The sequence below is a fragment of the Prionailurus bengalensis genome, chromosome E4 (genome assembly GCF_016509475.1).
Source record: "Prionailurus bengalensis isolate Pbe53 chromosome E4, Fcat_Pben_1.1_paternal_pri, whole genome shotgun sequence".
Taxonomy (NCBI): Eukaryota; Metazoa; Chordata; class Mammalia; order Carnivora; family Felidae; genus Prionailurus; species Prionailurus bengalensis.
In genome coordinates this window covers 33547303-33619391 of record NC_057360.1, presented here as the reverse complement: position 1 = coordinate 33619391, position 72089 = coordinate 33547303, and positions in this window count along the sequence as shown.

The following is a 72089-nucleotide window of genomic DNA, read 5'->3' as shown; positions in this document are numbered from 1 at the left end:
TGTTCTGTATCCTCTAACTGATACCCCCCATATCTGTTTCCAGAAGGTCAAATCCTACTTATTCGGCAAGATCCAGCTCGAATAGCGATAATATTCCTAATCCTCCTTTGCATGTATATAGGGCTTTTAATTTTCAAGGCAAGTCCACATCCATATGGTTGACTTAAGCCCCACAACAGCTCCCGGGGAGGCAGGATGGAGAGGCATTATTAATCCTCTTCTACAGAGGAGGAAACTGAGACATGGGGCAGGATAAGTGAATTGCATGGTAATCAATGGTAGACCAGATGCAGACCCGCTGATTTTCAGCTGATGCTTTTTCCTTTGAGCGCTGGCAATGCTCAGAGTGTGCTTGCTTTTGCTTTCCAATCACTTGGATGGAGTCTTGCAGTAAAACAACTGCCCTCCTGATGGAACCTGGAAAAATTGATGAGCCCCCACTCCTTGGCCCGCCTATCTGTCTTTATATATCTCACCACATTTGCCACTAATTATATTTCTCTTTATAATCTGAGCTCTCCAGTTAAGTAATGTAATTGATCACTCCTGAAAAATATCACTAATTCCGAAATGGCCCAGAAGTATTTTGTCATGCTGTTTCCTTTTTCATTTCTCCACCCCTGGTGTTATAATTATTACAATGTCACAGGCATCGGGGAAAAAAAGAAAAAAAGAAAGGCACCAATACTGAGAGCCTAGAAATGTAGTGTCTGTATGTGTCAGAGAAAAGGAAGAGTTGGGGGTCAAATTGGGTATTTTATTTGCTTTTTAAGACAGTAAGGGCAAAATTTAATTTAAAATACAAAGTAGCAAAGAGACAGAAGCTTTAATCTGAAGGGTTTTTTTTTTTTTAAGTTTATTCATCTATTCGAGAGAGAGAGAGGGTGTGCACGCCCACAACGTGGGGAGGGCAGAGAGAGAGGGAGAAAGAGAAAGAATCCCAGGCAGGCCCCGCACCGTCCGTGCAGAGCCCCACGTGGGGCTCGAACCCACGAACCGTGAGATCATGACCTGAGCTGAAGTCAGATGCTTAACCGACTGAGCCACCCAGATGCCCCTAATCTGAAGCTTCCAAGGGATACAGCATTTGCAAAAAAGAGAAAGTGGGGTGTAGGCCTTACTCTGTAGACTAATCGGCTCCCTCACGGCTAACAGGTGGAGCAGAAAGACAAGCTGGAGGCGGGGTCATGCTAGACTAGGAAGGGAGGTGGGTTCATACTGGAATTTTCCCTGCTCTGACATACAACTTAAGCTACTCTCCTCTTTTGTTTCATTCAGGAAGGCAAAGCCAAAGAAAAACTACCCCCTCAAGCTTGCAAGGAGTGGACGGTGTGGGCATGGCTGACACGGCCATGGCTTAGTTAGAATGAAGAACGATGCTAGCGATTTCTGTGTGCTTGTACTTCTGTGTTGTCCCCCACTCACCTGGGCAGAAAGTTGAGCAGGTGGAAAAGGGAGAGCCAACAGTCGCAATCCTCAGAACCTCTCCTGTCCAGGATTTCCTCTTCTTGCCTTAGAGCCTTAGTTTCAGCATCAAAAGCTCCCTTCTGGATCGTCATGTCCTGTTCTTACTGAGCCAACATTTCTTTTTTTTTTTTTTTTCTTTTTTTTTTCTTTTTTTTTTTTTTTTAAATTTTTTTTCAACTTTTATTTATTTTTGGGACAGAGAGAGACAGAGCATGAACGGGGGAAGGGCAGAGAGAGAGGGAGACACAGAATCAGAAACAGGCTCCAGGCTCTGAGCCATCAGCCCAGAGCCCGACGCGGGGCTCGAACCCACGGACCGCGAGATCGTGACCTGGCTGAAGTCGGACGCTTAACCGACTGCGCCACCCAGGCGCCCCACTGAGCCAACATTTCTTGATCCATATGGGTCGTTTGGTCTCAGGGATGACTAGGGAATCGCACCCAAATCAGCAACATACCCAAAAAGTAGACAGCAGCTTGTATAGGCATCATCTGTTGAGTACCTACTACGTATCAGATACTGTGCTAGAGACCCACCTGATCTCGTTTAATGCTGAGAGCACACAGTAGGACGGATGTTGTTAATCCCATTATCATCGCTGAGGAAACTGAGGATCAAAGTGACTAAGGATCTTGCCAAAACTCCCAGAGCGAACAGAAGATAGATCCAGGTTCTTGTGCCTTTCTTTTGGACGATTCTGCCCCCACTGACCTGCAGAATGTCACCTCGCCCATTCTCCGGAGTAATGGAAAGAGCATGGCTTTAGAGGCATCCAGATCGTGGTTCCAATCATGGCTCTGCTACTTACACACCCAAGAATACTAATTTCCATGTTAAACAACTATTTTAATTTTTTTTCAACGTTTTTATTTATTTTTGGCACAGAGAGAGAGAGCATGAACGGGGGAGGGGCAGAGAGAGAGGGAGACACAGAATCAGAAACAGGCTCCAGGCTCTGAGCTGTCAGCCCAGAGCCTGACGCGGGGCTCGAACTCACGGACCGCGAGATCGTGACCTGGCTGAAGTCGGACGCTTAACCGACTGCGCCACCCAGGCGCCCCTAAACAACTATTTTAAAAACTAAATTAGATGAAACCGTGCCGAGCACATTACCTGGTAAAGATGAAGGGAACTCTTTTGTGAGAATTCTTTTACCTTATGTATAAAACACAGAATCGTATGAAGGAAAGAACATAAAACCTTACGTTCAAAAAGAAAATTAGGTTTGAATTCCAGTTAGGCCACTCGGGAGCTGTGTGACTTTACACAAGTCACAACCCGCTTGAACTTGAATTTCCTCCGTAAAATAAGGCTTCTGTTGTTACATATCCTTCAAGGTTGTCATACGAATCACATCAAGTATGATACTAGATATGGAAATATTTTTTAAAATATAAAGCATTAGGCAAATATTTTATTTTATTTTTTTTCATTTTCTTTTTTTTATATACGAAATTTATTGTCAAATTGGTTTCCATACAACACCCAGTGCTCATCCCAAAAGGTGCCCTCCTCACAAATATTTTAAATATTGTATAAATCCCATGTAAGCATAGAGATAAGCATATGTATGTATACGTGTATATATATTTGTACATACAGGTACCTGTAAATGTATAGTACATATATGCACGTATATATGTGTATGTATGCGTATGTGCATATATAAATTGTGTGTGTGTGTGTGTGTGTGTGTGTGTGTGTGTATTGCCTAATATCCTTAAGAGGACCTAATATTTTTCTCCCTTCACACACCGGGACTCAATCCTGTCTATCTTTCTCCAAGTAGGAAAATGCCTTGGAAGCCTCAAGTCACATCAAGAGATGATCACCAGTTAATGCAAAGAAATGACTAAGTGGCACTTCATGTCACTCTTGTTTCTGAGCAGGGATCGAGGAGGAGGAAGTCTTTAATCTTGGGACTTGTGCAGTAACAGGCACAGGGGGAGGCTCTGTGATGTTCCAGGATGAAAAGTTCAGGCAGAATACAAGCAGGGATGATTTTCCAATCAAGAACGGGACAGAGCAAGTCGCATGCACAACAGGAGAGGGACAGCGAGACGGAGGCCATCCTCCCGCTACTGATTTCCTTTTCTGTTCCGTGTTCTCAAATGTGGAGAGGCCAGAACCCTCCAGAAAGACCATTTCAGCTTCTTGCTGAGAGACAGTGTCCCAGAGGTGGGGATGGGGAGAAGCAGCCTCTACCCTGAATCTCCCTGAATCTCAAACCCTGCTCCTCCCCCTCCTCCTCCTCCGCTCTCTTCTCCCTCCATCCTGCTTTTCATCCCCCTCCTCCTGCTTCCCCCTCCTTCCCTCCCTCCCTTTTTCTCCCCCTCCTTTTCCCCTCCTCCCTTTCCTTCCCCTTCCCCCTCCCAGCCCTCCCCCTCTTCCCCCTCTTCTCCTCCTCCCTCCTCCTCCTGCTCCTCCTGTTGTCAGTTGCCTAAGGGGAGGGATCTTGGCGGTACATGCTAAATCACCAGGGGTGGACAGGAAAGGCTAAAAGATGGGGGGTTGGGGGGGGGGGGCAAGAGGAGGCCCGAGGCGTTTCCTTGTCTCATCAGTCTTCCTGGGTCCTGGGCTGAGGCAGACGGCTCGGCTGGGCTTGCTGGACCTGTGACAACGATCCGGGCCCGGAGCTCGGGTGGCAGCTGTCCACGGCAGGCCAGACTTTTGAACATCTCGTCAGAGCCCTCCTTGTCTCACAGCCCCCACCCCGAAGCTAACACCCCTTTGTCTCCAGCTGGTTCTTGGCCCCCTAGTGTTCTCATTTGTGATTTTATTCACCCCCCCTCCCCCACCCCCCGAATGGGAGGAGTTGCTCAGAGCTGGGCTCTTGTCCAACTGGTCCAGCTCCATCTTTCTCCTCCCTGGGCAGTTTGCTTCTCTTCGCGAGGGTTCTCGCTGGGTCGGCCTTCCCTCTCTCCATCTGGTGCTGCAGGCCCCCCGCTGCGTGGGGCCTGCGGGCCTGGAGCTGGCCAGGCCGGGCAGCCAGCAAGCAGCAAAGCCTTTACGGCAGTGAACCGGGAATCCAGACTGCTAGCTTTCTCTGCCAGTCTGGGTCAGACAGACAAAACACCTAGAGAGGTCGAAAAACATTCAAGAGAAGAAAAAGCAAACGCACAGCATGCGACAGCTTTGGCCAGCCAGCACTTTTGCTAGCAATAAATCTGCTTTAAAAATGTATGAGGGAACAGACTCACGTTGGTGGGAACCCGTTTCTCCCACGCTCAGCCATCTCCCCGTATCTGCTCTCCACTCTCCGGGAGAGAGCGGCCAGCCCGGGAAGACCACAGTGCAAAGTCAACCCACCCCTAGTCCCAGCCCAGGTCCACTGCAGGGCACAGATGGCTGCTGGCCGGGGTCCAGGGAGCGGGGCCTCCAGCTGCAGGTGCCCCCTGGGTATCCGGTTTGGCGCTGACCCTTGCAAGGGTGCTTCCGCTGGAAAAATCACAGACCCATCCATCCCCGCGTTGAAGCCCCCGTCTGCCGCAGTCTTCCCTGATGGCGAGGATGGTGGCGGGTCCCGGAAGGTGTCCAGAGGGGTCTCGGTCATGCTGCCGGCAAATGACCGCTTACGAAGCAGGAACAGAGCCTGGTATCCGTGTTCTGGGGCTACCTGTGCAGAGGTCAAATGAGGCCGCCTACACATATCCCTGCAATACGGTTCAGGGGCGCGTGGCTGGCTGTGCGGCTGTGGAGCGCCCGGTCCTCACAAGATACAGGAGACATGAAATGGGTGATCCTTGCCACACGCAGCTCTGAATGCAGAGCCCCGGTACTAATTTCCTGGGATCAGACTCCTACGCATCTGCTGTGCCCATTTACCCTTCGGGGTCCCGTGGGCCACACACCGGACCCGCATGGTACTCGCCCCACGTCCAGAAAACCAAGAGAGCTTCCGCGGCAGGGTCAGAATCCAAGCTTCTCAACCCACCACTGCCATCCCTCAGGGAACAGGGCCCACCACCTTCTCTAGGAGCTTCTGGCTGATTGCTTCCGGAGTCTGAGTCTCAGCGACCACTCCCTGCCCTGGCCTGATCCCAAGGTCAGCACGATGTAGCAGCCTGGAGGGGAATGTGTGACCCCAAAGGGGGTAATGATGTCGCGGCCAATGAATAAACAATCACCGGAGCAATTAGTGCTCACCCCTTTGGAATTTGCATGTCACTTCAGGACAGCCTTGCTCTCCGACCTCGTCAATACATTGATATGTTATAAATAAGTGGTTTTACTGGAGGTGAGACGCAAGCCAGCTGGAAGCTAACTAAGCGTGACCAGGATACACTATTCCTCACCACCCAGGAAATGATTTGCTTGTGTTCTGATGGAAAACGGTGCTAGAATCCCAGACCTCACCACCGTCTTCAGCAGCAACAGCGAACCCTGACCCGGTAACGTGCTAAGTAGCGTTCCTATTGGTGACGCTGAGCGAGGCAATGGAATAAAGAAGAAGAGAAGGAGATAGAAGAAGAAAAAGGCAAGCTACGGTCTGGGAACCTGAGATGATGGGGGGGGGGGAGGGTGGGACATCAGAATAAGAAGACAAAGGAGCAGGAGACAGGAAGGGTATATGACAGGGTGCAGCGGAGGGCCATTCACTCTGTGTGGCACATTTTTGTCCATTTAATTAATTCAGTACAAACAGGTTCTAGGGAAGGCTCTCTAGAAGTCCCCAGGGATGAGATTCGAAGATGAATGAAATGGATTATTTCTGGTCTCAGATTGCATAAATTATAAATTTATGATTTATAAATGACAAATTATAAATACAGGTACCAATACTACAAGTTGGACGTTGCTAAGTCTAACTTGGAGGTGTCCATTCATTTCAAAGGAAGAGAGGTCCTTGGCCAGGGGCAGGAAACTTCCTGGAGGAGCTGGAATCTGAGCATTGTCTAAGCTAAGTGAATGCCCTCTTCCCTGGCCCTAGGGAATGTTTGCTTTCCAGGGATTCATGGGAAGAAGATACAATCCTAATCTCGGAAGAAATTGTGATACAAAACAACAGATCAATTGCTCCCGGACATTTCCAGGTCTAGAGTTTGCCCGCATGATACATCCACAATCATGCATCCCATTCGCTTGCACACAGTCCTCAACATTTGTTTCTGGCCCTCTCTTTCAATTGTCCTAAGCTTTTAGAACATCTCCCTTCTCTGCCAGAGCCCCAGTTTATGTCCAGCACTGCAACAAGATCTTCTGAGAGTCTGTTACAATGCAGACGATAGGCCCCCCACCTGAACTAACGGAATCGGGACCACAGTGGGGTGAGCCTGAACTTTCTGTATTTATAACAGGATCTCAGAATGGATCCAACAGATAGTCGTCTCTGTAAATCACCGGGCCAATGCTTGTGCTATAAGCTTCTTCCACCTGTTACACGGAGAACACTAAAATTTCCTGATTATAATGTAGCAACACGGTGACATCTCCCTTCCGAAAGCCAACACATAATGATGACCGGCAGTGTTACACTTCGTGTATTTCCATTTTTCCAAAGTTTCGGGCCTTCTTGGAGAACAAGTTTGGACCAGGAGTTAGAACTCAGGATTTCTTTGTCCAGCTCGGCTGCAAAGCCACCTGCGACCTGGGTTGGATCTCAGTGCACCAGGTCACCCAATTAGTCTGTACTGGCCACATAAACCCCGGGCTGACAAGTCTCAGGTGAAAGGGTCTTAAGAGTAAGCATGAAAACCTTGCTTCCCTCTGCGAGGAATTCTCCATCCCCAGGATGTTATTTCTAACCGAGCAACACAAATTAACTAGCTGCCACTAATGACCTCCAGACCAGCACAAACTCATTTCCCCTTGAAATTAACCTTCTATTCTGAATCTAAACAATGTCTAATTAGCCCCAAGCACTGGTGAGCTTACTGGAAGAGAAGACGGTAGGAAATTTAAAACAAGGGGATAGCTCTACTGGTGGAAAAAAAAGAAGAAGAAATAGCAAAAAACCATCTTCCAATTATCCTCCTTCTAACCTCCGCCCCCGGTTCCTTATCCTGCATTTTCATCTGTCTCCCTTTCTATAAACCTTGTAAAGGAGCCTGTGTTTCAGACAAATATTTTCCCCATCTCATTTGACACTGAGGAGGCAGGAAAAATATTGCCCATCACGATAAATATCAGTATAATATTCCAATTTTCCAGCATTTGACAGCAATCAAGGGAAGAGTAATGTGTTCCCCCTGTGACTAAATCATTTAGAGACCAAGGTATTCCGTCTCATTCTCATTAGGAAAAAAAATATTCCAATAATCTCATTATCCCAGTGTGAATAACAGTAAAAAAGCACCAAGACTAATGACTTCTTCCTCGCTTGCCTCTGCAGATACCAGCCGGGCTGTGCTTTTAGGGGGCATGGCGTGGTAATGGGGTCTTCCGCTGCTAAGGCTTTTGCCGCTAGCAAAGGCTTGCCTCACATGTCCCGCTTTGTCTGCAGCAAGGTTTACACACATCCCTGGGCTCCAAAGACTCTTTTTATGTACTTTAAAAAAAAAAAAAAAAAACTAACTCCAATGGAAAAAGAATGTGTCATGGCATGTTAAACTTTATGGAAATTCTTCTGGAGAATAACATAATTTCACGGTGCATTACTCTGAAATGACCTAGTACTTGAACAATTAATTTTTAAGGGGTAGCATTGACTTCCCCTCGCTGTATTTAACCCGTATCTGCAAGAGTCAACAATGCCAAGGGTTGGACAATGAGTTGGGAGAAAGACCCGAGCCTGAAAACTATTCCCTGTCTCCCCTGTTTGCGTTTTACCAGACACAGTGCTTCCCTGTTTGGTTCAAAAAGAAAGGAGAAAGGAACGGTTGCTCTAATTAGGGGCCCTTCGTAAGCAGCCCAGCCTGGCAGGAAAACAGCACAGTCTAGGAGACATAACCTCTACTGCTTATCTTAGCCACAAATTTAATGTGCAACCTTCAACAAATTTCTTTTTCTCTCTGGGCCTGTGGTGGGAAAGGAGAGATCTTGCTTGTTACGTGCCTAAAAGGAATTCTGTAGTGGTAAGTGAATAGATTTATCATGTGTCCTCTGACCTCCTTGGAATAAAAGCTCAGAATTTCTCCTAATCTTGTTGTTGTTGTTGTTGTTGTTGTCCTTTCTACACCCTATTTTTCATTCTACCTTCTTTCCTTCCCCACCCCCCCTTCTTACACCCACTCCCCCTCCACGTACACACGGATAAGCAGAGAATTGGTATGCAAGGGCATCTTCTTAAGACTCACATGAGACAATTTAAATTCATAGAATAAAGCCATGGAATGGTAGAGTTGGAAAGAATCTTATAAGACCTCCATACGAGTTCCTTCACCCTGGGAAATAGCAAAGACCCAGAGGAGAGATTTTCCCAAGGTCACACGGTTGTTTATTGGTAAAACCACCTGTTCTTGGTCCAACACTCTGCCCTGTTGACCAAGCTAGTGACACAATTATTGTCTCTGTTATTCCAAGCCCAGAGTTCACGAAGGCAGCCCTGGACTTACGTACACAAGCATCGGAATAAAAGGACTTCAGGGTTTGAAGAAAGCTTTACAAATCACTGAGTTTGACCCACTGGGTGGGTGGCCAGACATCTTGGTTTGCATGGGACTGAGACATGGGGTTTAAAGCCAGGAGAGTCCCAGGCAAACTGGGATCAGCTGTTCACCCTACTTAACCCCCAAATGCTGCTTAAATGTATTCCCCAACCCTCAGCATCCTGGCATGAATCTTCAGCACCAGGACATTTATGACACTGTCATTTAGCCAGTTGAATTGGAACTCAACCCAAAACTGCACACCTATATCCTGCCCTTTGGGGTCCCGCTGAACAAGAAAATGGATCTGTAGGCAGCTGCCAACGGCCATCCTCATACACATCATCTCTCCAGGAATTCAAGAAGACATTATTAGGATTAAAAGCTACATGGATACAGCAAAGCATTCTAAACATGTTTTTTCTCTCTCTCCCTCTGCCAGCCTTTGTCTGATGAAAACAATCTCATCTTTCTTCTTGGCTACTTATAGAAAGCATTATTAAGTGACTGGAGAACAAGGTTTTGCTGTGTTTTGCTGTTTACTTACCTGAGATTCCAATGCCCCTGATCCCATTCTGAGGCAGTATTCCTTTCAGGAGCTGGCCTCGAGGCGATCAGATAGCACGAGGAAACGGATTTTTGAGGCAGTAGAACCAGAGCCTGTGGATTTTTGTAAAATTTCTCTGGGACCCAGATGACTTTTCCAACCGTCTGTATCTGACAGGGCAACAAACCACCCGCCCATCCGCATGAGAATGATTTTCTCTCGTTCTCTGATGGGACAGGTGACTACTGCAACCTCGCCCCTTCCTTGGAAATTATCTTGACTGGCCATTGGTTCTGTTCAAGGCATTGGCAATTACCTTCTTCCCGTAGGACAATGGCCATTTGGGTGACTTTCCAGAGCATGAAGACAGATAGCTGAATCTACAAAAAAAGAAAAGAAAAAAAAATTGCAAGAAAACAAAATTTTCGGTTGATCTTTCTCTACTCCCAATCTTCAACTTGTCCCTGCATGCTTCTCACTATTCCAGGGAGCAGTGTCTCTCGGCTTCTCTTCAGCTACCCCAAGTCTCCCCACTTTCCGATTAGGTGTTTTCTTTCTCCTAAATGTCATGTGCTCCATGTAACCACCACCACCACCACCCCCCAAAAAAAGGTTTGATTAAAAAGGAAAGGGGCACCGGGATGGCTCAGTTGGTGGAGCGTCTCTTAATTTCGACTCAGGTCGTGATCTTACAGTTCGTGACATGGAGCCCCGCATCGGGCTCTGCACTGACAGCTTGGACCCTGCTTGGGATTCTTTCTCAGCTTTCACTCTGCCCCTTCCCCCGCTCGCTCGCTCTCGAAATAAATACATAAACATAAACAAAACAAAACAAAAAAGAAAAGAGAAAACAGGTGCTCTCACTTTGTGATTCTTCAATGTGTTCGTAAGAAAGCAACGTAATGATCTGACTAAAGAAATTTATGCTAAGGTGAGAATATGAGGTTTAACCTTCATAAAGGTTTTGTCTTAAAGCGGGAGCCCATTAACCATAAAGCAAGTTCACTAATGGACGTCCAATATGCATGAGGACAATAGGGGCCTCGCCTCCTCTGGCTAACTGTCCCTCTTTCTGTTTTGCCCCCTTGAAAGCTTCCCATTTATATATTGAGGTGGGATGGAAGCAGGCAATCCATTTGGCCGAGTCTTTAAAACTCATAGTCATGTATGGCCTATTAATTTGTAGAACAACCTTCAGTTTGGATCCGTTCAACATTTCCTCATAATTATATTCAGGTTATGCGTGTTTTGAAGGCACGCCACAGGAGTGATGCTGCGTTCTTCTAAATGAAACATCTCAGGAAACATATCATGTCTCTTTGTTCTATTACTGGTGATGTTAACTTCTATCTCTTGATTAAAATGGAGTCCGCTAAGTGACTCCACCGTAAATTACGAAGTATTTGGTGCTTCTTAATTAGTAAGTAATTTGTGGGAAGATACGCTGACAGTACATAAATATCTTGCTCTTATTCAAACTTTTACCCACTCATTTTAATGTCTATTAATGCTTCTTGCTTGAATAATTTAATATTATGATAGCACCAAATGGCGACTTTTCTAATGCCTGTACCTACTTCTGCGTTTATTAGTGGGCATCCTATCCATAAGGCAGAGCTTTCCCTTCTCTCCCATTCATTCATTCATTCATTTATATTAATATGGAAACATGAATTCTTATTTTATTCAATGGGTCATAACCTGTTACCACCACTATTTATTTTCACGTCCAAATGGCCAGATTTGGCTAGCAGGAGTTCACACAAGCAGGCTCTTATACGCTTCTGTTATATCTCCCAACATTCTCTGTGCACTTTCTTGCTTTCTGATGCACGAAATACTTACTTTGAACTTTCCCTGACCTGGTCCAAGAATCAATGCTTTCTTCAGAAAGTTCTGGTTTCTTTTAGCGTACAATGGTATTTAGAAAGGAAAATCTAGGTATGTTTATTGTTCTTGTTCAACATCATTGATTCTAGGTCCTCTCAATGGGCAAAACTAAGAAATGTATTTATGTATATACCCACAAACATCTGCATTTGTTTCTATTTCAATACCTATATGTTTAACAATAGATAGATAGATGGATGATAGGTAGATGATTGATTGATAGATAGATAGATAGATAGATAGATAGATAGATGTAAAACTATGAATTCATACCAACACCTTCAATCCTAACCCAATACCAGAGGGTTTATTCGGACCTTCCCTCTTTCTATATTTGTATCTCCTTTGTTTAACAGTCATAAACTCGCTCCCACTGTTCTCAAAATATTTGTTTCCTTTGCTCAATTTCCCTGTGTTTAAAACCAACATCAGTTTCTCTCCTTGGCCACAGCCACACCACTTCTAACCACCCAAACTGCCTCACTGGCCCTGGGCCTGCTAGATAACACCCCCCAAAACTGGATTCTTGGCCCTGGTCCCACAGCTTCCACCAGGCGACCAGTCAATTCTTCACACTCAGCCTACATCGTTACAATTTTTGTGCGGACAGCCAATGGTCCATTAGAGATGTTTAAAGAAAATATAAAGATCTTGTATATGTACTCACAGTTTTGCCCTTTGAGGTGCTCTGCATTTGTTTCTGAAAAACAAGACTTCTATCTGGTATGAGAATGTCCTTTTTCATGTTTGTAGTTCAGGTCTGAAGAGGAATTATTTCTGCTCTTATCTGCCTGGAAAAGGCACAGATAGTCTTACTGTATACAGAATTTGAGGCTGACAGTTTTTATCTTATTTTTTCTTTCAGCACTTTAAAAATGCTGTACCCATTGTCTTCTCCTTTCATTATTTCTGACGTCAGTCATTATTCTTCTTATTGTTCCACACCCCATGTGTCTTTTTTTTTTTATCTAGCTGCTTTTAAGGCTTAATTTTTATTTATTTTTTTTTTTTTGAGAGATAGTGTGCACGTGCAGGGGAGAGGCAGAAAGAGAGGGAGAGAGAGAGAATCCCAAGCAGAGCTGGACTCAGGGCTCCAACTCACAAATTGTGAGATCATGACCGGAACCAAAATCAAGAGTCGGACACTTAACCAAGTGAGCCCCTCAAGCACCCAAGACTTAACTTTAAGTTAAGTCTTAAAGTTTATGACATAAACTTTATGTCATTATGACATATTTCAGAGTTGTGTTTTTCCTTCTTGGGGTTTGCTGAGCTTTTAGGAACTGTGAGTTGATGTCTTTCATCAACTTTGAAAACTTCTGGACCGTTATCCACTCAAATATTTCGTCCGCCTTATTCTCTCCCTCCTCTCCTTCTGAGACTCCCATTGCATATGTTCTTGACCTTTTGGTGTTATTTCACAGGTCTCAGACACTCGGCTTGGTTTTTCTGTCGTCTTTTTCTCTGAGATTTTTAGTTTGGATGATGGTATTGACCAATCACAGATACTTCCTCCTGCTGTACCCAGATCGCTAATGGAGCCATTGAATGAATTCTTTATTTCCAATATAAACTTCTCATTTCCAATATTTCCATGTCGTTCTTTTTTATACCTTTCACCTTTCTGTTAAAATATTTAACATGTTTATAACGATTAATTTAAAGCACTTATCTGGACTATCTGTGGGTCTCCATTTGGCTCTTCTATAGTAGCTCACACTTTCTTGCCTTTTCTCATGTTCTGTAATTTTTATTGTATACAGAACATCATGAATAAAAGAGCAATAGATTCTAAAGTAAGTACTGTTAATCCCCAGAAAAAGCTATACCTCTTCCAGTGCCAGAGTGTTAGTTTGTGGATAGAATGAACCTGATGCGCTGAGCTGGGTCTGGGCTTTTTTACAACTTGAGTTACGTTCACCCTACCAATTGCTTCAAAGATTGTGAAGGTATTATTACGTTTTTGGGAATCTATGTACTGGTGATGATCTAAAGGTCTCTCCGAGTACCATTTTTTCAAATTGTGGTACATCCCACTCCCTTACTGCCTGGATGTCAGATTTTGGGGTCACTGGGGAGTTTTGTTTGTTTGTTTGTTTTGCTTTCCAGTTCTGATGCTGGCTCTCTGTACTTTGGAAGAACTATCCCTGTCCCTGGCCTTTATTGGGCCAATAAACTGTACACTAAAACCTTAGATTCCGGGGAACTTATTCTGTGAGTGTCCTGCCAGGAGAACAAACATTTCTAATAAATTTTAACTTGATAAACGAGTGACGTCTTGCAATAGAGTAGTACACGAGGCTAAATGTCACACGATCACAACTGAACCAATGGTTCTCTCTCTCACTGCAGGATTGTGGGTGATCGTCGCCCATGCTCAGATGATCAGTGTCAGGCCGTGGTGTTTGGCAGAAATCAGTGATTTTTCAGGACAATGGAAGGTGCCCACAGCTCACGCTAGTGTCTCTTTTGTCACCTTAAAGCACCTATAGACAGTCCTTCGTTTTTCCATACAAGAGCAAGTTTAAGAATGTTTGCTTCATTCTAGGTCAGGCTGCCTGCAGATAGAGACCCTTTCCTCTGCTGCCTTATTGTCAGTTACATTAAATACAGTAGATGACAAGAGTTTATTAATACTCTACTGTAGTCAACATCTGTGCGAGCGTATACAATGGCTCCCATGTAGAGAAAGATTCCACTGAACCAATCAATAGCAGGGATTCCGTTAGAGATAGTGAAAGTCATCCTACACAATAACCATCCTCCTCTTGTCATTCTCACACCGCCATGAAGGTTTTCAAAGGCAAGTGCAGGTTAATTTGTTAATTTTTCTTCATACTTTGTATTTTCTTTATTATTTTATATTATATTACAGTATTGTTATCACTTTTATATGAATGTTTCTGGTTGTGGAAAGAATCATCTGAGTTTCTGTGTTTCTTATGGGGAAAGTCACTTTGATATACAGGTGCTTTGGATTACAAGCATGTTTCCAGGATGGATTATGCTCACAAACCAAGGCTTTACTGTAATTGGTAAAAGCCCAGTGAAACTTAAAGACATTTCTGTCATTTCTCCTACCTATGCTCTGCTGGCTGCTGCCTTACTCTTAGAAAAGACCCCTTGTACCCAGGGACAAATCTCTCAGATTCTTCTGGCCTGCCCCCCAGCTTTCAGCACACTGCCCTGATGTGTTATGGTGGTGTGGAGGAGGTCCATGGAAAAGAGTTGGTGCGTGTCTGCAGAATCTTTCCATGACTACAACTCTTCAAAATTCTGGCCTGTCACGCCCTAGTCCATATGCAATCATGAAATGTTCATTAAGAGTCTGGCTTCTCATTATCCTTTTTATGGGGAGTGGTTTACTTCCTTAGCCACTGTGTCTCCAGCATCCAACAATTAAAGATCTGTAAGACTTTTTCCTCTTAGAAAGGACTCATCTCTTTCTGGGTTTAGTTCATTTAGGATTCGTTAAATCCTCAGATCTCAGATGGATTTTTCAAAAATACAGTATAATTTTACAGTTTTTCCAGATTGTCTCATTGTTAGGATGAAAATAACTATCTCCTGCATCAGCCCTATTTTTGATAGCTTATGTTCCCCCTAGTTTCTACAACTCTAATCTTGTTGACTTCTCTGGCTTTTAATTCTCTTTCTTTTTTTGAATCGTCTTCAAATCAAGCCTTGAAAAAAAAATACAACATGTGGGATCTATTCAAACTGCAAACTTATTTTGGTATTTTGTTATTTATTTATGCTCTTTCACTGGGAAATGTCTTTCCCAAGTCTCTGGATGAGGAGAAAAGAAAAAATAGAAGAAAGAGAGAGAGAGAGAGAGAGAGAGAGAGAGAGAGAGAAAGAAAGAGGAAGGAAAGAAGAAAGAAAGAAAGAAAGAAAGAAATATAAGAACAGAAAAGAACAGAAAAGAAAAGAAAAGAACAGAAAAGAAAAGAAAAGAAAAGAAAAGAAAAGAAAGGAAAAGAAAGAGAGAAAGAAAGAAGGGGTAGTCACTCGGGAAATAAATAAAACTAAAGAATGATTTAAGTCATAGAGTCTCAATTTGGAACTTAAGAATTCCTAGTTAAATATGTTAATTGGCATTTCGATCTTCATTCAATGATGTAACAGTCCCTTTCCCCCACACACACCCCAAATAGCACAGGATTAACAGCAGGTTGACTGTTTTCAAGAAAGAAGGTGAGGTTCACTTTTTCTCTCTTTCTTTGTCACCTCCTCCTAATTGCTATTTTTAAACTTACCATGGCTTAATTGGGAACAGAATGGAAGAAGGAAGGAAGCAGAATGGAAGGCTCTGCCCTGTCTGGTACTATCTGAAGAAGGTTCTGTTGTCTCCAGACTTGACAGGAATGTAAACCGACTCTTTCTCTCATGACAAGATTAGTGGGTGTTTTGGAGGCCCACCTACCAAAGCCCCCAACTAGAACTCTTTCGCACATAAGTCTCCTGATAGAGATAACTTTTTAAGTGACACCATATGACATCTTAGCATGACGTCCCTAGGATCATGCACCTTGGACACATCATTAGAAGAAAATGCAATTATTTGTCACTATGCTACCACCACAGGCCAGTTCAGCTGGCCCCTCCCTCATGTTCTGATTCTTTTTTTTTTTTAATGTTTATTTATTTTTGAGACAGACAGAGACAGAGCATGAATGGGGGAGGGGCAGAGAGAGAGGGAGACACAGAATCCGAAGCAGGCTCCAGCTCCGAGCTGTCAGCACAGAGCCCGACGCGGGGCTCGAACCCACAGACCGTGAGATCATGATCTGAGCCGAAGTCGGACGTCAACCGACTGAACCACCAGGCGCCCCTCATGTTCTGATTCTTAAGGCAGTTGCTGGATGCCAGGCAATTGTCCCCTAGACTCCGAATACAAGATTTGCATACCAAACTCTCCAAATGATCTCCTTGGACGTTCTTCCTAACAGACCCCAGTGAGAAATACTAGGAATCTCAGAATAGACTTTTCTCAAAAAAGTCCTTATCATAAATTCTCCCATCAGCCTCTATAGATTCTTTCTTTGTGCTCCTCGCTGACATGAGAGCTAGCAAAATGTTCCGACACCTACTTTTAAATTTCTGCCTAGTGATCGGATGCCTCAATTTGTAGTTTTATAACTATGTTTTCTTGTCTCAGTTAAAATTTCCAGTTTAACATCTTGTTCCAGCTTCCTTTCCTCACCCACAGAGTATTGGTATTGCATAGGTTTCTGTCCTTGAGCCAATTATTGCTCCCACTCAACACACGCGTCTTCTCTGAACAGTCTCCCACTCTCGTGGCAACAATTATGGACATGCAGATTACTTCCCAATCCTTATGTCCAGTTCCATCCCGTCACCTGAGTCTCTGAGTCCTAATTCCAACTACTTACTGAATACTAACACTGCGGTGGCTCAGTGGGAACTTTCCGTTTAATAAGTCCCAAAGCAAACTTAATATTTCTTCATTCGAACTTGCACGCGGATGCCTTTAGGTAGGCTCGTCTGTCTCCTTGGCACGCCCTTGGCTCCCCCAACATATTTCCATTCTTTCTATGCATTAACAAAGCTACTAAGCTTCTGGCATAGATGTCAACTTCTCATTTCCCACACCCAGAAAAATCGATTGCTTCTTTTCCAGATGCCTCAGATTTTCCTTCCCTCTGTTCGTGGCATTGCCTTCTATATATTCACGCATATACCTGTCTCTGTCTTCATGCCTTGGGAGTTCCTCAAAGGCCAGGACCATGTCGCACTTCTCTCTCGATTCTAGGTTCTCTAGGGCAGTCCTGGTGCATCGTGGGTTCTCACCAAATGTTTGTTTTATGGTAATGTTGGCTTACGTACATTATATTATTTGATTCTTACAGCATGGCATCAAAGCAAACTTATCAGTGTCCCCAGCTCCCGGGCAAGAAAATTATGGTTCAAATATGTTAAGTAACTAGAAACCAGGTCTCCCAGATTCGAAAGAAGTGGAGTCAGCACATTTAAACTATATATTTTACTCACAGCCGAGTATTTCTCTTTTCTAGGGTTTGTTTTCATTCCAACCTTTATGTTTGGCCTTTCAAGCATCCCTAAGATTAGTCAATACCTAACTTCTACAATACATTTTTTAGGTAAAAGACTTATGAGGACTCTCTCTCTCTTCTTCTGCTCCCTCCCAGTTCCTTCCAAAGGACAGGCCTGAAATACAGCCATCAATTCATTTGACTAATTGATGTATCATAGGCTTTCTATTGTGTTGCCTCCTGATATCCATATAAACTGTTTATACTACCAGTAAATGCCGCCTCTATGTTTCTCTGCCTCCTTTGTTTACACAAACCAGCCATCTTCAACTTGGCCTGCGTTAAAAGGGATTTACAGAGTCATGTATCTCCCCAGGAGCCAGTGGTGGGAGATGCTCGAGACTGTTTTCTCCCAGCCTTGGCCAATGATTCATGGGTAGGTGTTAAGAAAAGAGACTGAGCTTTGTCTTACTGAATTTTTTGATTCTGACAAAGATTTTCCTCAGCTTTGCCAGTTAATATAGTCGGCACAAGTCTTCGCAGGACCTGAGACAAAGCTTGCGCGCCAGCAATGTATTCTGGGAAGTGATTCCAGGGAACGGTAGTCAGAGAGCAGAGAGCATAAAGCTGAGGAGGGATGAGAGCCAGTATGAGAATATGTTATGGTCACTCCTGTGGGAATCCATTTCACTAGGACCCTGTGAGGAGCTGGTACAGAATATACTTCAGGAACATCCCCCTCAGAGAAAGAAGTGGGGAGACTGATCCCAAGCTCCCATTTCCCACTGGTCAAAGACTGTTTCGTGGAATATCAACCTTTCGCTGACTTCTAAAGTGTATATGATGCCAATCACTTTCTTCACCAGTCCCACCGTGGTGTCATACGATCCTGAGGCAGAAGGGAAGCAAAGGGATATTCCGGGGCACCTGTGTGAAGCTGGCTGCCCTGGCAGCGGCTGGGGTAAAGAAGGGGCTGTGTGACCATACGTGGTGCCCATGAAGAGTCCCATATAACACGTGTCTAAACTGGACATCCCAGCTCCAGTGTCAGGCTGTGCCAGAGTTTCTTTTAGAAGAAAGTGGAAGACGGATGGGGCGCCTGGGTGGCGCAGTCGGTTAAGCATCCGACTTCAGCCAGGTCACGATCTCGCGGTCCGTGAGTTCGAGCCCCGCGTCAGGCTCTGGGCTGATGGCTCGGAGCCTGGAGCCTGTTTCCGATTCTGTGTCTCCCTCTCTCTCTGCCCCTCCCCCGTTCATGCTCTGTCTCTCTCTGTCCCAAAAGTAAATAAACGTTGAAAAAAAAAATTAAAAAAAAAAAAAAAGAAAAAAGAAGAAAGTGGAAGACGGAGAAAAGAGTCCGGATGTATGTCAGTGAGTGTGAGGGCTTCTCAGAAGCCCTACCATCAGTCCAGTGCCATTGACAGGAAGAGTCAGAGGGCTCAAAGAGCTGTCATAGGATTGCCGACAAAGCAGACAGATGGCCAGAAAGAGGTACTTTGGATTCAGCAGGTCACTTCCTCCCGGATTCTCTAAGTTCTGCTTTGTCTTCTGCTGCTGGCCTGCGTGCTCCACAGGCCAGGGTCTAGACAGACATCCACGTGCTCCTCAAACGAGCGGAGTGCTCCAGGGATCAGCCCTACTCCATCCCCCGCTGGCTTTCCTCAGCAAAGTCGGCCTATGTAAATTTGAGAAGGCAATATCGTCCTCCATTACCTCTGCCTCCAACTGAGATTCTCGTTTAAATCCTTATCTCTCACCCGCACAGAGGACCAGTGTCTCCTGCTCCTCTCTTTCATTCTTTCCCATCATTGTGGTGTCCTCCCAGTGGTCCCTTGGCTTATAACAGATGACACTCTGGGACTCGGCCTGCCTCTTTCCCCAACCCCTTTCACAAACTTCCTCATGTGTTGTTTGATCCTATGATGCACAGACCAATGCCCCTACCCCCCAACACATTCACACCTTAAATCCCAGAACCTGTGAATACATTACATGGCAAAGGGGATTTTGCCAATGTAATCGTTACATTCCTTAAAACAGGGAAATTATCCTGGATTATTTGTGCAGGCCCAATCTGATCACTTGAGTCCTCAAAAGCTAAGACATGTCTCCGGCTAGAGTCGGTCAGAGATGTGACAAAAGGAAACCAGAAAGTTGAGGCAGGAGTGGATTTCTGTGCAAAGGACTTGACCCGTCATTGCCAGCTTTGACGGTGAAGGGGGTCACAAGCCACGGGATGCAGGCAGCCTCAAAAAGCTAAATCCAACAACCAGCAAGAGGTGAGGACTTCAGTCTACAACCACAAGGAAGTGGATTCTTCCAACAACGCAAGTGAGTCTGGACTCCGATTCTTCCCCCAGAGCCTCCGGAAAAGAGCGCGCAGCTCCGCAGACATCTTGATTTTAGATCTACCAGAGCCATTTCTGACTCCTGAACTAAAGATACTGTAAGATAATAAATTTGTGTTATATGAATCAGCTAATTTGTGGTAATTCATTACACCAGCAATAGAAAAACTAGTATTGAGCCTTAAGCGCTTCAAAAGTAACTGCTTTGTTTGTCCTTGATAAGCTGATCTTAAGATGCTTTTACATTGGCTATCTTATCCTTCTCAGGAGAAGGCACATTTTCTTTTTTTTTTTTTTCCAATGTGTATTTATTTCTTTTGAGGGCGGGGTGGGGGAGACAGAGAATCCCAAGCAGGCCCTGTTCTGCCGCGTGGAGTCTGACACGGGCTCAGTCTCACCATCATGAAATCATGACCTGAGCCAAAATCAAGACTCCGACACTTAACCAACTGAGCCATCCAAGCACCCCGAGAAATTGCATTTTCAAACTTGGAAGCAATATAGAAAAAATGGAAGATTCTGAGACATGGATACCCATCCCAAAAGAGACCTGCTCTCTACCATCAATCTTGGGATTGACATTATCAACATTAAGATAAAGAGCAACAATCTTTTAAGGATCCCCAGTCCCTGCAAATAACATTGCCTCAACTGTCCATCTGCCCTCCACCCCATTGTTTGGCATCCTGAGATATTTGTCACAGAAGTGCTCCAGGCAATTGCACACCCGACTCCTTAGGACTCTTCGCATCCTCCTGTCCCAAAGTTTTAGACTGGGTGGGACTGTACTTCCTGCTTCCTGACCTCCTGATTCCCTTGCTCTAGCTTTCCTTCTTCTAAAAGTGCAAGGCACTCCCCTAACAGGTGACAGGGACTGTTCAAAACTCCATTCTGTTGGAAAAGTGGAAAAGGGAAGCTAGGAAGCAATGAGAAATACTAGAACAATGTCCTTCTCCCATCAAAGGACTCCCTATCCAGAGAAGGAAGCAAAAGAGGGGAATTACTCTGTGCTATCCCCTTTGGGTCATTTTGTTTATGAAACCCACTAATGTCCCTGTCTGAGATTATGAAGGAAAGAGAAGAGACGGGAAGAAATCATGCATGTGGCAAATACCAGCAAAGCAAAATAAGAACAATGACAACTAGGCTCTAATTACTCATCCCTTAATGGGTATGATAAAATAACTATCCTCCATATATAATTATATCTGCTTAATTTAACTGTTTCACTGTTATTACGGAATCTCATGGTGATGGGTATAAGAACCCCTCTGCCAAAACTCTTATATAATTGTCTTCCCTGGTAAACACCTTTCCCCTAGCACACTTTTCACGGCACTTTAGGTGGTCAGAGTCACTTTGCTCTCTGACATTTCACCTTCCACCCATATCATCAAATTGAGTAGTCATTTTTATCATTTTGCATGGTTTTCGGTCATGTGTCCTGTCCAAGGTTTCTTCATTTCTCTGATGTGACAGCCTGGTCTTAACTCTGGAGGCCATTTGCATCTGGGTTTCATTTACCCTTTGGATCCATAATTCTAGATTATGGGATTATTTAGATACATCACCTTTCTACAACAGTTCAAACTCTTATCAATTCTGTCTTCTGATTTCAACCAAAACTGCCCCATATCGTCACCTTGGTCCCTCAGATAGAATGTGAGCATTTGATCCCATTTTTTTCTTTCTGGAAAGGTTTGCTTTATAAAAGGTAAAATATACAAGATGTAGCCAATGGATGCTAAAATTAATGAGCAAAAGATTATGGAGAAATGGGAAAAGCATCTCCCCCAAAATATATATTAATTATAAACGGAAGATAGCACCTTTCAGGGGAGACACCTGGCAGATATCACCTTAACCAAGTGCTCAAGGTCAACATCACCAGTTATGAGATGCCAACACCAGGTAGCTCCTGATATGGTGTGCTGAAGAGGGCATATTACATCCATGGTAGTTTTACCAATAATGTGTAATTTTAATCAGTCATGAGAAAACAGCAGACAAACCCAAATGAAAAGACATTGTACAAAATACCTGACCAGAGCTCTTCAAAAGTGTCCTGGTCACAAGAGACAAGGAAAAATAGGAACTGTCAAAAACTAGAGAAGACTAAGGAGACAGGAAACTAAATGCAACATGACGTTCTGGATTAGATCTTGGAACAGAAGGAGGAAATTAGTGGAAAAACTGATGAGATCAGTATAAAATTTGTAGCTTAGCTAATAGTATTGTTCCAACACTAACTTCTTAGTTTTGATCACTGGAATATGATTACACGAGATATTAACAGGAGGAGAATCTGGCAAAAAGGTGGAAGAGAATTCTCGGTACTGATGTTGCAACTCTGTAAGTCCAAAGCTAATTCTGCTATAAGTTACCTGTGTGCGACCTGCGGAAATTTTAAACTCTTTGGCTCTCAATTTATTCATCTTGAAAAGAAAACTTTTAGGTCAAATGATTCCCAAGAGTCCAAACTGAAACAAAGAGAGAAGGAATATAAACAAACAAAACCAAGAAAATGATAACTGAAGTGTGTGAAATCTGTAAGACAAATCTTCCACGTATAATATTTGTCTTCCCAATAATATACATGATGTAAAATTTCAGCAAGATAGTGAGCAAAACTCTTAACCCCACATCGTAAGCACGCTGTATTGTCATTGTTTGTAACTCGGCAAAGAGATTTAGCCCGGAAAGTAAGAGGGCTTTATCTTGGATCCAGACTTTCTAGTCCCCTAATATGGTTCAAAGAGGAGTAGTAAATTAAGAGGTAGTCTGAAAAATAAAACAGAATCAACATCTTACCAGAGACCATTTAGATCTGAGAACGAGGTAGAGAACTAGAAAGTCAATAGAGTAGAAAATTAAAAAATAATAATAATAATAAAGGAAGAATAGAAAAGAAAGAAAAGAATAGAAAAATCCCTGATGGAATAAAATCTGAAGGTAGAAGGAATGATTTAGGTATGTGAAGGAGTCCTTCGAAATCCTAGGCCTTCAGGACCTAGTATATCACCTTAACCAGTCCTTATCCAGCTGGCCTAGCCAAGTAGCCAAGTGAGGTCAGGATCACAGGACCTCTTCCCCTACCCTTGGCCAAGATCTGAACCAGTCGAAAGGATTAGACTGCTGGGCTGGATGCATGCCCCTTCCCCGTGTACTTCTGAACAGACTGCAGTAGAGACAAGGCTGGCTTAGATTTTGTTGTTAAAAAAAAAAAAAAAAATCTGAGATTAAATCACGTCAGAAATGGGTTTATTGGATTGGTAGAGGAGATATACTGACACATCTGTGAACAAAAGCCCAAAAAAGTTATCAAGGAACAATCTGAGAACATATAAGAGACATCTGCGGCTAGTAATGACAAGCTAGGTTATTTGGACTAATTCTCCAGCAGAGAACAAATAAAATGCTGGATGAATTTTTTATATATGTCTTCTTCAAAGCATCAAAGAGGTGAGTCAGTGACAGCACTCAGATGGTGGAATAGGTCACCCCAGCCTCTGTCCCCCAACAAAGACCAATCATTAGATAGCCATCCTTGATCAAAAATAGCTCTGGGACAGCTCAGGAGTCCAGTGAAGAAGGTTCAGCAGCACAGGGAAAGAAATAAAACCTGAAAATTCTGCACAAAAAGGGTAGAAAGAGTAGTTTCATTTTGCCTACATCAGTCCATCCCCCAGGCCAGTACTGCTTAGTGCCAAGACGGAACCTCCCAGGTCCAAAGAATTTCCCTCACCAATAAAGGGAAAGTGGGGTGAGCAACCACCTACTCCAGGCTTTCAGGGCACTTCACAAGAGACCTGCTTCAGTTTCACCCCACCCAGAGATGGATAAAGCTGAAACATCTCAAGAAAGCTAGGAACAAGATAGAAGGGCAGGGACTATGGATTGCCAAGAAGTGGGAGCCAATGCGGTTCTCAGTTGTCTGCTCTGCAGGAGACCCCAGCCGCCTTTGCCGTTGAAGACCTCAACAGCTCTTGTTCATGCTGCAATTTCCCCCCGCTTTCATCACTGAGGACCCCCCAGCTCTGCACAGGACCCCAACAGCTTGCACTAATGGCCAGCATAGTCATCCTGGACGCTCTACGGACTTCACGGCTGAGGTTTTCTCCCCACCTGTTGTCGCGTTCCCCCAAACCAGCTGCCCAGATCCCTCCCCTCACTCTCCGCTCTCCTGTCCGTGGAGCTCAGGATTCCCACTAGGGCAGCCAGCCCCAGCATCTGCGGCATGCAGGGCATCAGCCTAGACACTGGCAGCTGACCCCACCGCCATGTGCGCACTCCTGGCTAGCCCCAGCAGCCACGGGAGTGCACGCGGACACCCAGCCGCAGCTACTCATGGGCCCAAATTCTTGTCACCAGCCAGCACACCTGGGCTGGCTGGCACCTAGCCCCTGCAGCCGTGCACTGCACGTCGCCATCCCGACTCCCTAACACCAGCTCCCTTTGCCACACTCGCCTTTGGTGAGAATCTAAAACAACATGAGTTCATGCTGACAGCCAAGTTGACAGACAGTTGCCTTGGTCCCCTCCTGCTGCCTCCAGCCCTCACCCTCTGTGTATCTGCAGCTGGGCCCCTGCCACAGGACATGTGCCCACCACCCACCCTACCCACCACTGTTGCTTGCACTGGTCCCTAGCCCCTGGATCTGGAGGTGCTGCTAAGGACCCCCAAAATTCTTACAGCCCCCGCGGAAGCCCTGAAACTCTAGCCAAGAGTCACACAGTTGTTCGCGTTGTGAACCTCAGGGGCCTGAACTGATGAGACATCACACCCCCTCCCACCTGGAGCCACCTTGTGCCCCTGTACTTGGTACCCTGCACCCCTAGACCCCCTCCTACCCCCACAGTTTCAGGTCCTTCTTTACTGAAGTCAGTCCACAAAGTCTGGAAGAGATGACTGCGTCTTCAAATGCAGATACCTTTGCAAGGTTACTGGGATCAAGCAAAACCAGGGAAACTTGAAACCACTAAAGCAACGCAGTAACCTTCCAGTAACGGACCCCAAGGAAATAGAGAGGCACAAAATACACGAATTCAAAATAGTTTTTCTGAAAGAGGTATCAAAGAGCTGGAAGGGGTTATTACTAAGTTTAAAGTGGAGAAAAGGTTGAGAACTCAGAGGAATTAGTTGGGATTCCTGGCTCCTTTTCCCCTGGGGGCATTTGACAATCGAGAGGAAAGGACTGTAAAACTGAGCTCGAGCTTTGCTGGCTGTTCGAGGTAAAAAGGACAAACTGAAAACCCAACTCCTGACCAAGGTGGTCAGTACTCTAGAACAATGCGTCCTTTTGCATGTACAAGCAAAGAGCCACCGTCTCAAATTAGGGGCTCCTGAGAAACAGATCGTCCACAGCCTGACAAGACAAGTGGGGAAGACAATAAAATGGTGATCAGGGAGAGAAATTTAAAAAAAAAAATTTTTTTAATTAGCTGTAAACCAAGTTTTGACAACCCGGTAGAAATTGCTCAAATTGTCGTAGTCAGGTTGGTCCAAAAATGTCAAGTCTGGTTGTATTATTTACAGATATCTGAAAAAGCAAATCCAAATCAATTCTGGAGGATGGTATCTTTATCCAAGGTCTCCGAGAACCTAAAATGATAATTTTCAAGGGCCATGGGTGGCACAGAAAAGTTTCAATGACATAGGGACAAAAGGTAACAGGAATGAGAACAAACAGATAACAACAAGAAGTAAAAACAGAACCCTAAAGACTTCAGATACAGGAACCATCAGAATTATATTTTAAAACCACTATACTTACTGTTTAAAGAAAATGAAAGCGGGGGCGCCTGGGTGGCGCAGTCGGTTAGGCGTCCGACTTCAGCCAGGTCACGATCTCGCGGTCCGTGAGTTCGAGCCCCGCGTCAGGCTCTGGGCTGATGGCTCAGAGCCTGGAGCCTGTTTCTGATTCTATGTCTCCCTCTCTCTCTCTGCCCCTCCCCCATTCATGCTCTGTCTCTCTCTGTCCCAAAAATAAATAAACGTTGAAAAAAAAAAAAATTTAAAAAAAAAAAAAAAAGAAAAAGAAAATGAAAGCGAAGGAGTTCGGAACAAGTATCCCCAAAATGTGCCACTTTTGCATGTGGACTATTTTGAGCTAAAGGCAATCAAGACCCATCAAACTCAAGAAAAACTTATGCCTCTCCCTTAAACTACTTAAAGAATTTAGACAGGGGGCCTGGCTCAGAAAAAGAGTTATTACCAAGAGATGATTTTTTTAATCTAAATGTCCTATTTGGATGGCAGGACGAATGTCTAATTACCAAACATCTGCTTTTCTTATCATCCTGTGAATCATTCTTGTCCCCTTTGAAGTCCCAGGCCTCTAATCCATTCCTTAGCTCAAGATGGCAGAGAAGCCTCAATTTCCCAGCTTGTCCTTGCAACCTCATTGTGTTTGAGAGGCCCCTGTATGTATGTAATTAAATTTATTTTTCTCTTGTTAATATCTCTTATGTTAATATAATTATTAGAACAGCCAAAGAACCTAGAAGCCTAAAATAACATTTTTTTCCTCCCCAACAAAAGTTAAACATCTGCTTTAAGGGGGGCGTCTGTGTGGCTCAGTCAGTTAAGCATCCGAATTCAGCTCAGGTCATGATCTCACCACTGCGAGTTCAGTTTGGGCCCCGCATAGGGCTCTGTGCTGACAGCTCAGAGCCTGGAGCCTGCTTTGGATTCTGTATCTCCCCCTCTCTCTGCCCCTCCCCTGCTCACATTGTGTCTCTCTCTCCTTCAAAAATAAATAAAACATTAAAAAATAAATAAATAAATAAATAAATAAATAAATAAATAAAATAAAACATTAAAAAAATATATCTGCATTTAAAAATGATGGCATTCGGGTGCCTGGCTGGCTCTGTCAGAGGAGCCTGTGACTCTTGATCTTGGGGTCATGAGTCACCCAATGGGTGTAGAGATAACTTAAATAAATAAAACTTAAAAAAGATAAAAAATAAAAATGAAACAGGAGAGAAAAAGCATTAAAATGACAGCATTAATAAAATATCTAGTAATAAATTTAGCTAAGGAGGTTAAAGAGCTGTACTCTGAAAACTAAAACATATTTGCTGAAACAAATTGAAGACACAAATAAATGGGAAGCTATAACGTGCTCACAGATTAGAGGAACTGATATTGTTAAAATGTCCAGACTACATAAATCAATCTGCAGATTCAATGCAATCCCCGTCAAAATACCAATGACATTTTTCACAGAACTAGAACAAAGAATCCTAAAATTTCTATGGAGCCACAAAAGCCTGACTAGCCAAAGTAATAGCCAGAGAAAGGAGAACGACATTGGTGGTATCATGCTCACTGATCTCAAACTATACTATAATACTATAATAATTAAAACAGTATGGTACTGGCATAAAAATAGACACATAGACCAATGAAATAGCTATAGAGAGCACAGACTAAACCCACAAACATATGGTCAATTAGTCTATGACAAAGAAGGCTTGAATATACATCGGGAAAAGACTTTCTCTCATCAATTACAGTTTGGGTTTTACTACCCCAGTACCGGTTTCTGTAGAGGGTTTTTGTTCCTCTTCTTAGATCCATCAGAGAATTGAGGTCACAGAAGCAAATGGATGTCCCCAGACTTGGAGATACAGAGAGGTCGGTATAAAGAATCACGACTTAAAGGAAGAAAAACCTTCTACAGAAACCAGTACTGGGGTAGTAAAACCCAAACTGTAATTGATACATTGCTGGATGCCCAGAGTGGACAAGTTTGAGAGTTAAAAACTCTAGGGGGCTCAGAATTGGGCACGGGGAGTGCACTGACACTTCTGTGAGTGTTACCACCACCAACTGAACCAAGTTCTCACAGTGAATATTGGAGAAAAATCCCCTGGTGCTACCAGAGGAAAAGGGGAAAAGAAACCATTTCAAACTATACCAGAGCATTATATTCTTAACAAGAACCGCCTTCAAGAGAAACTATTTTAACAGAGCCTAATCTACTAATTTTTTTAAATAATCATATACCGAGGGGTGCCTGGATGGCTCAGTCTGGTAAGTGTCTGACTCTTGATTTCAGCTCAGTCATGATCTCACAGTTTGTGGGATCAAGCCCTGGGTCAGGCTCCACACTGGACATAGAGAGATTCTCTCTCTCTCTCTCTCTCTCTCTCTCTCTCTCTCCCCCTTTATGCCCCTCTCCTCTGCTCCCCTACTCACACACACTCTCTCTCTCTCTCTCAAATAAATAAACATTTAAAATAATCATAATCATATACTGAGACATAGAGCAAAAGGACAGTTAAAAAAAAACTTTAAAGAATATGTTTCTGACAACAATGCAATTGAGCTCAAAATCAATAACAAAAAAAACCCTTGAGGGTCGCCTGGGTGGCGCAGTCCGTTAAGCGTCCGACTTCAGCCAGGTCACGATCTCGTGGTCCGTGAGTTCGAGCCCCGTGTCAGGCTCTGGGCTGATGGCTCAGAGCCTGGAGCCTGTTTCCGATTCTGTGTCTCCCTCTCTCTCTGCCCCTCCCCCGTTCATGCTCTGTCTCTCTCTGTCCCAAAAAAATAAATAAACGTTGGAAAAAAAAAATAAAAAAATAAACTTGATAAATCCCTTTTGGGTAGTTAGGAAATACACTTTCAAATAGGTCAGAGAATAAAGTATAATGAAAGTCCTGAAATATTTTGAACAGAAAAAGTAATGAAATAATGTAAATACTATGACCTGGGATGAAGCTAATGGAATACATGGAAATTTATAGCCATAATCATTTGTATTAGAAAAATGTAAAGATTGAAAATCAATGAGCTAAGCATCCTTCAAAAGAAATTAGAATAAAAACATCAAAACAAACCCAACTAACATCGAGGGAAAAAACTAATATAAGTAAAAGCTAAAATTTAATTTCAGACAAATATAAAAGAAGAATGAAGCTCTTTATGCACCCTTTTGGAATGATATCCAAGTCATTGCATTAAAAAAGAATTAAAAATAAATGTTGCGTGCAGTCTGCTACCATTTGTGTAAGAGGCACATATTTGTATTGTGAGAATTTTCAGCACTAATACCCTCTGCCATGTCTAAGTTGTGAATAAAAGAAAAGTTACATTTAAAAATTAAGTTATTAAAAATTTTAAATTAAAAAAAGATGATCAGTTAGAGCTCCCAAGAGAAAAAGAACTAGAGGGAAGGCAGACTGATACATACCTTTCTCAAATCTAAGGGAGATGCCATTGCCTGCTCATTTACTGACTTAAACGACTGAGGGAACAATGCTAGTGGTGATGGATATGGAAGTGAAGGTGGTGGGGGTAGAAATGGTAGCAGCAGTGGCGGCCCTGTGGTGAGCAAGGTGTGGTAAGAGGCGATGATAGTGGCATTGAGTGTGAAGGTGGAAATGAAAGATATGGGAGGGGGGCACGTGGGTGGCTCAGTGGTTTAGGCATCCAACTTCGGCTCAGGTCATGATCTCTCGGTTCATGAACTCAAGTCCCTCGTTGGGTTCTGTGTTGACAGCTCGGAGCCTGGAGCCTGTTTCGGATTCTGTGTCTCCCTCTCTCTCTGCCCCTCCCCTGCTCGCTCTCTCTCTCATAAATGAACATGAAAAAAAAATTGTTTTAAAGAAAGAGCTGGTAGAGGTAGAGGTGATCATAGTGGCATTGGGCATGAAGGTGGAAACAGAGGAGATGGTGGAGGAGGTGATGGTCAAGTTGGTGCTGGAGGTAGCGATAGTGTTTAGCATGGGTTGCAATGGCAAAGCTCTTTGAGCTGTTCCAGTAAGACATGAGGGTTCTATTTGCCAAACTTCCTGGGCAGCAGACTAGCCTCATTCATCAATATGAACCCAAAATGAGAGAGCATCTACTACATCACTCCGGTTAAGATCACCACGTGCTGTCTTCTTTGTGCTCTATTTCAGTGCCTAAAATTTAGTCCCCTCATTAGTTCCCAGCTGATGGCGAATCGATTGTCAAAGGACTGAAGAGTAACTGATCATGTGGAAGTTGGCCATATAATATAAGGAGTTGGAGAAGAGGTGAGCTATAACTTGTGATTGCTACTTGGACCACTGAGTCTAAGAGCAGTTACCAAAAGGGCAGTTATTCAGTTTACGCCTTCAGTAACATCTGGTATGGGTTTGAACAAGGCCAAGTACCTGGCGGCAGAAGGAAACCTGAGAATGAGCCTTTAGAAGTGAAGGGCAGGTCCCTGGGTGATTCTGCAGTGAGGACATGTGACCAAGTTGCTGTGGAGGGAAATAATTAGTAGCCTCAGGAGGAAAGCCAAGAGGCTTGCATAGGCCACAGGAGTTTTACCCTTCCTTCTCCCCATCAGAGGTCCAATGGATTTAGGTCAGAGGTGAGGTGACTGAGTGAACTCCCTTCCCCAGAGAAGAGATTGCCTCCTGAAGAGAAACATTATCCCTGTATCACCAGTTGGCAGCTTCAATTTCTCTCTAATCATGCCCCTTAATTGGCCCAAGCAGAGGGGGCTGATTGCTCAAAGACTTTAAAAATGCTGGATGAAAAGCAGAATCCCTAGAATAACATTTTATCCACGTTCAATCAATCATTTTTCCCTCTATACCTCCCACAATCCCACTTAGGCAACAACACAGGAGCTGTCTGATTAACTCACAGGGTTCTACTGCAGGTTCAAAAATTTTTCAAAATCAAATTGTCTTAATTTACTTTTACTTAGAGAGAAAAGCGGAGATTGCATTCTACGTGATGGTATTAAGGGGAGAAATATAGCCAGAAGCACTGAACAAACAATGGGAGGGAAGGAAGGAAGGAAGGAAGGAAGGAAGGAAGGAAGGAAGGAAATGAGAAAGGGAGGGAGGGAAGTGGAGGGGATGGAGAGGGAGGAAGAAGGAGGAGAGAGAAGAGGGTAGAGGGAGGAAGAGGGTGGAGGGAGGAGTAGGGTGGATGGAGGAGGAGGGTGGAGGGAGGAGGAGGGGGAGGGAGAGTGGGAGGAGGCCAGGAGGGAGGGAAAGAAAAGACACAGAAAGTTAATGTCCCAAAGCCTGGGACTTACTGCCTTAAGAAGTATAGTAGTCTCCATTTATCTGCAGTTTAGTTTTCCAAGGCTGCAGGTTTCCCTGGTCTAAAACCAGATAATCCTCCTTCTGACATATTGTCAGAAGGTCAATACTGGCCTAATTGTACGTCTCAATGCCTGTGTCATTCACCTCACTTCATCTCATCACATGGGCATTTTATCATCTCATATCATCACAAGAAGGGTGAGTATGGTACGAAAAGACATTTTGAGAGAGACCACATTCACATAACCTTTACTACAATATGTTATTATAAGTGTTCTATTTTATTATTAGTTGTTGTCATTAATCTCTTACTGGATCTAATTTATAAATTAAACTTTATCGTATGTATGTATGAATAGCAAAAAACATAATATACATAGGGCTCAGAATTATGCGAAGTTTCACGCATCGCCCCTCACTAATTTGGGGGTCAAATGAGAACCATGTGAAAAAGCAAAACTGTAAGAGGTCCTGTCTACACAGAACTAAGTTCCCTCAAACATGAAGGTGAGTGACATTTACCACTGTAAGAGAAATTTGTCATTGTTAACAGCGTTATTGTTATTCCAACTTATTCCAGGTTCCTTCTTTAACATCACAAAACTCCATGAAAGTGACTTCTGTCTCCTTTGGTCCTTCCTGGAGCATTTTGGCTGCCTTTGCATTATAATGCCCAGGCTAACAATACTATAATTTTCCCCGCATTGAAATGTGCCTTCTCCCCACCCCCCAAAATAGACTAGTGTGATTATTGAGTAGGTCTGGGTACTCTGTGCTTCAACTTTTCTTGCTGTAAGTAGACAGCCCTTTTTTATTCTTGCGATAACTGAAACATTTGAACAATCATTGTCCTGCAGAGGAGCTGATCTTGGAGCTAATGTGCTTTGTACCACTCCGTCCCCTTTGGGAGCGAGATCATTTTTAAAATAATGACTTCTCCAGCCGTTTATTACCAGCTTGGAGTCATTTTCACACCTCAGAAGTGAAGGCTTAATGAGCAGAGAAATTAAAGAGTAAAACTCTGCTAGTGTCTTCTTAAATGGTGGCATTTTGGCAGCTCAGGAGATGTGCTCCCAAAGAAGAGCCACATCACGTGCATCTTGTTCTCCAAACGACCTTTAGGTAATGAATCTCAAAGTTTCCTCCTCCCCACCCTACATCTCCACCCTCTTCTTTTCCATCCTGGAGGAACCGGCTCACAGGAAGTTCGGGTGGTGAATATCGGAGCAGTGTTGGCATAATGAGTTCATCTGGCACAATGCCAGAAACACAGCAATGGCTCAATAAAATCTTCTCAACTGAGTAAAGACCACGTCCTCTCAGACCCTCACCACCACAGCAACTCGCCATCAAAAGTTGTTAAGTTCTTAGGTATCTTTTAGAAACACACTCTAAAACAACAACAAACACGCGCGCGCGCACACACACACACACACACACACACAAAATAAACACACTCTAACACCACTTGTTCTTACATCGCTTTCATAACTCTCCCAGTTCGCTGTTCCCCCCTCAGTGGTCTTCAGGATTCTTATGCCAATTATTTGCCCATATTATTAAGATTGTTGTGGTTATAACAGCCAATTATATGTCCATCTTCCCCCTAGCCCTTGAGTCCTACAAGGATAGGCCAAGCAGTGTTCATTTTTACATCCCTAATGTCTACTACAACACGTCACAAAAGTAAGAACCTTGTAAATATTTGGTGAATATCAATGACTGCAAGATTCCGAGGGTGCTTTCCAAATGAATGATAGTGTCAGGGATCATGCTCTTTGATTCAAAAGAAAATAATAAAGACGAGAGGGTGGATGTAAGGGTTGACTGTGCTCTGTGCATGAAGGCCACGTTTTGGTTAAAGAAGAAAAATGTCCACATCCAAGCCCTTGACTAAAACTGCATCGCTGCTCACAATACAGATGCCCTGGGAAGCATTTATGCAAATCTATTAGCTTTTCCCACCTGACCTGCAAAGATCAAAGATCTCATGTCTGAATGGTCTTGCCCTTATAACATCTATAATCTTCAGAGATCCATTTCTGGCTAAGAACTTTGCTGTGGGGGTATGATCAAATTGCCCAGGATATACAAGTCAAATTAATGAAGTAGTAGAAATCACTCTATATCAGTGACTGCCGAACCAGCAATTGCCTGCCTAATTGCATATTTTGCTTGGTTGGACTTGAGGCTCTGATTGAAATTTGGAGCGTTTTTCTCTTTCCACTGATATTGGTGGAGTGCCGGGCTTTGATTTCCAACGCTGTCATTTATTTCCTCTCTGTGATAGGGAAAGCCATTGAGGAAACAAGTGCAAAGGAACAGGTTGTTCGGAGGTGAGAAGGACTATTGGTTAAGGAAGAGAAACAGGAATATGAGGGCCCTATCCCCGGCAGGACTCGGGGAGGTTGATCTCTCCAAGAGGATCGGCAGCCAGGGCTATTGATAGACACGAAAAGCATTTCCAGCCCATCTACATGGTGTTTGTCAAGTGGGGCTTATTGTCATCAGGGGCAAGAGATTCACCCCTCCTTTGCAGTAGGTATGAGAAATGAGGCTGCTTGCCTTAGAAAAGCCAATGACATTAAGCTGGTGTTTACTGTTTCATAAAGGAATAGTGGACAAATCACCCAGCTACACCATATTGGGTAGAATTGTTAGTTAAAAGTGACAACCGGGCCTGTAATTTACATCGCACTTTGGAAATTTAAGCCGGGAGGCTCGGAGCTCTCAATCGTGCATTGTAAAGCTTCTTTTGTACTTCTGGCTCATTTTGTGCTGGGAATCATTTAGCCATTGACTTTAACTGCTAATACAGTTCCATCAAATACCAAGTATAAATCAAAATTACTGGATCATTCAAAATCTGTCCTCAGAGTTGTTTATATATATTTTTTCCACCATTACTTCTGTATGGTTACAAGAGAAGCTGCTAAATTATGATATATTGTGCACGCCTTGTTGCCATCTTGCTAGAGCCTCCTGCAAATAAGATGTAATCCATGACAAATTATTTTTCTAGTGATACAAAACATAAATAATGATAATAAAAAGGGAATCAAAGTGTTGAAAGATGAAGAAGAGAGAGAGGAGAGATGTTTCAACTAAATAGCTCTCCTCTTGGTCTTGGCTGCCCGGAACAGGTGGGAAAGACAAAGGAAGAATTTTAAAACTAACTTCGCCACACCAGGGCCCATCTGTCCCGTGTCTCTTCCAGGCTACTAGCAAATGATGGAAGACTGTCATTGGTCACGTATATAACTTTCTGTTTGAAGCTGGATCTACTAACTCTTAGCCCTATATACACAATCTCCACGCATCGTTTGTAAAACGATTTCACTCAAGGAACTATTTGGTGTTCCAAATCATACCAAATCATCATGGATGATGGAGGTATCAGTAGAAGAGGCCCAACCTGGTGATCCCAGGTGCACCAATACCCCTACTATGTCAACAGACCTCAGATGATAAAAATCACTGGAGTATTCAATCAGAGCAATTCCGCCATCTTGCGTAAGTCTTGGTTCTTATGGCCTTTTAAACTGAAGTGCGAAGGATAGACGGATAAATAAATTAACATTAGCTTTATTCACAGGGGAGTAAGAAATATTATGGCAGGAAGAAATTGCTAATACCCTAACATTGTCTCTCTGCCTTTCCCTACCTTTACTTCTCAAATTTCTACCAGACGTGCCTGAAGAATTATGAAATCCACCTAGAAATGTTAACGTTGTCTTGTTAATTGAAGACTCAACTCCTATCTCTGACTTAAATCATTATTTTCTCCCTTCGTGCTACAGATACATTTTGCAGATCTGTGTGATATCAGGAGGCATAAAGAAAGCAACACATAAAAAAAAAAAACCCATCTCGAGCTATCTTGGTCATTAATCTTACATTAACACAGCAAACAAAAAGATTTGGGAGTGGGCATTTATCACATTATACTTTCCCCTGACTAGTATTACAGTTCAAGAATGAAGCTGATAGATGAGACACTAACAGAACTCTCCAATAGCAACATCAACAAGGAACATTAGAATGATAATAACAAGACATGTTTGGTTTTGTTTTTTTTTTCAGCTTCCACAACTCAGGAATGTCTGTTTTTGAAGGAGGTTTTAGAAACAGTTATGAGTCTTGTAAATTTGGGTTGTCACTGCCGTATCTTCCTAGGCACTGATAATCAGTTTCTATCACAGGATGTTGTCTTTCCACTGCCCCAGATCAAATCAACAAAGCAGCTTAGAAATCTAAAGAGAGAGACAAGCCCTTGCAATTAAAAGTGTTCTGCCCATTTATAGAATCAAATTTTCCAGGAACACAGCTTAGTATAAACCACGTTTCATGAACGTTTCAACATAATATAACGAACACAAGCATTTCAATGAAGCAGATAGCAGAGCAATTTGTACTAGCAGATGGCTCACCCTGGGATCAGAGCAATTATCTCCTTGCTCTACACACAGGGGTAGCCAAAGATTCAACAGTTGACTATTCAAAGCAACTTAGCAGTACAAGTGAATTTCTGCCATAGCAAAACAAACAGGGTTTGCGCCCTCCCCATTCCATAAGCAAGTCCTAGAGAAGGTTCTAAAGAATAAAAGATGATTTCTCATCTGTGTACACATGACCACCCCGCTGAGCTATCTCAGGAACTCAGACCCAGAAGACGTGAGGGCTCAGATGACAGCTCACCCTTCTCCACTCCAGAAAGATTTATACTTCTTGTAACTGCTGTCTAGGAAAATTACTCTTCTTCCCTCTTTTACCCCTCCGCTATGTCTTCCTGACTCTATGGACAGATCAAATTGCCCTACCGAAAACAAATCAACAATTACCAAAACAAAGTTTGCACTTCATACTTCAAGTGGTAAAATGAATTTGTACAGCATCTTTTGATAGGCAACCATAGAATATGGAATCAGTGTACCCAAACCAGCATTAAAAAAAAATGTTTACTGGGGGAAAAATGGCCAAATACTTTAGATGAAAATACTAGTTCCAATCACCTGAGTTATGAGTATTTCCATCAGTTCAGTTGAGTTGTGGTACAAACACCGCTAATTTTTTATGCCTGCTTGACTTTGGCAGAAGTAATGATAACATAAATGGAAAAGTAAACGTATTATGTATGGGATCAGTAACTTTTGTGCAACTTGGTAAAACAAAGACTAGAAGTGAAATTAAACAAACAAAAAGCAGTTGGTGGTAGAGAGTTGTATGTGGAGGGAAATCAGGCCAGTATACAAATTTGAGAGTTACAGGGAGACACCCACCCAGGAAGGACCCGAAACAAAGGGATGGTCACAGAATTTATGACTTGGAGAAAATGAAATAAATTTAAGAAGTTGGTTAGCAGTGGGAAACCAAAGGCACAAGGACCATCTGATGTTGAAGGCTGCCTGGATTACGTATAATTCTTGGAGAATCCAGCCAGAAATAGACATGCTATCCGTCTCCATCCTCTTGGAAACAGAAAGAGGTAGCCTCTGGTCTGGAACAGAGATAAAAGTTAAGGAAGAGGTAGGGGATATACATAGAGGCTACCCCGAAATCCTGAACATTGCCTTCAGCAGAGTCTTTTTGGATTCAATGACTCCTGACATCTATAAATTACTACCAGGTATGACCTTCAGCCCTAAGATGAGCAAAGTAGCTTCATATGCCCCACCATTGACTGAGTAGGGCCTTAAATATATTCTCTGTTTAGGAGGAAAGCATCAGAGAGATATAAAAGGGAAAATTTATACAAAGACAATGTGGGGCCTGACATGAGAACTCTTGGAGCCTTAGAGACTGAGTTAATTTTGCTGTGTTATTTATAGGATAGTTTCTGAAGCAGTGCCTTACTCTCTGGCTCCTGCCCAGAACAGTCTCAGACTCTGTGAGATCTTCATATGCATTCTGGTTCTGGTGAGAAAAATAAAAACAAGAACAATAACAAAGATTCTTTATTTTATTTTTTTAAAATTGTTTAAAGACACTTAGGCACCAAGCGCCAACCACTAGTCTAGGTACTTTGGAGATACTTAATTTAATCTCCATTACATTCTATGAGAAAGGTCTTACTAGTTTCATTTTCCATATGAGGAAACTGAGGCCATTATTTTATTCTTTGGGTTTTCTTAAGTTTATTTCTTTATTTTGAGAGAGAGAGAAAGAGAGAGAGAACACGAGTGCGAGCTGGGGAGGGGCAGAGAGAGAGGGAGTGAGAGAGAATCCCAAGCAGGCCGTGCACCATCAGTGCGAGGCTCAAAACCACGAATCCTGAGACGGTGACCTGAGCCTAAAACCAAGAGTTGGACATTCAGCTGACTGAGCCACCCAGTTACCCCAATTATTTTATTCTTTGGATTCCAGACTAAACTGTTGACTATTCTATATATATATATATATATATATATATATATATATATATATTTAATTTGAATTAAGGACCATTTTATCACTATTAGATGACCCACAGAGACCTTTTGCCTTTCACAATTAACTTTTTTTAAGCTATAATAATTTTACCCAAGATTATCAGGACAAGAAAGCACATATTGAGAGGTACATAATGGGATGGGGATGAAGAAAGGAAAGAAGAGGGAAGAAAGTTGGCCAAGCACCTCTGGTGATTATATTTAACTGGTAATGTGGGTTTGAGGCCAGAGAGTAGAAGTTTTTTTTTTTTTTTTTAAATTTTTTTTTTCAATGTTTATTTATTTTTGGGACAGAGAGAGACAGAGCATGAACGGGGGAGGGGCAGAGAGAGAGGGAGACACAGAATTGGAAACAGGCTCCAGGCTCTGAGCCATCAGCCCAGAGCCTGACGCGGGGCTCGAACTCACGGACCGTGAGATCGTGACCTGGCTGAAGTCGGACGCTTAACCGACTGCGCCACCCAGGCGCCCCCAGAGAGTAGAAGTTTTTTTTTACCCTATCTGTTTAATGACAACAATAAAAAACACATCATCAGTAACAACAAAGCATATTTATAGTAGAAGGGCTTGCTGTGTGCGATTCATTGTTCTAAGTACTCAGTGTAAATCATTTAATAAATTAACTCATTCACCAGAATTAATGCAGCACTTTCTTACAATTATCATTTCTGTTTTCTTTTATCTAGATAGTCACAGCTGTGAAGAATTCCCCATACAATCAAATATCTGTAATTTATTTTTTTAGACAAACATATTAATGGTTGTAGGGATCTGAAATGCAAGTTTCAAACATTTTTTATGTTGTAATTATAGGTTTTACTTTTTCAGCCACTCCAGGAAGAAAAGGCTGTTTTGCTGTCTTTTTTCTTTTTTCTGTTGAGGAAAAGATATATGAACCAATTTATAGTACAAGACTAGGAATCTTAAATTTGAAACTGCTGTTTTTTACTTTTAAAATCCATTATTTAGAGAAATCCCTATACCTGTTCTAAAAAGGCTCAGGTGGCCCTGATATAAGCTGAGGTAATGCCATCTTATTTAATGATTTCAAAAGCATCAAGCGTTAGGTTTTCTTGCCAACTCACTCACCCTCTTCTTCACAATGATATCAGTAGAAAGTACAACCGATGCAGAACAGCTGGCTCATGAACGTCAGCATCTCCACCATTTCTTGGCACCACTATGAACGTTTTCCCTCTAAGACCAATTCCAACTGGTTAGCACTGTACGACTCTAGGGTCTGAAGTTTTAAATACGCTACCTGGTTATCGATTTTTAAATTACATGGCCTCACACAAAAAGTGGTGGATAGTTAGGCACTTGCGGTCCAACATTGCCTTAACTTCCATGAGCATAACTTGCAGGTTATGGGACTTTCTCCTAATTAGTTAGCCTTGAAAGAGTCTTTTCTTTTCTAAGTTTTATCCGACAATATAATTTTTTATGGCTGGGTTGTAAAATCTTGGAAAATAAGTCTTTATAATAGGAAGTGACAAATCCCAGCTCTGTTCAACCATCTGCCTTTAATAAATACATGTTCCTTTAGAGAAATCCCTATACCTGTTCTAAAAAGGCTCAGGCCCCTGCAAACTCTGACATTTTCTTCCCATGGCCCAAGGTCAGTCAATCACCAAAGAGAGGGGATGATAATTAAAAAGACACTGTTAGTGAATCAGCCCTGTGAAAGTTTTAAATGAAATGCGTGGATCTCTAAGAAATAGCACCACCAGAGTCTTGCTTTCAAACACGCTTTTCTAATATTTACTCCTGTCTTCACTAATAGCCTTCCCACCAGTCACGGTGGGCTCTTTAGTACCATGGACAGGGACGCAGACAGGAGGCCAACTTCACGCATATGGCAACATCTAACGTTGAGAGTCTTGAATGACAATTACACGCATTCATCTTAATTTGGGGGGCCATCTGGTTTGTATGAGCTTCTGGGATTTTAAAACTCATGAAGATCGATATTGGCCAAGATGTTGAACTCTTTAGGCAGACCAAGGGTAACTGTGCCTGTCCAATATACAAAATATTTTTTTAATTATGTCACCAAATTTGCTAATATTAATGTTATATTTAATTCAGTAATCTTTCATTTTAGGAGAGGAGTGCCAGGATCCAACATTAGATTTCTACTTTGTTCCCTTGGGGAGATTGATGGAGCTCGGGCTGGCATCATTGAGTCTTATTTTCCAACTGGATTTGTTTGTTTCCTTCAGTAAGCTGTTTTGGGTACTATGGAAAGATATTTAGGGAGTGCCATGTTGTAAAGGAGAAGTAGAATTAAAGGGACAGGAGCTGAAATGTGCCAAGTGGGCAAGTTGGAAAATAAAATGAAGACTCTTAGTTATAAAAGAACTTAGATATGCAGTTCTCAAAAGGAAATTTATATTGAGAGATGGAAAAGATATAAATATAGATATGGATATATTGAGAAAATTATTATCTTTATGTCAAGTAGAAAAACTTAATAGATATGAGGATGAGTCAAGGAAACAGAGTGAAGAGTACACGTTCTGCTTTAGGATTTTATCTCTTTACGTCTATCTATAAAATTTTGTCTCTAATCATCTTCTAATTCTGAGAAATGGATCCCAATTTTATGCTTGTTGGATAGAGATAAGTGAGGTATTGTGGCTTTAAGATATTTATGTGGCAATCACTGTTACTTGTCATCATAAAGTTTAGTGGGCTTTTTTTATTATTATTAGTATTATTATTCCAAATCCAAAGAACATTCATTCCAATGTTCCTCCCTGGTTCCACCAAGCAAAGCAATTCCGCTGCTTTGCTCACTGCTGAATCTCTAGCACGTGAAAGAGTACCTGGCAGATATTCAATACATATTTGTTAAATGAGTGAGCATTTCTGCCTTTCAAATTTATACTCATTCTTAAAGGATGCATCTTCACTCCTTTCTCTACACTTTCTCTTACCACTTCCCGCCCTGCTGAGGGTGACATGTCTCTCCCACAGTCCCATGGATGGGCCTCTTCTGTTGCACCTGCATTGTTCTGACTTGAGACACAGTTAAGCTGTTTGGGCTTCTTACAACCTTTATGTGGACACAGTCTACAAGAAAGCAGAGTGTGTCACCTGAACCTAGTGGATACTCAGTGAAGACTTTTTCACGGGAATTAATATTTTAGCCTAAATCCCCGGCAATAACCAGCAAATTCCTGGTGCATGCGCTCTCCTTGCTTCAGAGCTCTCTTCTAAAGGGGTCCTAGGCTCTACCACCCACTTTTTCGGCATCATCATCACAGCTAACATTTACTATTGAGCCGTGAGCTGTTTTAATTTTATTATCAAGTTTCATCTTGGCACCAAGCACTGTTATTATCCCCATTTTAAAACTGACAAAACTAAGCCTGAGCAGAGACAAATGAAACTTGCCCCAGATCACATAGATCGTAATTACCAAACCAGCCATTTTTAGGGGCTGAAACCAGTTTTCTCTGATGGAACAAAGGCAAAAAAAAAAAAAAAAAAAAAAGCATCTTTAAATCAATGTCTAACTTAAAAAGGAAACCCGTGCCCTTAGACAAACATGTTAGCGTGTTATATTGTCAAGATTCTAAATCAAATGTCTTTCGATTTACTCAATTTCCAAACCCATAGATACACAGGACACTTTTAAACGTATTCAGCCAATTTGACTTATTCTGATAATGCCATCATGCCAAAAGAAAAGATCTAACTGGGTATATGTCTCAATTAAATTATATTTTTTGTTTATATCATTCTTAGTTTTATTTATTTACACACATGCATTTCACATGACCCAAATAATAATTTTGCCCACGGTCACCGGGTATTTGGAATTTACTTTCCAATGGAAGAAAGAACTAAGGGGAAAGAAATCTTTCAGACCATCTGAAATGAGGTCTCTATTTACAAAGTTATGTGGCTGCATAGCTGTTACAGACAGATTTGTATTCAATGTATTTGAAGGCTTACATGTGCTTTTTACTCTGGCCTTTGATCCTTATTCCCCTAAAATGCATGCACTTATTCTCAGCTTACTTTGGGATTTCAATTCTGCCTTGAAGATACTGTCCTGATAGTCTGAATCATTGGTCCTGTTCTCAATAAAGTATAGGAGATGGATAGCTTTAGCACTTCCCTTCAGTCCTTGTAAATCTAATAAATCGTTTCATCCATATTGCCCCTTCTGGAATCCTTCACATTGCCTTGGCTGTGTTTTGCTGCAGATAAGAAAGGGGAATGTTTGCCAACCTTGGTATTGAGACTGAAACAGCTACTCTCATAATTCCACATCTACACAACTTTCTTCTTATTGTTCCACCAGCCACGAGTGGTGGCTTTCCCTAAGTGAAAAACAATGTGGCCAAAGCAATAAAGAGTCAGGTATCATCGGGTCATTTGGGGTTTAAATTCGGCTGGGCCAGGCAACTCTTGGAGGCTCCTGAAGGCTAGAAATGAGCTCCTGGCAATTACTGCCACCAAATGTTCTTTCCAGACACTCAAATGAGGAGCTTGGACAAACTTTCTGAACTTGTCCAATTTCTTTGTTGAAAAACAGGAGAACTGCTTCATCAGAATGAACTTCCTATGAATAATCAAGTTTCTAAAATTAGGAGACACAATATGTTTCAACAGAAAAAAGAAATCACAGGAATCAGACCCCGAGCAAGAAATATTTTTCTTTGCTTTATCCCAAATCTCACTTATCTTATATTTTGGTGCAGCATATGCTTTGTAAAACTAATTTCTTCCCCCCATCCTCTACACCCGGACTCTGCAGATGTAGAGATGATTTTCCAAGCCATGAGCCTGAGTTAGATTATTTTAGACCTAAAGTGGATTTTTTTAAGGCAGGTGAAAACAAAATAAAAAGAAAAGAAAAGGAAGTTATCTGTTCCCCGGTCCTGATTGGACTGTAATTATAATGAGATACTTTACAAATTGAATCACGTAAGAAAATTCTATCTCGTCATGACTTTTGTTAATACAGCTCTCAACGCTGATAGGATTGCTTTCTTGATACTCTTTTTGAAGGAGTTCGGAGATGCACAAACCTTTCAAAGAGATTTTTGATGGCCCTTATGCTTACAATAAAATAAAATAAAATAAGCCTTACCCTGGTCCACCTGGCACACCCCAAGAGAGGCCAGCATCTTTGTGTTGCGCTGAATTATCAGATCACGTGGAGCCTTTAAGGAAGCCCAACACACTCACATTTGCCACTTGGTTTCGCCCAGACGACAGTAGGGCAGGCCCAGCTGTTCCCAGCAGCTGTTCCATATAGAACGGCCTGAGCTGAAATGCCTTCCAGCTGACGATGGTCCCCAGAAGCACTGAAGGACAATCACCATGTCTGGGAATGGAGGCCAGCTCCAAAGGGAGAAAAACCCGAAGCAGAGAAGTAAGGAAACCTCCCTCCCCCATCCTGTCTCTGCCTCTTGTAGAGGAAAAAAAAAAAAAAAAAAAAACCTCTGTAAACCTGTTCATTCCCAGCCTGCCCTCCCAAGGGCTTCACCTTTATAATGAGCTAGACTAGTGGAGGAGATTCCTTTCCGCTCCAAATGAATTATCATGATAATAGGCATCTAGGCTGCCTATCAAAGATCCCAGAACCAGGGTAGCAGCAAAGTGGAGGGGGTAAAAAAGAGGAAGGGGAGAAATTTACATGCAGAGATAAGCATGGACAGTCATTAAGAGAACAGGCCTTCACTTCAAAAAGACATGAACTCGACACAGGTCTCCTGCCTGTTAAATATGTACGGCGTGTGCTTATTTGATGATGAAAATCAGACGATGGCTATTTGAATGGAAATGAATTTTAATAAGCGTTGGAGGCAGAAGAAGCAGAAACTCTCCATTTTCCCCTCTATCGCCAGGCACCTTCTTGACCATCATCACCACAAAGGAAAGAATGCCCGCATGCTAATCATCCAGGGAAGGACGCTCGCTCTCCCCCTCAGTCTTTGTGGGTGTTCATTAACCTTGTGGGCTCCTCAGCCAGGGGAGTACAGCTGTCCCGGAGACATTTCCATATCCCTTAAGAATAGCAGGATGTTGAGTTAGCCTCAGGGATCCTGCCTATAGAAAAAAGTGGGAGAAAGCTCCCTTAGGAATGAAAGCAAAGGACTATTAGCGGTTAGCACTTACATTGCTCTATTTAAAAATTTGCAAAATTTTGCACTTACTTTGCACTTTTATGAAATTAAGTGTAATGTGGCTATTTATTACTCATTTTTTATTCTGACAGAGAGACAAAAGAATCGCCCTAGTGTTGTGAATCCTAATCCCCACCGCCATTCCAAAATGAACACTAAAACAAATACCCTTGGGCTATTTATCTCTTATCGGTATTTAGCATAGCCTCAGAACACAGAAATATTCTGGTGACCTTGGGAGGTTATGAAATCTATCCCCTTACTCCAAGCAAAACCCCTTAAAAACCATCCTGGTAATGACAACAGAATCACTTCAAAATACTTTCAAAGAAGTTTGGCGTGGAAATGGCAGAGTTCATCTGGGAACTGTTCTAGTAACTGCTCTTTCCGGACTTTCTCCACGTTAACTCGTGTGGTTACTGTTTCTTCCCCCTCTGGGCATAAGTCCTAAGTTTATACGGTCATTGACCCTAAATTAGACCATGCTCATTAAGCCTGACCTTAAAGGCATCATCATCCCACTTAAACCTTTTGGCAAAAACCTCAGATTGTATTTCCCCACTGTCATTTCCAATGGCTCTTCAAAGTCAGTAAGGCTTATTGCATACTAAACCTGACAAATTGTGCGTTTTTAGGACGGAAAAAAAAATATTCCTATTGCCTAGCAATGGAATATCTAATATCTTCGATATCTAGAAGTAAATATTCTCATCAGCAAGAGCTATGGCCTTCCTACAGTCTACACCACTAAAGATGCTCTCCACCCAAGCATTGGAAGAGAATAGGAGAGAGGACCTCCTAGCAGGCCTTTCCCTCTCTGAATCCTTGCTCCAAATAAAGCAAGTATTGTATTCTTAAAAGCATTTGCAAATAATGTTTACTGATAGGTGTGCCAACCACACATCTTATATATGAGGATTTGTCTTATGAGGATTAAGACTTAATCGCTAAGATTTTATCATGTAGTCTTCAACATCTTTTTATTTTTTCAACTAAATCTCAACATTGAATGAAGCGGGACAGAACAAGCACAAAAAGATTCCCACACACAAAAATTAATTGTTCCCTACTCCAAGAAAACTAAAATTAACCTCTGTATTCCTTTCTGCTAGGAAGGTGCATGTAGCAATTGTAACGATGTGTTTCAGGAAGTTGTTCTCTCTCCCCCTTCCTTTTCTTCTGCGCTACTCTTAGCAGACCCGCTCCTGGGGTCCCAGAGTCAGTGGGGGGAGAATAGCTGGGGCTGGGATGGAAAAGGTCTCAAGCCATTTCTCCCCCATTATCACCCGGTTCAGCGGCTCAGACTCTGACAGCCTAACAAGGTGCTAATGGGCCAGGCTTTGGAGCCCAGTTCACAGCAGGTTGTTTCAAATGGGTAGAGGAGGCTGATTTGCATTCAAAATCTTCTGTCTCTCACTTGCTTTTTTCCTTTGGCCCCTTGATTTCTACTCCCCAGACGCTCTTCCAGGGTGACTCAGAATGGAACAAAATCACATCAGTTCAGAATTTGAATTGCCTGAGTTTGGATTTTAAATGTGTCCCATTATTTCATCAAGTTGGGGGGGGGAGGGGGTGCCGGGGAGGAGGTAAAGGGAAAGAAAGAAGAGCAAAGAGATTTGAAAATGAAAGGGGGAGATGATGACAGATGGATTCAAATGCTCCTTTTAAGAGGAGAGGAGCAGCTGACGTTGAGGCATGAAATTGAATTAGTACATCTGTGGCTGGATGCGTGTCATTCGGCTTCCTGTTTCCTACTCCAGAGGACTTGGGTTACCTCATGACTAACTGGCTTTCTTTCACAGTGCCATGGAGCCTCCCTGCACACGAGATGGAGGCCCTCACCATAAAATGGGGCTGCCTGCGGAAAACTTACCCCAGAGGGGCAGCCTTCCCACCTCGCGGTGTCCTACCAGCCCTGGAAGGAGGCGTTGAAACTCCAGTTCCTAAAGTCAAAGGGAGGTGGAGGGAAATGAGATAGAAGTTGGCGTGTTTTCCAAGGAGGCAGTGTGGACGAGTGGCCTGCGATGTGCTGGGCAGGCGAGCAATCTGTTTTGGAAACCCCTGCCAGCTGCAGGCTGGAAATGCTCAGGATGCGTAAATGTTTACAGCCATTTCTACAGACTCACAGGACAGGGCTGTTTCTTCAGGACCAGGCTCCAGGGGTGCTCCCCATAAATAATGCTGCTCAGGCTTCCACGTTCCCTTTGAAAGCTGAGCAGTCCTTAAGCATCAGGGCCACTGCCAGGAAGGTTTATGGCTTTAGTTCAGCTCCTAGCTTTCCAGTTTTCTCCCCTTCAGCTTGCATCTCAATTTCCATTCCCTCCCCCAAAAGCTGAAGATCTAAGCCACTTGTTCCCCGGAAGGTACCGCCTAGGTCACATGCGTAATTGACAACGCATCACTTTGTAAAAAAAAGCCAGATGAACAGGGGAGCCGCATTACTCAGAACCAGTTATGTGGAACTTTAAAAACAAAAATGTTGAAAGCAGAAGTTAACTCCTGGATATTTGCAACAGATCCAGTACTCGCCCTTGACCACTGCCCATGACAGTATTCTAAGAATGTTGCCCAAACTGTCTCATGAATCTTTGGGCAAGATCACAGAGCCTTTTTTTTTTTTTTAAAGGACATTCTCTAGAGTTAACTTGAATCTATTTTTTAAAAATAAGAAAAATAAGTTATAAGAATAACTTAAAAATATCACTATGACAATGGCTCCTTTTCCATATAAAAGAGCCACTGAGTTCTCTGTTCACCTGCCAAACTGCGCCATGGATTTTAAAAAATAAAGTTAAAAACCCTCCGCACTTTATCATTCTTCCAGCAACGACAGGGTTTAGAACAAACTGCCCCAAAACATGGTGCCTTTGTGTGTTGAATATTTTAAGCTGAAGGAATTTAAGGAACAGGACTGCAGGGAGGACTTTCTGACCTTCCCCTGAAGCAGGTCATATGATCCTTGTGTGGGAAGTGCCTTCCCTACATCTGGAGGAAGGAAGCATCCAGTCTCCACGACGGAGTGACTCTAAGAAAAATCCAAATAAATGGGCCTTGTGGAGCGTCTCCTTGTTCATTGCTCTCAACTCATATCCCTTTGTGGTTGCACTTTCTCACTACTGTCCACTCTTCATCAAATCTACTATAAAAATACTATAAAAATCGGCGGTTACCAGAGGGAAGGTAAGTGAGGGTATGGGTGAAATCGGTGAAAGGGAGTGAGGCTACACTTATTGTGATGAGCACTGAGTCATCTTTAAATAAATGAATAAATAGGGGCGCCTGGGTGGCGCAGTCGGTTAAGCGTCCGACTTCAGCCAGGTCACGATCTCGCGGTCCGTGAGTTCGAGCCCCGCGTCAGGCTCTGGGCTGATGGCTCAGAGCCTGGAGCCTGTTTCCGATTCTGTGTCTCCGTCCCTCTCTGCCCCTCCCCCGTTCATGCTCTGTCTCTCTCTGTCCCAAAAATAAATAAACGTTGAAAAAAAAAAATTTAAAAATAAATAAATAAATAAATGAATGAATAAATAAATAAATAACAAAAAATACTAAAATTTGACTGCTTTCCATCATTTTTCCCTTCTCTTTAAAGAGTTTATTTTTCAGTAACCTCTGTACCCAATGTGGAGCTTAAACTCAAAACCCCAACATCAAGAGCTACGTGCTCTGCTAACTGAGCCAGCCAGGAGGCCCTCGATCTTTCTTTCCTTATGAAGGCTGTTTTATCATGTAAAACTTATATTAAGCAAATTTGTGTGCTGCTCTCTTGTTAGTCTGTCTTTTGTTACAGAGCTCTAGCCAAGAACCAAGAAGAGTAAGAAGGAAATATTTTCTCCACCCTGAGAGCAAGAAAAAAGAAATAAGGAAAGAGACATGGCCCTTCTGTTGTTGGGGAGCAAGAATATTCAGTCCCCTTCAAGGTCCTTCTCGCTGGACTGAGAGTCACATTGACATGAGAGAGATCAGCGGAAGAAAACCAAGTTTAATGGTGTATATATACGGGGGAAACCACACCGACATGAAAGTTCCAGAAATAGTCAGGTGAAATGAGGTACAGATGTCATTCTGAACTAAGAAGAAGAGGGTAGGGGCCTGGGTCTTCAAAGGGAAAGAATGCAATCTTCAGAAAGAATGAAAAAAGGTAAACGATAAATGTTTGTTGGGCTACTCGGAAACAATGGGACAAAGAGAGGACTTTGCCATGTTTCTCCCTGACCTGCTGTTTCTTTCCAGCCAGACCTTGCTAGGTTCCTCCCTGTCTACCATACGTCATTCACACCATAATGCAGTTATCCGTGGTGATGGCTCTCTTCCTGGAACAGGTCCTCTACCTAAGTTCTTTTGGGCAGTTGCAGGGGAAGTAAAGAGCCTTTCCTGAATCTACTGGGTTTTGATTGGCTTTTTAACTCCAAATCATCTTCATTCTAAAGTGGCCCATCTCGGGATGCCCTGCTCTTGGTCCCCAGCGGACTCCAGCACTTTGTGCACAAGACTTTCTCCAAGTGGAATCCACCTATCAAGGTGCATAGACTTGGGAGGTGTGTTGCTATGCACATCACCTGCTCAGCTTAGCACACACCATGTGGTCTCTCTTCAGGCAATTTTCAAGTTGTCTTTTCAGATTTCTTACACTGCAAAGGCACACACAACAAAGATGAGAAACATCTAACACCGGGGCGGGGCGGGGGAAAGGGGGGGAAGAAGAGAGAGTCCCCTGTAAATCCATCAATGCAAGGTATTCTTCCTGGATCGTCCTTCACCTTACATTTACTTCAATTATGCCACACAGCCCAGGCAAATTCCCATAGCATTTGCCCACAAGATCATCACCATACTGCAGAGGTGATTAGCCAGCCAGTCCATATTTAGCTCCTGTGTTATTCCTTTCCCAGCCAACTCCTTTATCCCCTGAAGCACTTCTGATGTGGTGCTTGGAACTGTCTTCAATGTGCTAGGACTGATCTGCCCTGAGCAAAATGCTTTGCCCATCTGTGCCAGGAAGGCGTTTGCATTGTTTTCCATCAATCTTTCTCTCTCCAAAGAAATTGGAGAAGAAAGCATGTCTCATTCCATTGTTGCTACTGTCCCATAACGAGAATCCTTGGGGTGGTTCTTATTCAGGGAAAATCAAGCCTGAGTTAGAAAAGTCAAGTTGCATTGCTTGGTAGCCAAGCCCAGATAGATACAAGCCCGTGAAGTATGTGAGGTGTATCTTGAGTTCTTTCTCACATCCCCCTGCAGAGCATCCTTTCTCGGGTTAGCCACCCCAGCGTCTGGCCCTGTCCCTCCAGACTCCCACAGACCCTACCTTTTTCACTGTCTCAGCCTTCTAGGGCTTTTTTCTTCTTGCTTCCTCCCCCCTCAAAATTGAACTTTCGTCTATTCAACGTCCATTTTTCTTACTGAGGCTGATGTAAGTCACACAACAGTTGGTTTCATTGTCCCAACTGATGCGAAAAAGAATTGAATCCAAAAGAATGATTCAGATAATTTGGAGGTCCCTGGAGGGCACTACTGAAGTATTTTTCGTAAGGAGCAACTATACTGACTTCTCTCTTCACAACATGCAAAGAAATGATGACTGTTGGGGCGCCTGGGTGGCTCAGTCGGTTGGGTGTCTGACTTCGGATCAGGTCATGGCCTCACGGTTTGTGATGTTCGGGCCCCGCGTCAGGATCTGTGCTGACAGCTCGGAGCCTGGAACCCGTTTCAGATTCTGTGTCTCCTCTCTCTGCCCCTCTGTGGCTTGTGTTCTGTCTCTGTCTCCCAAAAATAAATAAATGTTTTTAAAAAATTAAAAAAAAAAAAGAAATGATGACTGTTCTGTCCAATACGGGTTCAAAACCTATCTGCTGATTTCATTTTATTAACATGAGATGAACACTTTCACTCTGATTGTCTTTTAACTCAGATTGAACTGTACCCAAAGAGACCATGATTCATTTGAAAATGGAACAGCTCCAGAGCAAGCATCTGGCCACATCGTTCGGTCAGTTTCTCAAACTTGCCTGTGCGTGGGAGTCCCCTCAGAACCTTGCTAAATGCAGATTCTGGCTGGTTAGGCCTGGGGAGGGGCCTGAGATCCTGCTCTAAGGTGGACCTACCCCTGATTTGTAAATTCAGCTGCTTTTTTTCACCTCTCCAACCAATCTGTACGAGCAAAAGGTAGGATTTCATCAGGAGCGCTCACTGAAAACCTACTACGTGTGGCATACCTCCTTCCCCAGAGCCACACCTGGTAACCTCCCATAGCCCAGAACTATAGAAGAGGTTCCCTCAAAGAGGCAGAGTTTGGTTGAAAATTCATTCACGCTGCTTGCACGCCTACGGCACATCAGACTGGGTTCGGTACTTGGGCCCAGAGACGAGAGTACATAGTCACTGTGTTCATAGGGCTCAGATAGAAGTATTTTAATTTGGACACAACCTGACGGTGAAGCCAGGCCATTTTCATGTTTAAAAACCGGGTAAACCAAATTGCTTCAGTGACCTTAAAGAGCATTTCTTGTGCCACTGAGCTTGGAGCCCGTGGTTTAGGGAGACCTGAAGAGTAACTCAAGGAGTGTACACATGACCAAGTGGGATTTATTCCAGAAGCGCGAAGTTAGTTCAACATAGGAAAATCAATCCACGTAATACACTGTATTAGCGGAAGGGGAAAAAAACATGATCATCGCAACAGTTGCAGAAAAAACATTTGACAAAATCCAATAACCTTGCATGCTAAAAACACTCCACAATCTTACAAGAGAATTTCCTTGATCTGATAATGGACATCTAAGAAAACCTCACAAGTAATATCACATTTAAAGGTGACAAACTGAATGCTTTTTCAGGAACAGGACAAGGATGTCTGCTCTATTGGATGTGTTAGCCAAAGAAATTAGGCAATAAAAAGGAATAAAAGTTACTTAGATTACATATAAAAATATAAAACACACACACACACACACACACACACACACACACAACTAGTACTTACCAACAACTTCAGCAAGGTTACAGAACACAAAATCAATATACAAAAATCAATCATGTAACCTGTACACTCGCAATGAACAATCCACAAATGAAATTAAAGAAAACAATTATTTTTAGGCCACCATCAAAAAGAATAAAATGGGAGTAAACTTTAGAAAAGAAATACAGATTTCATATAATGGAAACTACAAAACACCATCGAGAAAAATTAAAGAAGACCTAAGTAAGTTGAAAGAGAGTCAATGTTGGGGCACCTGGGTGGCTCAGTCGGTTAAGCGTCTGAATTCAGCTCAGGTCATGATCTCACGGTTCACGAGTTCGAGCCCCGCATCGGGTTCTGTGCTGACAGCTCAGAGCCTGGAGCCTCCTTCGGATTCTGTGTCCCACTCTCTCTCTACCTCTCCCCCCTTCTTGTGTACTCTGTCTCTCTCTCTATTTCTCAAAGATAAATAAACATTAAAAAAATAATAAAAATAAAAAAGAGAGTCAATGTTCACAGATCAAAGACTTAATATGGCTAACATGGTAATACTCCCCTAACTGAGCTACAAATTCAATGCAATCCCTACCAAAATCCCACTTGGCTTTTTTGAAGAAATGGACAAACAGATCCTAAACTTTTTCAAGAGATTCAGAACAAGCAGAACAATCCTGATAAAGAGAAACAAACGTGGAAGACTCACACTTTCTGGTTTCAAAACTATAGGGGTGCCTGGGTGGCGCAGTCGGTTGAGCGCCCGACTTCAGCCAGGTCACGATCTCGCGGTCCGTGAGTTCGAGCCCCGCGTCGGGCTCTGGGCTGATGGCTCGGAGCCTGGAGCCTGTTTCCGATTCTGTGTCTCCCTCTCTCTCTGCCCCTCCCCCGTTCATGCTCTGTCTCTCTCTGTCCCCCCCACCCCAAAAAAAAAAAAAACTATAAACAAAACTATAGAGCAAAATTTTTTACAAGGATGCCGGGGTGATTGAGAAAAAAAAAATAGTCTTTTTAAAAATGGTGCTGAGACAACTGGATATTCATAAGCAAAAGTTGGACCCCTACTTTCACAGGAATGAAGTGAGACCCCTACCTCTATCACAGACAAGAGTTCATTCGAAATGGATCAAAGACCTAAATTTAAAGGCCAAGATTATAAAAACTCTTAGAAGAAAACATGACCTTGGATTAAGCAATGGTTTTGAGATAGGACGCCGAAACACAAGGAAGAAAAATTTTTAAATAGATGTATGGATTGCATTACAATGTTAGACTTTTGTGTTTCAAAAACCGTCAAGAAAGTGAAAGACATCCCACAAACTGAAAGAAAGTATTTTCAAATCATGTATCTAGAATATAAAGGATTTGTATCTAGAATATGTAGAGAACTCTTAGAGCTCAACAATAAAAGATAAATAATCCAATATTGAAAGGGGCAAAGGATCTAAACAGACATTTCTCCAAAGATACACAAATGACCAATATGCGCTTAAAAATGTGCTCAGCGCCATGAGTCATTAGGGAAATAGAATTAAAACTATAATGAAGGAGAGTGACATCAGCAAAACAGCAGCATAGAAATTTCTAACACTTGTTCCTCTCCAGAAACATCAGTTTAAACAACTATCAACCCAGGAAAATGCCTTCACAAGATCCACGGAATTCAGGTGAGCGATTACAGCGCCCACGTGAAGCACAGAAATATGAAAAGTCAGATTGAGGAGGTAGGAAAGATAAATTTACATGACCCCCGTCCCTTCTCCCAAGCCCAGGCAGCCCAGTGCAGAGAAGCACCTCCCCCTTGAAAGGAGAGCAAAGTGAAGGCCTGACTTCATGGGGACCCCAGAGCCAACTTGCCGCAGGTTGACTCCCACAGACCCAGTTGGCTCCCTACAGGCCCCCATAACCCTAGGCCCAGCAGCTCACCCTGGCACCTGAGGAAGAGGGAATGGTAGGTGACTGCTAATGGGGACAGGGTTATTTCTGGAGTGACAAAATGTCCTGGAATTAGTGGTGATCATTGTACTAAAACCTCCTGAATTGTACCCTTTAATGGGGTGGCATTTACGGTGTGTGAATGTTGTCTTTCAAAAAAGTAGCTCAAAAATAATTTTTTGAAATGTGCTAAATACTATCAGATGAATATTTGCGGGGATCTCGCATACAGCGTGGTGACTGTAGTTAACAGTACTATATTTTAGACTACTCGACAGTTGCTAAGAGAGTAGATCTTGAATGTTCCCACTACCAAAAACATGGTAATTATGTGGGGCGATGGAGGTATTAAATAACTTTACTGTGGTTAATAATTTTGCATTATATACATGTATCAAATCATCACTTTGTACAGCTCAAACTTATACCATGTTGTATGTTAATGACATGTCAATAAAGCTGGAAGCTAGATAATAGGTGATAAATGATACATAGATAGATGATAGATAGATAGATAGATAGATAGATAGATAATAGATAAACAGATGATAGATGATTGATAGATACATAGATAAATACATAGATATTAAAAAATAGCTCAATCTTGACACCTAGTAGATTAGCCTTGACCAGACCCAGAGATAAAGAAGAAAACGGAGATTGACCCGCGCTGGTATTCCACTATCCCAAATGCATTCATGAGCAGGAAGTCTTACTGGGGGATAATCCCTCAGCACCCCTCTGTGGGGCTTCTCATAATAGGCTCCAGCAGGAGAAGTAAGGGAGCCGCGGTTACAAACAAAAGTCAACTGCCCTGGGATCTGCTGCCCAGTCTCACAATCCTACCCGTACCCTTTGGATAAGCGGTGAAATTCAATGTCAGTTTGTTCATTTAAAAGAGAAAGAAAGAAACCTCTTATTTAAAAAAAAAATTTTTTTTTAAACACCTTTTCTGCTTTCGTTTCTCATTAAAATGCCACTTTTGAGTCATTTGGAAAGGGTCAGGCTGGCTGTTGGCTTTAAAACCTTTGACAGCTACTATAATTGCCTAGAGGTCCAATAACGGTGATTGCTCTTACAAGTTTAATTTTGAAGTTTCTGCCAAGCCATTAGCATGTAGCCAGGGTAAGGAAATCAAAGGAAATTAGAGGCGAGGAGAAAAACTAATCTCATCTACCTCTAGACTGTCACCTCTTTCCTGGACCGGGACAAGTTCTCTTCCAAGTTGCTGTTTCCCGCTGCAGTGACAAGTCCCAGGATCGGATTCCTAAGTTCTGCTACAGACTAACCACATGGTCTCAGGCAAGCCATTGAACGCTTTGGTGTTCTTTTTTTGTTTTTTTTAATATGGGACGCTTCACAAATTTGCATGTCACCCTTGCACACGTGCTGTGCTAGTGTTCTCGGCGTCGTATGTGCTGCAGAAGTGAGCACTAAACACTCTGGTGTGCTTAAATGGGGACCCTGTTGCCTCTCCTGCTCTGTTCTCTGCCCAAGCGCCATCTTGAGAAGCTTCGTCTACAGACCATTTGTGTAGCGTGAAGGCGGGCAGAGCGAGATGTGAGCAGAGGTGAGTTCAGGAGCACCCTGAAAGGGCAACCCCTGAGTCTAGGATTGAGGTGGGAAAGCATCCTGCACAGAGGTAGAAACGCACTAAAATAAAACATTGTATCACATGGAGCTGGTCATATCTAGGAAATATAAGAGAACACATACCCTCCCCCCAAAAAGACATTTTTAAAGGGTGTTCTAATTCATTGTGGCTCAACCATCGTGGTGGCAATTTCGACTCTTCCATGGTCATTTAACTACATGTAGTCCTTTCTTTGAATCCTTGCAACCCTTCCGGAGGTTATTATGCTCTCCATCCTACAGATGACAATACTGAGCCTGCAAAGTTTACACACCTTACTCAAATTTCCCTTGACTGCTCAGTGGCAGAGATGGGCTCTGAACCATAGTTATCTGACTGTAACGCCCATATTCTCCCTGCCAGACCAGTGGCTCCCAGATGTGATAACTAGGACGGTCTCGGGCGTTGTGACGATCAACAGGTTCAGGACCCACCGCTACCTCCTGCTACCCATCTCTTCCGTCCTTAAGGGACTTTTTAAAATTTCATTTTTAATTAAAAAAAATAAATAAATAAAATAATATTTCTTTTTTTTTTTTAATTTTTTTTTTCAACGTTTATTTATTTTTGGGACAGAGAGAGACAGAGCATGAACAGGCGAGGGGCAGAGAGAGAGGGAGACACAGAATCGGAAACAGGCTCCAGGCTCTGAGCCATCAGCCCAGAGCCCGACGTGGGGCTCGAACTCACAGACCGCGAGATCATGACCTGGCTGAAGTCGGACGCTTAACCGACTGCGCCACCCAGGCGCCCCTAAAATTTCATTTTTAACAAAGAAAGGCAAGCCTGCAGCCCTGGGGTCCAGAATATTCTCACGTAACAGTAGAAAAGCAAAATTTGCTGTGAGCTCCAAAAATTGAGAGCTGTGTACAAAAACCTTACAGAAATTAGAAGGATGCATATGTTTCTTGGCTGCTCGTTTTTCAGAATAGGTTCATAAGTTTCAGGTTAACAAGTGCGAGGCACAGGCTAAGTGTGCAATAAATTCCACTTTGTATTGTTCTGTCCCATTCTCTTTGGAGGAGAAGGAAAAGACGCGAAAAGGGACAAAATCCAAATCCATTTAAACAGCGGGTCCCGACGAAGGATGCTGGTCAGGAACGGCTTTTCCATTTGCTATTGTATCTAGAGCTTGAATGTTCCTTCCACAGATCCAGAGGTTTCCCGTGGATTTGCCTTCCAACCCAACTTAGAAGTGGCAAGACAAAGTTCACGCCACTTCAGAATTAGACGTCCAAATGTTAATGAAAATCCTGTTCAATCACTATTTCAGGATCACCCCCTATGCTCTAGGCACTGAAAGATAAAGATAATAAGCAGGACTCAGTCCCCGCCTTTGAAGAACTCACGGTTCAATAGAGAGGGTTTGAGAAGACCATAAATAATCATAAAAAGACGCAATAGGACAAATATTCTAAGAGAACTCTGGGAGTTCCAGGGAGGGAGAAGGGACTTCAGTTTTGATAAAGATTGCCCAGAGGAGGAAAATTCACATGACTTTGAAAGATAGGTGAAAGGAGCCCGAAAAGGTGTCCAGGGAACATTCCAGGCAGAGGGAGGCATAGCCTCAACCAAGGCAGCGAAGAGGGGCGCTGAGAGCCTGACTGGGAAACATCTAAGAGTCAACGGTGGCCTAGCACTAAAAGCAGGAGAGCCCGATGCATCAGTAGTGGGAGAAAAAGCAGGAGAGGTGGGTGGTGGCCACATCACGGAAGCTTTCTGCTCTGGGCGTGGACGAAGGCCAGAATTTCGCTCAATTTAAATCCAAAGAGCCCTTGAGGCGTTACGAACAGAAGGCAGCGTGATTGGAGTTTGAACAGAGTCACCTCTCAGGGAGGTGATGGGGATTAATTGAGTCAAATTAGTAAAGCCCCTAACGGAAGTTAACAGGTGCAGAATTAATTCCAATTCTCTTCTCCCTTTTCTAAGCACCCAGAAAATCTATCGTTTCTGAATCTGAGGGCCTGTTACCCGGGAAAAAATGGGCCTGGAGTCTTGTCAAGACTCTCGGCTGGCTATGAATTTCTTCTTCCTTCCCAGAATCCAGCTGAAGAAGGGGTGGCCCTGTGACCCGGGTCTAGAAAATCTCTAGGTAGAGGCCAAAGGATAAGCTTGTATGACCTCTAGCTATTTCCTGCCGCCTGAGAAACGGGAGGATTGCACAGCTTAAATCAGCCAACCTCACACTCCCTGCTAAAAGCCTGCCTGCAGGAAAGCTGCCCCCCCCCCTTCTCATCTTTTTTAATATCTCTCTTTAGAGGCTCATTTGGACTGACCAGCCAATGTCACTTGGCATTCAGGAAGTGTGCCTCCCTCACCCTCTCCACTGCACTGAGCCTGGAGGATGATTTGGGGGTTTTGTAGCCTTTCATTTTTTCCCCTCTCCCCTTTTCCTGCTGCTGGGAGTCTTTTCTTCCCGATAAGAACCTTCTAGCAGCTTCATCAGAGCCATTGTTAAGAGAAGGCGAGTCTTCTCACAATGGATACCTGATGACTTCTCCTTTCTGCAGACAAATCAGTCCTTGAGAAAGGTCTCATTATTGCTCTCCCGCCATTATTCTGAATAGATGGCCCAGGGCCCCTCCCTCAGCCCCAGTGGGGGTGGGGGGGAAGGGAGGGGGGAGAGAGGAGGGCAGAGGAAAAGAAAAATCCTGTTTCTTGCCATTCACTTTTTAAAAATGTGGCTGTGAAAATCTCTTTCTCCACTAATAGGATTTGAAGGAGACACAACTTCTGCACTCGATATCCTCACACACTCTTGAAAAGTCCTTTGCAGACTCAGAGGTGAACTGTGCTTTTCTGGGGTTTCTCCTCCTCACCAACTCAGGGCGTTTCATCTCCTCAGAGATCAAAATGCACTGACCTCTGCCCCGCGAGCATTTCACCGGGCTCCCAAATCGAAAAACCATTCTTTCTGCCCTCTGCCCCCCTTTGTAAATTCCCCTTCCTTCTGCTGGCATGCCTGAAGGCTTGTTTTCATCTGCACACTCAGAAAACCGTGAATCGGGCGTCCATCGCGGATAAGGCGCCGGGATAGGCCCAGCAGGGGATAAATTACATCTCAGCATTCTGGGTCCCCCGTCCCCAAGTCCCAGAGATCAAGGACAGCCACTTTCATGATAAAGGCCAAACCCTTCACAAGGTCTGTGAGACTTTCACCTCCCCATCTGCCTGTGATGCCCTCCAGGTAACAGAGACTCATCCCAGTCATTATTTAAGGAGAGCTCCCCACTGCGGAGTATTTACATCTAGATATCCTAACCCACTTCCCCCAAGTGTCAAGGCTAAGCCCTAATGAATTAGTTTCTACCCCAAACTTTGGCTGCCTCTTGGAAAAGGGGAAATAAAGTCAACCATTTCAAGTCAGACTGGGAAAGTGAACATACAGACACTCACTGGTAAAGGGGACGAAGAAAAAAGATAGCGGCTTCCATTCATAGGTGAGGGAAGAATAAAAACGAGAGAGATTTAGGGGTGCCTGGGTGGTTCAATCGGTTAAGCCTCTGACTTCAGCTCAGGTCATGATCTCGCGGGTCCGTAGGTTCGAACCCCACATCAGGCTCTGTGCTGACAGCTCAGCGCTTGGAGCCTGCTTCGGATTCTGTCTCTCTCTCTCTCTCTCTCTCTCTCTCTCTCTCTCTCTCAAAAATAAATAAACCTTAAATGAATCACGTAATGGAAGAAGAGCAAACACAGCAGATTTTGATAATATTGACCTCTAAAGTAAGGAATCCAAAGGACAATCAGACAGTTTTGAGCAGAGAGTTAAAGGCACTGATTTCAGTAAATGAACACAGAAAGGCAACATGGTTTTGGTCGTGGAATCACCTCCCTCTCCCTGCCTCCTTTCATCCCTGTCACCCTCAAGAAGTGAGCAGAAACAACTCTCAACTGCCCGTGACAAGGGAAGGGGGTCCTAAACCTTCGTGAGACCGCAAGGCCTTCTCTGTAGAGATCGGTGCTTTGCCTGTGTAATCTCTCCTTTCTAACTGTTGGATTCAGTTAGTGGCTTCTCTTCCTGAGGGGTTACTGAGGGGCTCCTTCACTTGCTTCCTTATTCTGGGCTACATTTTAATAAGCTGGGGTCACTGAGTAAGTGACACTTTGCTTTAGTCCCGTTAAAGATTAATATCCAAATGTTAACGGAAGAACAAAGACTGAGGATTTTCCTTTAGGCAGACGGGGGCATCACATAGATTCACACCGAAGTCCCTACAGATTGACAAGACATAAGTAAAACAGGAACAAGCCTTAACGCCACCCCTACCCTTCTAGCCCCTCACATAGGTTGGGAATGAAAAACTAACAATCAGGAAAGGTGTCTCCATAGTTTAGGAAGGTAGCCAAGGCGACAAGTTATCTACCCTATTAAGACAATCTTTCACTTCAAGGTCCTGTTTCCCGGGTGACATTCTCTACTGTAGGGTTGAGGCTGAGTGGGATTTCCAAACTGAGTCCATGGGCCTTCAAGTCTTCTTTTAAGAAGGCTGTTGTTTCCTCTTTCCCATGATACCAGTCTTGCCCAGAATGACAAGGCTGCCAGGAACCCCATGTCTTTGCCCCCATTTATACTGTTGCAAGGTTTTTTGACCTCAGTACCCAAGATTCGTTGTCTCCCTGCTTCAAACAAGGAAGAGGTGGACACAGAATGAGCAGCAGGCAAAAGTTTATTGGAGTATAAGATCAGAGAATAAGAATAGTATGAAAGTTTTTTTTTTTTATTGAGGGGGGCATTTGGAAGTGAATGCCCATGGCAAGAGGTAAAGGTCTTTGTTTCATAAGGTTCTGGTTGGCACCCCCCACCCCCCTTCCCCTTATTCCTTCTCAGGTCCTACCCTTATTGGCTTAATAACACTAAGTGCTGGGTTGACCATTTCTGATTGGCTCATTTCCATCGTATGAGGGGTGGTCTATGGCCAGATCTTTCCTTGTGGGTCATAGGTTTTTGGGTCTACTTATTTTTAGCCAGGTCTGTTGTCAAATTCCTAAGGAAAACCTGAGCGGGAGTAGGTGTTGTCTGTCACATCCTTGTTTTTCTTCAAGTTTTCTTTCTTTCTTTCTTTCTTTCTTTCTTTCTTTCTTTCTTTCTTTCTTTTTTTCTTTCTTTCTTTCTTTCGAGAGACAGAGACAGCGCAAGTGGGGAAGGGGCAGAGAGAGAGGGAGAGAGAATCCCAAGTAGGCTCTGCACCACCCACACAGAGCCCCATGAAACCACGAGATCATGACCCAAGCTGAAATCAGGAGTTGGGTGCTTAACCGACTGAGCCACCCAAGCGCCCCCGTGTCTGTTACGTTCTTAAGAGGAACCTTATGCTTGTAGGGGTTTGCTGTGGTCAGACGCTCCCAGCATTGTTACAAAATATGTGTTTTTCCCCATCCAGGGACCTCAGGTCCTAACTTTTCCTTCTCTGCCTACTGAATCTTATCTTTTCCTATCATAATAATACTACCAATTGCTACTAAGTCCCTGGCATACAGAGGGGTGATTTTCTATAAGGCATCTGCTGTGCCCTTTAGTGGCAGCTGTGGTCTTGGGCAGATCTTTGAGGGGAAATGTTAAATGAGCCTGACTCTGCTGAAGGTGTAACCTCCAGCCATTTTCTTTATTGGACTCCCCGATTCAAAGAGCACTCTCAGAGATCACTGCAAAGTGGAACCCTTGATGCCCCATATTTCTTTTTTTTTTTTTAACGTTTTATTCATTTTTGATACAGGGAGAGACAGAGCATGAACAGGGGAGGGTCAGAGAGAGGGAGACACAGAATCCAAAACAGGCTCCAGGCTCTGAGCTGTCAGCACAGAGCCCGACGCGGGGCTCGAACTCATGGACCGCGAGATCACGACCTGAGCCAAAGTCGGCCGCTTAACCGACTGAGCCACCCAGGCGCCCCGATGCCCCATATTTCAATGTATATACCCAGGAATTCAGGCCACCTAAAAAAAAAGCCTCATATCCTTCTTCATTTATTTCCAATGAAGTCCAAGAGTACACCTGCAATAGAAATTCTAGAAGCTCTCCTAGATGTACAAGTCCCCAGGATTGAGAAGTAAAAGAAATGCTAACAGCACGGGCAGCAGAAACTGGTCATGGCTCCCGATGCTTCTCCCTGCCAGCCTGCAGTGGGGTTTGGCCAGCGACTGAGTTCTAGCTCCTGGAATGCATGAGAAACAGTGGACGTAGGGCCCTAAAAACTCCCACGCTTGATCTTTCATTCTATTTTCCGTTTTCCATTTCCCAGCTGAATGGAGAAGCAAGGCGGAAGTCCAAGAAACACCATCCATGGAAGAACATGGACATTGGACCTTGGCACGAGTGAGAAGTGGACTTATCCTGTAGAAAAGCCACTGAGGTTCGGGGTTGGTTAACAACAGCAGCAAATACTACCAGGCCTAACTGGTACGGTGACCCTTGTTCATTTTCAACGGGACGCGCTGCTAAGGGACACAGTGATGCATATCATACCAAAGGAAGATATCACGGAGGAGAAAGTCACAAATCTCTTTCATTAAAACAACTTGTCCGTGGAGCGCCTGGGTGGCTCAGTCGGTTAAGCGCGTCCAAGTCAGTTTCAGCTCGGGTCACGGTCTCTCGGTTTCGTGGGTTCCAGCCCTGCGTGGGGCTCTGCACGGGTGGCGTGGAGCCTGCTGGGGATTCTTTCTCTCCCTCTCCCTCTACCCCTTGCCTACTCGTACTGTCTCTGTCAAAATAAATACATAAGCTTTAAACAAACAAACAAAAAACGGTCCCCTAGGTGATAAAATTACAAGTGCAAAGATACAACAAATCTTTTACGAATCAAACTTACAAGAGAAAAGTTGACTAACACATCACAATGATATACTATCATAAGCCATAGAGAAATTATCCATAACATTGCTCATGATTCTAGATTGCAAAAGAAATATCTGAATTATGTCGATAAATATTACTCGGCGGCCAGAAGTTCTCCGTAACAACCTCATCAGTAAGTTTCTGCCTTTTGTCCAATGGTGGCAACAAGGATAAGCTGCTTGACCATCTGGCAGGGATGCTGGGGGGGGGGGGGCACGCCTGCCCTCAGCGGGTAAAAGGCTGGGGCGCCTCTGAGGTCTCTCCAAACCCTGAGAGTCTGTCCCAGGAAAGGAGCCAAATCTCCAAATTCCTTAAGATTTACATAATCAGCAAACCTTAAGTTTTAGAAATGCTATTTCAGGCCTTCCTGGAATGGTTTTATGACTTATTTTGTGAAAATTCCCTACTTTAAATAAGCAAAGGGAAAACAACAACACCACACGTATTTGCATGAAACAAAGTCTTCTTAACTATTTCCTTGGTGCTTTTTTGGAAAGGTTGCATTACCTGGGCTCTCCCAACCCAGGAATAAAAGGAGGGTGGGAGAGATGTGGGTTCTTTCATCCTAAAGAGCTATCAGCATTTCAAAAGCAGAAATGTCTTTCTACATCTTCCTGATGTATCTGGGAGGGGAAAAGTGAATTTGAAATAAAGTAAATGGTTAAGAACTAGTGTTAATTGAAGATCAATCAGAACTTAACCTACATTACGTCTGAAATTATAGTGCTAATTGATGGAAAGCTTGGATTCAATTGAAAAGCAGATGGTTCACATGCAAATTTTCACAACTCAAGTAATATAAAAGATTTAGATACCCTGCCATATTTGTTTACCCCTTCAAATATCCAGGAATGGACACCCTTCAAAGACACACATGTGAAAGAGGGAAACGTCCTGTTTCGTTTTATTGGCTTAATTTCAGTGGTCGCCAATGTCGGGATGAAGGTAGGGTAGGGGCAGGGTCGGGGCCGTGAGTAGATACATACATATTATCAAACATGAATTGCCAGCAAGCTTCCTGTTTAACTGCTGTAGCACACGATATCTCTGTTCCCAGCGAGGAGAAATTTGCAGGCTGGTCGCATTCATCACCAGGCAAAGCCCTGGACTTTATGCCGTTGTCGTGTTTGGTGGCTTGTGTTAATTAGGGACCAGGAAATTGATCAGTTTTAGCCTACCGAGCACGGATTCAGGCTTAGGTTCTTCCTCCGTCTGCCGCCATTTCTCGGAATTAATTCCTACAATTCTTCAGCTGCATCAGCACTTTGACCCTGAGTCCACAGGAATCCAGAACAGCTGGTTGGGTTGGTCAATGCAAAGGAGCCAATTTACAAAATCAAGTCAAGGAAATCACTGTTCCCATCAACAAGTTTATCTACACGTAATACGAGGGGCTTAAAGTCCGCCCCTTCAACGAGAAGCAAACAGTTGTGAGGAGAATTCACTCCACACCTTATCTCAGGCAAAATTTAAGCTAAGGCAAATGGTTTTAAAATGTCACCATCTCAAAAACCCGGAGAGCCTAGGGCATCATTTCCACACGCGTCCTTTTAACGGTGAATGAATTGAGCCTTCTGTGAACACTGGCCTGTACTTTGGCTTTCCACCCCATCACACATCCACCCAAAACAAAACACAGACACTAATTTTAGACGCAAACATAACACTCCCTCCTTAACAGATACATGCATCGTTTCGTGGAACCCGTTAGTTGGGAAGCAAATAAATCCTTTAGTCCTTAAGATGGTATCCAGTGTTCGTCCGACTTGATTCCGCATTTCAGAAAACACTGGTGCTCACGTGGCCTGGAATTCAAAACGAGGAAAGAGAGGAGTTGAAGGAAAAGAAGGCTTTAAAAGGAAAAGGTCCCCAGTGCGCCCGGGTGGCTCAGTCAGTTAAGCATCTGACTTCACCCCAGGTCGTGATCTCATGGTCCCTGAGGTCAAGGTCTGCTTCAGGCTCTGTGCTGACCGCTCAGAGCCTGGAGCCCGCTGCAGAGTCTGTGTCTCCCTCTCTCTCTGCCTCTCCCCTGCTCGCGCCTCTGTCTCTCTCTTAAAAATACATAAATATTAAGAAAAAAATTTTTTTTAATTTAAAAGGAAAAGCTCTTACCAGGTGGAGAAAGGAATGCTCAGTACTGACCGGCTACTAAGGAATAAAACCCATGCCACCTGTAAAGCACAGCCAAGTGCCCCGGGGTTTGTTGCAAAGGTCTCTCTGACTGCTGCCACACGTGAATGAACCTGGAATAAGTTAGCAGTGCCTCAGTTAGTCCTGGCATATTAGAGAGAGGGGTGGAGGAGGACTTCGAGACACGGGTGGGGTTTCTCAGCACCAGCCAGCTACAGGAGACATCGGTCAAGCCACTCTGCCTCTCTGGGCCTGTTTCCTCATCTATAGAACCAGGGCATATTCATCCAGACAGGAGTTGCCCAAAATGAGTCTGCCAGGGCTCAAGTTCCATGGGTGAGAGTAGAAGATAAAAAAAAGTAAATAAATAAAAATATTAAATGAGGGGCGCCTGGGTGGCGCAGTCGGTTAAGCGTCTGACTTCAGCTCAGGTCACGATCTCGCGGTCCGTGAGTTTGAGCCCCACGTCGGGCTCTGGGCTGATGGCTCAGAGCCTGGAGCCTGCTTCTGATTCTGTGTCTCCCTCTCTCTCTGCCCCTCGCCCGTTCATGCTCTGTCTCTCTCTATCTCAAAAAAAATAAATAAACGTTAAAAAAAATTAAAAAAAAATATTAAATGAAATCCAATTATTCTACGGCCAAAGAAATTAGGGAAACACGGGGTCGAATGAAGTCCAACAGGTGTCTTTCCTGCAGAGACTTCCCGCCTTCCTGGCACTCTTTACCACACCTCACTGTGATTTTACTCCTGGCATATAGTGATGTCCTATTTATTCATTATGTGCCCCCCACTCACATCCTCCATTTGAGATGTTTTCAGTTTCACGAACTCAAATTCAGAGCCCACGCTCAGAACCATTTTGTCACGCCGCTTATATCAGATCTCGTCAAAACCCAAGACCTTTGACTAGAATCCTTTCTTCTAGCTTCCTTTCCGTGTCGTGTCCTCGAATATCTGTGAGAGCCACTGAGAGTTGAGAGTTGAACTTGCCTTGGTTCCCATAGTCGCGAACGAAGGACTCGGCACACAGACGCTCACTGGCTGAGGGACTCTTCCCTTTTACCTCTCCTCTCTCTCTCTCTCTCTCTCTCTCTCTCTCTCTCAGTGCAGCTCTTACGGGGAGCTCGTGTGAATTTCCTTTCAGGACTCTTATATTGATTTTTTAGGAAATCCACAAAGTCCCCAGATAAGAGAGAATACACAGGAAGACAAACATCAGACACAAAATAGCTAAAGGACATTTGCTTTTCGAATAGTCTAGGGTGACTTCATTTGGCCAGATAAATGTTTTCGCTTTAATGGGAAGCGAAGACTAGCTACATACAGACACCCAAGTCTTCAAATAATCACCAGTTCACCTCTAGAAAGCCAAAGGCCAAACAGGGAGCCAGAGCCGGTTCACAACCGCGGGGAGGTGCCATCTGGGAGTCACTGGGCTGCAGTGGCCACTCACACACAGACCATGGGAGTTAGTGACCCTCAGCCCTAAGGCACCCCATCGCTGCTGGCCATTTCCGGGGCGGCAAAGGTGTGGGCTCCCGTCTGCACCCCGAGAGCCATCCCCAGCGTGGGCATTTCCCGCAGCCGCCTGTATTTTTCAAACACTCTCTCCAAGATGCAGCAGCAACTCCCGGGGCCCGAAGAGGGACAAGTGAGTCAAGGGCACACGGAGAGCGCCTTCCCTGCCACCAATTACAAATGGAAGCACAAAGCTCTGATCTGTTAAGGTTTTATTTAACTTTGGCCCGTTTGTCTGCGGGAGAGAACCTCCGTGCCTCTAGATAATTTAGGCCAGCCCCCTGGTCTGCCAGCCCCAAGCCTTTTCGTCCTCTGCTCCTTCTCCAGGGTGCTGGAGGGATGCTGCAGGGCGCAGGCTCCCGCCCTGGCTGGGCTGGAGAAACGCTTAAGAGGCCTTTTAGGAGGAATCTCCAGACTTCAGTGCAAAACAGCCAAATCAGAACGTGAGGGGCAAGGAAAGGCGCTGGGGGGGGGGGGGGGAGGGAGCTGGCGGGGCAGGGGCGGGGGAGGGAGGTGGTCTCTGGAACCTGGAACGTGCTTTTTGGTTTCGCTGGTTGGTTGAGGCTTTTTAATGATTTTCACACAATCAATCAAAACCTGTCAGAGTCTCTAAACCACCACTACAAAAGACACTTGCATCTTGGGATGAGCAAGTTCTTTTCCACACTGAGGTTCTGAGAGTCCGGTGGCTGGGCTAAGGTACCGAAAGGCCACAGGTGCAAAGAGTGGGGCGTGTGCAAACAGGTTTGGGGTCTTGGTTTCGTGACTTACTGTGTGACCGATGCCGAACTACTTAACCTCTCGGATCCTCTATTTCTCCATCTGTAAAATGGGGGCAGTAGCTCTACTGACCTTATACGATGACTGGGAGATTTAGCTGGCACCGTGCATGTAGGGCGCCTAGTGCATAATACGTGCTCAACGCACGACAGTTCTTATCAGTGACTTGAAACGTTTTGTGCGCGTGCGTGCATACGTGTGTTTTTAATCTAAGCAAGTGCTGTATCTATTCATCTTTGTTGGTTTCTTCCAATGGTCACCCGACTGTTTTCTGGACGTTCCTTTAGAAGCTGGGCTTGCTGGGTCCACCGCAAACAAGTGAAGGCACTGCCCCGTGGCCGCGGCCGGCAGGGCGGGGCCTCCTGAAATCCAACAACTCGCCCGAATACATGGAGACACTGCTGACGTGGGGCCCCTGTCTTCAAAAGCTCCAGGCGGTCCAAAGGCCAACTGTTTAATTCAGCAAACTCTCCTGGAGCGAGGAGTTGAAGGAAGGGAGGATTTTACATTCTGTTTGCAGCCTCCTGGGCGTCCTCTATCCCCTGCTTCAGCCTTTTGTATGTTGACTCATCAGAGCCTAGAAAGGAACAGCGGAAGCAATCTGGTGTTATGATTATAATTGTTTATGCTTCTTAATATTATCATCATCATCCGGATCATTTCTGTTGTTATTCTTACTTAATGTCTGAAAGACCCACAGGGCTCTCGGGGTTTACACAGCGGAGATGCCAGTTAGAGCTGTGGCAGTGCCGGAGGTCAGGCTCCTGGGCTGGCGGAGGCAGCGAAGACTGTCACTCTCTTTCGCTCACCGCGGGGTCAGCTGCCACCCACAGCTCCTGGTCCGTCTGCCAGCCCTTCTCAGAGACAATCTGTAAGTCATTTCCCAGGGACTTAAGGGAATTGCAAACTTACCCCTTCTGCCACTAGATGGCAGGCAACGCGACGTGCCTTTTCCAAGGAAGGTATTAACGGCAGGCAGTCGTAAAGGATCCCCCTCCGTCTCCAAGCATTTACTCCGTTTAAAAAAATCAGCAAATCTCAAGCTCATTTCTGATTTCAAGCCCAACTTGCTCCACCTCTGCGGGTACTCCGAGTCGGCCTGCTGTGATGCGCTGCCCTTCAGGGATTCATAATCACAACCCTGATAACAGCAAACCCCCGTGACTGTGGTTTTTATGGGTTACAAGGCACCATAGGACCGGCAGGGCTCTTTTGCATGCCGCATCTTATTTGACAAGCGAAGGTACATCCAGTGGGGCTGGCCACAATGCAACTTCGTTACATTGACCCACAACGCACGTGCAGTGTCCCGCTGATCCCTTCACATCCACTTGATAAGGACACAGTGGCTACACAAGGTCTTAGAACACATGGCAGTAGTGGAAGGTACTGGGCAAGTGACAGCCATTAATTACTTTAGCTCAGTCTCTCTGGGACCTGAAGCTGGCCCACCCACCAGGCTGGCAGCTGAAAGGCCACGTTTGCCAGATTAGGTACTTTGGGTGCAGCATTTCCCAGTTTGTCCTGGTAATGCCATCCCCGGAGGTGGTGGGGTGGGGGGTGGTCTGTTCGCTCCTCACAGACAGGAACCAGCGACAGCTTGTCATTTGCATACAGCCAGCATGAGTTAAGTCACCCTTGCTCTTCAGGAATAGATGAGTTCATTCAAGAAGGAAACAAATCCTGTGTGCGTGCGTGCGTGCGTGCGTGTGTGCGCGCGCGCGCGTTGGGGGGGGGGTGTTATTCCGAGGGGTTGAGAGTGGGTGAGAGGATGGAAATCTCCTTGTGTGAGATTATTTTCACCTGCTCAGTTTTATACCTTGGTCTGAAAAGGTCTGATTCCTTTTATTAACAGACGAAGGTTTTTCTCCCAGTCTGAAGTTCAGCATCACACTGACTCTGCATGGGTAGGTAATGATATACTGCAGAACTCACTGTTTTCTGGTGCGAACTACAAATGCCACACATTTGTTCATGACATCGGCATAAAAGCCAAAAAAAAAACATATCGGCTTGGGGAGTGAGTTTGTCCATCAATCTGATGTTTTTATTAGCGCAGCTACTTAGCTGTGGGTAAAAAAAAAAAAAAATCATTGTATTCCAATAATTAAATGCAGCAGGTGACTATAATGGCTTCCACATGAGGAATGCTGCTATTTACATATTGCATATATTTTATTATAAGGCTGGAGGGAAACGAATTTTGCATAGTTTTCAAAAAAACCTTTGTTGCAGGCGGAGGTTACAGAAAGCCGTAGCTGTTTCCCTAGACTGATTTTTAATCAAGTGGCTTCCTCTCCAGGCAGCCACTGAGCTGACACTGTTCAATCTCTCTGGGTCACCCACTATCCTGAGGCTCCCAGCGCTGGCCTCCGCTGGCCTTTGGCGACATGACCTCCTACTTCTGAAGGCCAGTTGCATAGCAGGCACAAATTCCGTGATGGAACTTGCAGAATGGACAGCGCAAAACCTCCCCAGCTTCATTTCATCTGCTGTGCCCCGAGCAGACTTTATAAAGCAATAAAGACCGAATGTCTAAGGACTTAAAAGCAGTGTGCTGTGTTATCATCATCAATTTATGAAACTCCCACAAGGAAGCAGACATGATACAAAACATACAAATTGTACAGTTGCCGCCTCCGGAAGTTTAAAGAGCAAAGAACAAAATGTTGAAATTGGATATTACTTTCTCTCTCACCTCCTCTCTCCTTCTTCCCTCCCTTTTTCTTTTTCTTTTCTCTTCTGCCTTTGAGTTGGAAGGTTCCCTCTGGCAATCCGAGCTTGAAGAAGGCTCTGAATGTAATAGCTGAGAAGATAGGTGTGAGTCAGTTCTAAACACTGGGTGGGGGCTAGGGCAGCAAGGAACAGTCTTGGTGTGTGTGTGTGTGTGTGTGTGTGTGTGTTGGAGTGAGTTAAATGGGGGTAAGAAAGAAGGAAAAGGGGGGCGCCTGGGTGGCTCAGTCGGTAAGCATCCAATTCTTGATTTTGGCTCAGGTCATGATCTCAAGGTTCATGGGATCGAGCCCCGTGTAGGGCTCTGGGCTGACAGCTGGAAGCTTGCTTGGGATTCTCTCTCACTCTCTCTCTCTCTGCCCCTCTACCACACACACTCCTACTCTCTCTCTCTCCCCAAATAAATAAACTTTAAAAAAAAAAGAAAGAAAGAAGGGGAAAAGGGCAGAGGTCCTCAATGTATCCCTGTGTTTCCTCTATTCGTGTATCCTGTTTTCTCTATCATTGCATCCTCTGGGCATTACTGGCCACAGGGATCTTTTCAGGACCTCCTTTGCTGCTTGTGGGCAGGACCGCCAGCCTCATTGTCACTGTATATTGTCACCTTCAGTATTTCCGATGTGTCAGGCATTATGGAAATGGGGCTGATGGCACACGTTCCCATCCTTGAGGAGGTCATAGGCTTGTGAAGAACACGGTTCTCTAACCCCAGTACAGAAGAACGCATCCTAAGAAGGTTGAACAAAGTGCTATGGGAACGAATAAATCTGCCCAGTCTGTCTGGAACAGCTTCGGAGGAGAGGGGACAGTTTTCTTACAAAAGACTGAAGAACTGAAGGGATGCTGTAGGAGTCTAGGCAGAGAGAAGGACGTGTACCTAACACAATAGCAGAAAGTTGTAGTCTCTTTGTGGAGATGATAAATCCGGATGGAGAACGTTGGGAGTTGGCATGGCCATGAGAAACACGGAGGCAAGAACACTCCGTTTTCCATCTTACCATCTACAAACCTCCAACAAAGATGAACTTCTTTTGTTCTATTTCAGTGTCACTATTCCCAGGTTAGAATTTGGATTGACCAGGGTCACGTCGGGCAGGCACGGTGGGACGATCCTCTAAGGCCATGAGGCATCACAATGTTTCGACCAGGTGGGGTCAGATACCAATCCCTCAACCAATATCACGTAACTGGGGCATGAGGGCGGGGCTGTTTTAACATGGCTGCCTCTGCTGTGGATGGAGACAGGGAGAGATCCTTGAGGGGGAGGCGGAAGGTGGCACCAAGCGGACAGTTCCTCGGGGGGCCCAATCCACGGTGACTCAGCTCTCAAACAACAGGAACGGTGCCAGTTTCGAGGAGGCACAACACGGTCTGACCCAATCTGCCCCCAAAGAGATAGACAACCCCGTTTGGAATTCACTACAGCATCTAATAACTTCACTGCCAGGAAGTGCTTCCTTTTATCTAACTGGCTATACTCTAAATTGCCTTGAGAGAACATAAAATATTCACCCCATGACCACAGGCTCAAAGAGGGCTACTAAGTGTTCTCATAATCTGTCCCCTATAATCAACTGACTGTCAGTAACAAGCATCCTGCAGAGAGTAAGATCCAGTCAAGGCTCACGGGGAGTTTGAAGTGTGGTATCTAGGAAGACAGCAAAGAAAAAACAACCCCTGACCAACCAGCACGAGAGCATTTGGGTGCCTCCATTTGGGCGGAACTCACACGCCCTCCCTGCCCATCTCCACGCTAGTTGAGGGTTTGGACGAAAGGTGGTCAGCTTGAAGGGAGAGCTCCTCTCCACTCACGGTTATTTCGGGAAGCTCTTTTTAGCTCCAGGCCTGGGGGACCCTGCAGACAGGGAAGCAGAGAGAGGGCTGCAGGTGAAGCAGGATCCAGCAGACTCCATGGATGTCTTTGCCCAGAGGAGGATGGTACCCTGAATCTGCATTGCCCTCCACTGACCCTCAGCACTTCTTGAAAGGATGCGCGGCCTGAAAACGAGGACGCCGTGGGAAGGGAAAGCGGCAGATCATTCCTCCTGGGAATCAGGGGAGCGGCCTTACAAGGGCCACGAGGGGCCAAGTCCACTGAAAGCCAGGGCCGAGAAAAGAAAATCCCAAGCATCCGGATGGGACTAGGGTGCGTGTGGGTGGCACGCACGCATGACGATGTGATGCCCCTCACTGGGTGACCTGGTGACTCTGCCAGCCCTGGGGGCAACACAGTTCCGGAGCCACCGATCTCGGCACCCTAACGCCTCAACCCTAACCCTGAAGTCTGACATGAGCAGAAAACAAAATCCTCCCCCTGCGGAAGGGTGAGGGGTGCGGGCGGGAGTCTGCATGATTTTTCCGCGCTAATTGGAATCTGAAAGCTTTATTTTAGCGGAGACCCGAGAGAGAGAGAGAGAGAGAGAGAGAGAGAGAGAGAGAGAGAGCCAAGTCGCGAGTCGTGGGCACCAGGCTGGGGCAGGGCTTGGTCGGGGGACGCCGCGGCTGGCCTTGCTCAACGCGAGCTCGGCGCGCCCTCTCGCGGCCGCTCCGTTCAGCGCACGTCTCGGGAAGCAGCTGGCCACCACATACGAATGGACTCCGCGTAGTTAAGCTGTCAGGTCTAATGTATTTATTTGACTCTCTGCTGTTAAAATGATTTCTCTACAGCACTGCGGTTATTTACGGCTATTGTCAGTACAAGGCGATGAGAAGGCAGCAGCAGAACAAAACAACAACAGCTGAAGGAAAGGTTCTGTCTGGGAGGGTTAGGGGGCTTGGTCACAGCCTTTCCTGTGGCTGCAGAGGCTGTTTGTTTACTTAATCTGCAGCGGGGGCTTTTGAGCGCGCTCATCCATAATGCAGAACACATTGCCCTTGGCCCTCAGCCCTCAGCCCTCAGCCAGCTCTGGCAGGAGCTGGTGGAGGAGCTCCGACCCCCAGGGAGGACAGCCCCTACCCCTCTACCGCCGGTAACATTTTCCTAGAGACCCGCTGAATGGGTCCAGACCAAGTCTTCTTTACTAAGAGAAGGGCGAGTCCTTATCCGGCTGGACCCAGGATCCGGCTGTCCTGTGGTGTCTCACCTTCTACTTTCTAGGGCTGGGTTGCTCCGAACGTGGTACCCAGATTGGCACCGTCCACACCACCTAGGAACTTGTTAGGAATGCAAATTCTCAAGTCCCAGCCCTGCACAAGAAAGCGAAAACCGGGAGAGAGAAGGAGCCCTCCAGGAGGTTCTGATGCAATGCTCAAGGTTGAGAACCACTGGCCTGGTCATTAAGCCACCAAGATAAACCTGGCAGTGTGTTTACAGAGGTCAGTGGCCCCGAGCTCCTGAAACCTGGTCCCTCCTCCTCCTCCCTCTTCTTTTAAAGGTCCAGTTGGTAAACGCGTGGGCTCGGAGGCAGGATAGGCTAGTGGTTAAGGACAGGCCTTCCAGTCGGTGCTCAGATTCAGCTTTGTGACCTTCGAGAAATTAATCTCTATAAAATAAACACACCAATAATAGACTTACAGCGTTATTATAAGGACTGAATGAGTTAATACAGCAAAGCTCTTGGAAGAGTGGCCGGCCCGTAGCCAGTGTTCATAAATGCTAACTATTGGAGTGTTTTGTAATATTGGCTTTTACGTCCATCTGCCCAAGTGCCAGCCATCACTCAGAGTTGTGGTTTGTGGATAGATCACTCGTTGTCAGAAGAGCCGGGTTTATGTACGGCCTTTGCTGCTTATAAGCTACAGCCCTCAGAGCAAACCACTTAGGTTCTCTGTGCCTCAAATTTCTCATCTAAAAATCAATACCTACCTCAAGTTTTCATATAAATTATCCTATTTATTCCTCGCATAAGCCCTTGTGCTAGGAAGAACAGGTCTGTCCCTGTGCCTGTTGTACAAATAAAACAAGCAGGACTCAGAGAGGTCCAGTCATGTGCCCAAGGTCACACAGGGGGTGGGAGATGGAATCAAGACCGGAATCCTTTTCTTCTGACTCCTGTCTAATGAATTTGTATGAGATCGTGCACGTGAAAGTCCTATACATATGATAGTCATCATTATTATTTTGGAAGAGCAATCAGAAGAAAAGCATCCCATTTTCTGCATACGAGTCCAGGAAATTCACATAAGAAACCATAAAATCTTTCTGGGAAGAAGAAAGAAAGACAAGAAAA